This window comes from Lissotriton helveticus, chromosome 6 (assembly GCF_964261635.1).
Source record: "Lissotriton helveticus chromosome 6, aLisHel1.1, whole genome shotgun sequence".
In the NCBI taxonomy this organism is placed as follows: domain Eukaryota; kingdom Metazoa; phylum Chordata; class Amphibia; order Caudata; family Salamandridae; genus Lissotriton; species Lissotriton helveticus.
The window spans coordinates 1884388650-1884460738 of record NC_136067.1 but is presented as its reverse complement, the minus strand read 5'-3'; positions in this window follow the sequence as shown (position 1 = coordinate 1884460738).

The following is a 72089-nucleotide window of genomic DNA, read 5'->3' as shown; positions in this document are numbered from 1 at the left end:
ACTCAGAGCCTCAGAACGGCTCTGGAGAAAGAACCCCTCCTCCACCCATTGTGAAAAGCTCAAATCAGCAAGAAGAGAGTACAAAAACCACATCCCTAAAGAAAAAAACAACGTATTTTGCAATGCGCTCGACAAGGCAAATAACAGACCAAGAGAACTATTTGACATCATTCAAAAGCAAACCTCTAAACCGTCGAATTCCCTCATCTACCCCTCTAAAGCCTTATGCGACAACTTCATCAACTTTTTCAACGACAAAATTGACAAGATCGAACTTTCCCTTGACATTAACCCACTTCCTCCAGGCAACAACCTTATAACTATCGAATCCTCCTCCAGTAGGCTTCCCGCACGAACCTGGTCCGTCTTCGATCCCGTCTCGGAAACTGAGATTCTCAACCTAATAGCCTCGTCGAAGCCGTCATCCCACATTTTGGGCCCTCTACCCTCCCAATTGGTCAAAGATCTGAAATTCGCCCTCGCTCATATCTGGTGCGAAATCATAAACAGTTCCTTAACACCTTCAATGCTACAGGAGATTTTCCTCCTGTGCTGAAGGCTCCAGATTTGCATTGTTCATGACAAGGTCAGCTCGTCATAAGCACAGCTCCAGTGGTACTGCATGACGAGCTGACCTTGTCATTAGCATAGAAGGGGTTAAAAAACGGTACCATACCCGAATGCCTCAAGATCGGACAAGTTACCCCTTTCCTGAAAAAAACAGGACTTAACTCAAAAGACTTGAACAACTTCAGACCGGTCTCCAATCTTCCCTTCTTGGTCAAAATTCTGGAAAAATGCGTGCTTCACCAACTGAATAAACAGATTCACACCATTAACCTGCTAGATCGACATCAATCAGGTTTCAGAAAAGGCTATAGCATCAAAACTGCAATCCTTAACATTGTCGACGACATCCGTCACTCCCTTGACTCAGACCAGTGCTGTCTACTAATCCTCCTCAATCTGTCAGCAGCATTCGACACAGTGGATCATAATCTTCTCATCAAGGCCCTCAAGGAAAGAGTTGGGGCAGATGAACTGGTTCTACAATGGTTCTCATACTTCTTCCAGAATCGCTCCCAGAGAGTCAAAATCAAGTGAAACACCTCCGACCTTATCCCCGTAAACAGAGGCGTCCCCCAAGGCTCTGTTCTCTCCCCGCAACTGTTCAATATCTACATGTTACCCCTCGCTTCCATTCTGAATAAAGCCAACATCCCCTTCCACTTATACGCAGATGACACCCAGATTTACATGGAATCCTCCTCCATCAATGGCATCCTAAGGCTCAATAATACTCTCAAAGAAGTCCAAGAATGGCTATAATCAAACCACCTGAAACTCAATCAAGGTAAAACAGAAATCCTAATGATCTCCAACAAGGAAAAAAACCTGCAAGTCTCCGAGTGGCTAAATGCTATTGACACTCTCAACGTGATGCCCACTCTGACTAACTCTGTAAAATCACTAGGAATCACCCTAGACCACAAATTATCCATGGCAAACAACATTAAAAACTCTGCCAAGAGTGCCTTCTTCAATCTAAAACTACTCAACAAAGTCAAACCCTACATTCTACCGTGGATCTCAAACAAGCCACCCAATCTCTTGTGTTATCCAGACTGGACTACAGGAACGCGACCCTCTCTGGTACCCCCCCCTCTCCCACCTAGCTCCTCTAAAAACCACCTGCAATGCAGCGGCCAGAATGGTCTCAGGAGTAAAAATATTTGACCACATTTCTCCCGCACTCACAGATCTAAAATTGCTCCCAGTGGAAAGGAGGGCCAGCTTCAGAACAGCCTGCCTGACTCACAAAGCCTTGCACACAGGGAAACCAGAATACCTTTCCTCGAAACTCAAGAAAGCTGGTCAAGCAAGAACACTCAGAAGCTCAAACTCCCTCCTGCTCATCCCCCTAAGAACTCGGAAACAGAAAACGGCAAACCGATCCTTTGCTGGGAATGCTCTAAAAATCTGGAAAGCCATCCCGGTAGACATCAGAACTATTTCCTCCTTTCTAAAGTTTAAACGCCAACTAAAAGACCTCTTCCTCAAACGTGCCTTCCCGAATCCAATTACGTAACCTTCTAATCCGAACTTTTGTTGCCTGCAGATCGCACGTACCTGCAACCGACCTCTCCCTCCCCATTTCCTGGGGTCAGCAGCGCTACGGATATGACTTTGTCCTCACTGCCTCTGGGCCAGTTTGTCCTCACTGCCTCTGTGCCAGCTGAATCTCTTATTTGTATGCATACTCAATCTGTGGTCCTGCTGTACACTTACTCTGTGCGCTTTCGATTCGTTATATGACTTATACATGTGGATGTGTTGTTCGCTTAGCCTTCTGTGTATTGTATTCGCTATTTTGACCTACTCATATCTGGTTGTGAAGCGCTCCGATGCCCTCGGGTCTGGCCAGCGCTATAGAAAACTCCAAAAAAATATAAAAAATAAACATTTTTAGAATGAAAAATTAATGGTTGCTTATAACAATTTTAATGAGATTCATAAATGTTTTATTTTTAAGTGTGCATTTGTCAAGTTTGTATTTATAATAATATATATTTTACAAGAACAACTTACATATGTTTTGTTATAGACATTTACATATATATAGCTGCTAACATTTTTAACAAAAAGCTTTTACTAAGTATATATTTATTATTTAACTATTTTTATACATAAAGAATACTATGAATACATTATTTTGCTTCAATAAGTATTTTTTCAATCTTCAAATTTGTTATGAGATACATTTTTTAAAAGGTTTTTACACATATTCAGATTTTTTCATATATTTTGTAATTTGTTTTAGTAAGGAAATATATAATTTGCATGTATGTATTCAGTTAGTTTGAATCGTGAGAAAGTCTTTTTTATTTCTATTATTCTGCCATTATTTTTTGTACCACTTGCTTTATTTTGTAGTCTATTTTTGTTATGTATTTATACCTGCAGCTCTGCAGATTAGCAATTCTTTTCTATACTTAATATGTCTTGGGCAGGGTGGTATATTGTTAGTTAAGCTAAAATGTGTGTGTTTATTTGTTATAGTTTGTGTGGGTCTTTCCTGTAGTTGTTTGAGGTGCTAACATTTGCCTCTAAATCTGATTTATTGTATATGTATTTTTAATGTTAGATAGTATGTTATATTTGAAGTATTATTTGATCTTTTTATTTATCTGTTAGTCTTTACTTGGGATATGCTTGTTTTAAAAGTGTTTTTTATTTGTTTTCTTGCAGATTTTTTTTAGAAGTCAAGATTCTGTTTTTGGATGGTAGATACATTCGATTTTCTATCCATGGAAAATAGGATTTTTTAACCAACAATGTATTTTATTTTTTCTTATGTTTGTGTTTTTTTCTGAACCGGTTGTATTCTTTTTTATGTTTTACAGGTTTTTGAATGGTTTGCCTTGATTTGTTTGACTGTATTAGAAGGCTTCTATATTGTATTGTTGCATTTATGAGGAGCTACATTTTTTTTTATAGATTTCATTTTTTTAGTGATGTCATATTGCCTGTGGATGACTTCAGCTACTAAATTATACTTTTTAAATTGTCCAATTGTTAGAGGGGGATTTTTAAATGTATTGTGTTTGCTCATATTTGGCTATATTGTACTTATGTGGTGCAATGGTATGTTGTTATATCATGTACTGTTTTTCATCTACGTGTGCTTTGTTTGATTGTATGTTATTTGTTTTATTTGGGGAAAGACTTGTCATTTTAATTTTTTCTTTATTTTTTTATTAAGAATGATAAAGATTGTTATTAATTTATTTATAAAAATGTGTACTTTTTGTTTCGTTTTTTAAGTGAGGCTTTAGTGGTGTTTTGGCTATTTGTTCAAGATATGTTAGGCCTTGGGTCAGTAAATAGTCACACTTTGCTTCTAAGCATTTTGTGCATTTGGTTAGTATGGAAATGCTTGGTTTCAGCTGTGTTAGGGTTTGTTCTAGTCTTAATTCTTGGTAGGTTTGTTCTTTTTTGAGCATTTCTAGAAATTGGTAAAGTGTGGGGTGGCTTCTTCCAAACGATCCTTGGAAGGAATTGTGCCACATCTGCTGCAGTGCTAGTTTTTGCTTCTTGTGAGATGGTGTTGTTGTACCTAAGTAAGGTGTGAAATTTGGATTGTCACCTGTGTTCTGATTGGTGCAGGCAACCAACCAAACTGGTTCAAAATAGTCCTAAGTATTGAGAGTTTCTTTTAATTTTTTTGGTAGGATAGGGATTCTATGAGCATGTCATAATGTTTGGCTTCTTCTTTGAAATAGAGAAGCTAAATGTCATAAATGTTTTGAATTTGTAGGCTATGTCTGCCTTTGCAGCATATTCTATAATAAATGTAGATTTTTGAATGTGACTCTATGTCCTTTGGTTGAAGTCATACTGGTACCTGTGTGAGGGTAAAGGTTTAGGAAAGAAGAATTAGCTTGTTTACAATATTTTTAGGGCGATTGTAATTATGTTTGATTAGTGTTGGGATTGAGTTATAGTTTGTAGTTTGCTTGTTTGGCCACAATGCATATACTAAAGGGACATTCGTGTTATGATATTGTCTATAGATAGTGTATATTTGGGTGAATGGTGGCGGAAACTACTAAGGGGACGATCCCGATATCGGCCAGAAGGGCTCTGAACCATGTTCGGAGCCCTTCCGACCGAATCGGTCACTGCAGCCGGATTCCTTTCCGACTGAGCCATTCCGATGGGCTCTGTCGGAAAGGAAGCCGACTCGGATTTCCGGATTGTGGAGGACAGGCTCGTAGAGCCTGTCCGCAGTCTGGAAATCCCCCAGTGCTCCCCCGGTCGCCTCTTTCCGACCAAGGGAGTACGATGGCAGCTTTTCACTGCCTTTTCGTGCCAGTCTGTCCAGCACGAAAAGGCAGTCTGAAGCTGTCTCTGGGGTCTCCCAGCAGGGCCCCCATGGGTGTGAGGCCGCCGGATGGCGGCCTGGGGGCGCCTATTGTGCCCCTCTGGTGATCCCTGCACCCGGTGGCAGGTATTCTGTACTGCCTAAGTCACAAGACCCAGATTAATAGCAAAAAGAGTGGTCTAGAGTAGGGACCAGAAATCATTGGGCATCACGTTTTGTTGTGGTGGGGGAGGAGAGTTAAACTGTCCAATAGGCTCAGAATTATTCATTTCATTTGTAGTTTTGTATAGCATGGACAAGATCGCTTTTCACTGGATTGTTTCCACAATATATCAACATGGATCATTACCACTAGGGATTAATAACAGTTAATCAACCATATATTAGTTATTTGTGTAGGATTAAGAATATTGAGGATTTATGGGAAGAGATGTCAGGAGGGGAAGGAAGGACTATGTATTGAGAAGGTGGACATTTATTTAGAGATACAGCTGTGTGTTTGCGTGCCTTCTTTCTGATTTTGAGCCCCCCTCCCCGAGAGCCTATATATAATTGTGAGCTCATTATCATTTGCATAAATACTACAATGCGTAATGTTTTCAATTCCATTTGTATGTTTATTTAAAGAAGAACAATCATTTTTACAGCCCAATAGTTTATCAATAAATGTCATATTCATGCAATATGATATTAGAGGGAAACACAGCAGGTTTAACTGAATGTGAAATAGACTTCACATGCTGCTGATCACAAAATACAACACAGATCACATGACTCTCTTTTCTATTATTAATGCTGAGAAATATTGTTATCAAAAGTCCATGCAACAGCCTGTCTGAGAGAGAGAGAGAGAGAGAGAGAGAGAGAGAGAGAGAGAGAGAGAGAGAGAGAGAGAGTAGAGAGTTAGGGCTTGATTACAAGTTTGGCAGTCCTGGAGTGGGCTGACATGCCAGCGCCCCGCTCCAGGACTGCTTAACTCGACCCCCAGCCGCCCACAAGATTACTCGTAATCTCACAGTCTGGCAGGTGGTCCTTTGGCATACCCACGACGGTGCCTATTAAAAAGGCACCGCAATGAGAACACCAAATCCTGTTCCTGAATGCCATGGACTGTAAAGTCCATACCTTGCAGGAAAGGGGGTGACTCTACTCAGGGAGACACAATATGTGCCCCCCTTCATGCTCACCATGGCCCTGAAGCAACAGGAAACCCTGTAGGGCAGTCCTCCTTTGTTTCCTCTCTGCCACAGTTTTCATGGCAGGCTCACTCCTATGAAAGCCATGGTAGAGAGGAAAATCGTAATATGCATAGTGGAGCCGCAGCAACACCTTCAAGCATATTGGGACCTCAAGAACACTGCCAGGGATCTCTGATCCCAGGTGGTTGTGGTGGCCCCATGGCTGTCTGACTACCCAACTTGTAATAGGGCGGGCGGACCGACAGTGCGGCGGTACCCTTACCGCCACCGTATCTACGGTGGTTCATCAGACCACCATAGTCATAATTGGGCCCTAAGATATTCCGGAAAGAACCTCTATGATAGTCTGAGTCAAGGCCACACATTGGTGCTTGCTATCTGAAAACCAACAAAACATAAATATAGATTGAATTTGCCATCGGGCAGGTTTGAAAAATATTAAATATGACCTGGTATGACTCTGTGTGACACAATTCAGTGAATTCAACAGATGAATACATGACATGAATAGATACAATAAACAGGTTCACTCAACTGACATCAAATCTGCACCATCAAGGAGAATGAAACCATGTATATGCAAATCACACTGGAAAGGGGACCATAATCCATCAAGACCCAAAAATCAATCTGTTGAATTCTATTTTAAATTAAGCCAAATTAATTTAATTAAAAAAAGAATATAAAAATATCATCAAATGTTGCACTTTGACTTTGTAACCTGTACAAAAACATAGCAATACCCACTCTCACACCACATATATCCCACATACAAAAGAAGCATAACATTACAACTCTACAATCATAGTACAACATATAACTATATGTACAATAGTATACTACTTCTACTACACAACTATAGTTAGGCCTGCCATATTGTACTACATAACAATGCTACACACACTAACACTAAAAGAATACTAACACCATAGCACTAACTACACCTGTCCACATCACCCCTACGCCAAAATCCTAAATAAAAGCTTAAAATAGTCTTACTTTGTTTGTTGAAAAGCCAGAGGGAACCACAACGGGAATACATGGTTTTTTCCACCTAAAAATGACACTAATAGAGTAAAAGTATGGGTAGCTGTAAAAAAATGGCCGCTAAATAAAATTATTTAAAAAACCTATCTTCCTATAGAAATCAATAGAAACCTTACAAAAAAATTATAAAACAGTGTTAAAAATGTATTTAAATGTTAAACAATGTACTGAACAAATATAAATGTCTATGTAAATTATAAATAAAATAGTACTATAAAAATATACCTTTCATATTAAATAGTACATAGTATTTGTTGGACCCGGTCCTTTGGGCAGGTTTACCCCGTGACTTTTTGCTTTTTCCTTGCCTGTTTTTGGAACCTGGATTGGTGATTGTAGGCCTCTGCGCACTTTCTCACTGTGGTACAGTGTAAAGTGCGTGTGCTTTCTGTGTATGGATGGTGAGCGCCCTGCCCTCCCATAGGAATGAATGGGGAATATGTATGCCCATGGTAGATTCCTGATGCGTGGGGAGTGCAGGGGCGAGTTTGATATGTATGAACTCGTGAGAATGAATGCTGCAGAATGGTGTATGCGGCATGGCTGTGTGTAGTCTAGAAGCGCCACTCTTAGAAGTTGGCATATTTGTGTCGTGAGTCTGCTGGCACGTGATTGGCTGATGGGCCTGGCCCTGGATGCCGGGGCCTGCTGGTAGATGGACTGTCTGGAGGAGGGGGTCTGAGTCAGCCATAGATGAAAGGCCCCCATCTGCTGTTAGGGAGGAGTGGAAAGAGCGTCTGGTGGAGCCAGGCTGTGCCTGTGGGCCCACCCTTGATGGCTCTCCCTCCTGATGGCCCCCTGTCACCTCAGACCTGAGGCTGACAGGAGAGGGAAACCAGATACACCCAGAGCTTAGGGCTCCCTCACACAAAGACTTCAAATGACTTCAAAGCCTTTTCTGTGTATAAGAAGGGGCTCTGCCCCTTCCAAAATGTTCTTGTCTTGTTCTTGTTAGCTGGACTTGAATCTATCAGGGGTGGGCGCTGCCCAGCCCCTGGATGCCTGGACTCCTGGGGGACCCCTCCGCCCTGCCTGGGCTGAGGGGGAGACTTGGCTTTACCCCTGGGAAGCTCTGGGACCCTTGGCAGCATGGAGGAGCTGCATTCTCGTGGGGAGAGCGCTGGAACTGTATTCCTAGTGCCTGGAGGCGCTGAGCCTCCCCCTGAGCGCCTGGGGGCGCTCTGCCTGGGTTCTAGCGCTTAGGAGCGCTTTGCCTATTTTTCTAGCGCTTTGGAGCGCTTTATTGCCCAAGCGCGGGAGAGCGCTTTATTTGTCTTCCCAGCGCTACTTGGCCCCAAGCGCTTAATAGCGCTTCAACTTTGATGGGGTGCTGTTCGTAGCGAGGGTGCCACCCCTCGGATTGTGGTTCCCCGCCTGCCTGCCTAAAGAGGAGGGCCGCTGCGCTGCCCGCAGCGACCCGGAAGTGGTCGGCCGGCCGGCCAATCCTGTCGCGGCCGCCCGGAAGTCCCGCCCCCGCAGTCGGCGGGAAAGAGAAGGAAGGAAGGGCGGAAGATGGCGGCGGCGGCTGCTGCGGGGCTCCCGTGACCGGGAGGGAGCCCCGAGAGAAAGAAGCAGGTTGTCGGTGCCGGTCTCCCATGCGGTGGAGGGAGACCGGAGATGTGCCCGAGAGCCGAGAGAGCCGCGCCGGCAAAGGGGAGCCCAGCGGAGGAAGCCGCGTGTGAGGCAGAGCCCCCTCGACCAGCCCGGTGAGTGCTTGGAGGGCTGGGGGTAGGCGGGGAGCTCTGCGGACGGCCGCGTCTGATCGAGCCAGCGGGCCGCTCCTCTCTGCTTCCCGCGATGTGTAGAGAGCCCCGGAGGCTCTCTTGATGGCCCGTGCCCTGCCCTCCAACCCGGGGGGCATAGTTGGCGCAAGAAGGGCAGCCCCAGATGGCAGTGGGTCGCCCCAACGGTTGGTGAGCCCAGAGAGGCTCAAGGGGCATACTGGACTTTGGCACAGAGGCAGGGCGGCCCCGGTTGGCAGCGGGTCGCCCCAAAGTGTGTGAGCTCAGCGGAGCACAGAGGGGCCATATTTTGCTTAAGAGCCTGTTTGGCTCCACGGACCCCACAGTGGTTCTAAGAGCCTGCTAGGCTCGTAGGGGCATGATCGACTTTGGGGGCATCTAGGGCGGCCCCGGATGGCAGTGGGTCGCCCCAACGTTGGCTGGAGCCCTCGAGGCGCCCCAAGGGCAGTTGTAGTGTTTTTAGATGCTGTGTGGCTCCAACGTGTGCCTATTGTTTTTAGAGCCTGTGTGGCTCCAACGATTGTCCAGTGTTTTAGAGCCTGTGTGGCTCCAACGTTTGACCAGTGTTTTCAGAGCCTGTGTGGCTCCAACCTGGCGCAGTTTTGATGATTCTCCAGCGGCCCAGCAATTAGTGGGCAGCTGCACCGTTTAGGCGCAAGATGGAGAAGGAGTCCCTGAGAGGGATAGAGTTGGCACAGAGGTGCCCGGCCTACCCAGCTGCGCAGCACTTAGTGCCAGCTGCAACGTTTAGGCCCTTGTGAGTATTCCCAGGGGCCCAGCAAGTAGTGGACCACTGCATCGTTTAGGCCCCTGACATTGAGACTCAGGGCGTTCTAGCCCCAACAAGGCCAGTTGGCCTAGGGACTGCCACAGGTGGTGGCTTATGTAGGTTTTGCGCAATTGTATGGTTCTTGCACCTCTGAATGTGATTTCTTGCATCATGTCTTATTCCTGCACCTCTGAATGTTTTTAGACATCATGTGACTATTGCGCTACTGTATTATTCTGGTACCTCTGAATGTAATTTTATTGCATCATGTGCTTTATTCTTAACACCGCTGAATGTGTAGGTTTATACATTATGTGTTTCTCTTTACTACTCCTCTGAATGTATATCTATGCATCATGGGTAATGTGTTCTCTCTTAGACCCCTAAATGCTGTGTGATACTTAGGTGGTTTTCCTTTACTACTCCTCTGAATGTGCTTCATACATCATGGGTAATGTGTTCTTTCTTAGACCCCTAAATGCTGTGTGATACTTAGGTGGTTGTTCTTTTTAGTACAGGTGGTCCTAGTGAGGTCCTGGTCCCCTGCGTGACAGTCTCCTAAGGGTTTAGGGTTGCGTAGGTGGTACTTACCTGTTCCCAGTAGTTACTGGATGTGATCTATAACTGTTACTTTGTGTTACAGTGATTTTATACACTTTTATTCTAAGTTCTATAAGTACTATTTCTATTTCTAAAAGTGCTGATTATGACAGTGGCCCATGTGGCCCTGTCCTGTGTAAATAATCCCTTGTGAATATTGCCGTGCCCGTTGGCACCATGTACATGGGTGATTTCTATCTGATATGTTTTTGACAATACAAAAGTTATTTTAATATAACCTTGTGTGGAGTCTCTTTTGTGGTGTACCTAGCATGTTGTTGCTGTTGTGCGCTGACTTAAATGCTTTACACATCGCCTCCGAGTTTAGCCTAGACTGCTCGCGCCATGCTACCTAGAGGGTGAGCAGGGGTTATCTTGGCGTGTGACTTCCTTGCCCTGACTGGAATGGTGGTTTCTGCCTGGCTTTGTCATCAGCCTTAGCCTACCAGAAATAGCCGGTTTCCAACATTGGTGGGTCAGCGGTGCGGATTTGGACTTGCGTTTGCCCAGTGCCATACCGACAACTGGCTACATTACAAAAACTCTGCGTTTTTCAGATAGTCACATATTTGGGATTATTGTTTTTGATTTTGTTTTTCCTCAAAAGTGTCATTTTCAGATGGTGTTCCTGCACTTTCTGTTTAGTGGCAGATGAGAGAAAATGACAGGGCGGGACGCCAGTAGATAGGGGAGGTTCCCATAGGTTAGGAATCCCTTGCTGGGTCCAGTGTCCAATCCCTATTCCTGTCCCTGTGTGGGTAGATGGAAGAGAGGGAGGGTGGAGGAGAAATTGCTTGCTCAGGAGGGTGGTTATTCCCTGAGTGTAGTGTGTGTGTCTGGATTCCCCAGTATGGTAGGATCCAGTGGTGGCAGCTTAAATGTGTCCAGTGCGCGAATTCCCATTCCCATTTCCCAGAGTATGGTGCCTGGTGCGCTCAGTAAGAGGGTGACAGGTTGAGAGTCGGAGGCCGTGAGGAACTGTCTCACCAGTCTGGAGGGGGATTGTGTGGATGAGTGCTGTGTTGAACTGGAGGAGTTGTGTGAGTTTTTTTTTAGGGAGCTTGCACGTGAGGTGGATGCAATGTACATGTATTTATATAGCGCAAATCACCGGCACGGTATCTAAGCGCTTGCTTAGGGAACCCGTCCTGGTATTCCCCTGTGAGAAACCCCGGCAGGGTGTCCACAAGGTGAAAGCCAGGCATCCCACCACGAGGGGCCGTAGTGGAGATTAAGCAAGCTATTGCCTAGAGTCGCAGAGTGTGACCCCGTGAGTCGAGTAGGCGCCGGAGCGAGAATTATCGAGTCCGTGGAATTTTTGAGCCCGAGACCCGCCGAGGCAGGTAATCGAACCCTGGTCCACGGTCGATCTCAGCTTCCAGGTCTGCCGCCTCTAACCACTGAGCCACGCTTCTCCATGGTGGATGTCTGGCGGTGTGCTGGATGTCGTGCAGAGACATTAGGGAGTGATTCTAAAAGTAGTGGCTTGTGTATCTGATGATCCTGTGTAGGTGAAGAGGTTCATGTGTAGCCCAGCTATGTTCCATTAGGATGGTAGGAGTGTAGGGGCTCACGTCCTGTCTCAGTGGGGACGGAGTGAGTGTGGGACGGTGTGTCCCACGTTAGCCCGAAACCCTATCTCAGAGGGCCTGGGCTAAGGGAGCGCCAGGTCAGGGGCCTAGGCTGTACTTATAAGTCATTTGAGGAGGATCTTCCTGTGTCTAGAGGACGGGGAGTTTCTGTAACCAGAACTCCGGCGGTCCTGGTGTTGGGCGGTACCACTCCTAAGTGGAGGGTGCAGAAGTCCTGGTTCGCTGGGCATTTGACCGTACACTCCTAAGTGGAGGGTGCAGAAGTCCTGGTTCGCTGGGCATTTGACCGTCTAGGGTGCTTGACCATTTTTTGGGGCCTCTGGAGGTCGTTCCCCGAGGAGGGGGGAGGCCAGGTTCAGGTTCAGCCTGACCTGGAGGGAAGGGCATCGGTAATCAGTGTCCTGACCGGTTGTTGGCTTCCAGGGGTACCGCTCCCAGGTGGGAGGGTGCAGAACTCTGGAGGGGGGTGCAGAGGGACGATGTCCTTACTTCTGACCCCGGTGGGAGGAAAGTGTGTTGCTGATACGCTGCTGGCGTGTGCTCTGTCTAGCCTGAGACATACTGAGAATCCCACTGTGATGGGGAGTCCTGGAGGAAAGTGTGTTGCTGATACGCTGCTGGCGTGTGCTCTGTCTAGCCTGGAACATACTGAGAATCACCATGTGATAGGGAGTACTGGAGGAGAGTGTGTCGCTGCTACGCCGCTGGCGTGTGCTCTGTCTAGCCTGAGACATACTGGGCCTGTAGTCGTGGAACTGGAAGGGGGTGCAGAAGGACGGTATACTTCTGACCCCGGTGCAACTTAAGGGTGTAAATCCTAGGTTGGGAGATTAGGAAACTTCTAGGTCAAGAGGTACTCTACCAAAGTGGATCAGCTGAAGAGACCGAGGGGGCTGCCCTTGCTGTGTGTTCTTGGGCCCACCTGCAGTTTGTTGTTTCCACTAAGGTAGAGGGAAAGGGGACTTTGCTGTGTGCTGTGTCCCCCCACCTGCTTGAAGAGGGACTGTGCTGTGTGCTTTGTACCTCAGAAGTGGAATCGTTTCCAGGTGGTAGACCAGTGACGGAGTGAGGTCCTGATCTGGTAGGAGAGTTGTGTTCTGGTGAGTGCTTCCCTGTGAGGGTTATTCCTTCACCCTGACTGGAAGTGAGGGTCCCTACTTGGTCTAAGGTACTTACCTCTGCCAACTAGAGACCCCCAGTTCTAACATTGGTGGAGTAGAGGTAGGATCGGGCATTCTTGCCGTGACCTCTAGTCAGCCTGAGGGTGTGGTCCCTAGGTTGTAGGATCAGTGGTAGTGTAGCTACCCTGAGCGAGAGAGTGGAGATTGGCTATTGTGTGCCAGGGGCTTCTGCCCCCACTCTGTGGATTGGTTAGGACCTGTGATCTTTGGATGGCCTAGGGCCTGGTCCTGGCTGTGGATGACTAGTGCGTACCAGTGGGGTATCCTAGTTGTGACAGAGAGCTTTTGGTGAGGGAAATCTATGTGGGTTCAGAGTGGCGAAAAACTGGAAGGTCCCTGCCGTGCAGGCCCGTGTCCGTGGGTTTTGTCGCCCAAAGCATTGAAGACCATCAGTGTAGTGATTGGTCTACCCTGCGTTTTGGCTGGAAGGGGGATGTGTTGGACCCGGTCCTTTGGGCAGGTTTACCCCGTGACTTTTTGCTTTTTCCTAGCCTGTTTTTGGAACCTGGATTGGTGATTGTAGGCCTCTGCGCACTTTCTCACTGTGGTACAGTGTAAAGTGCGTGTGCTTTCTGTGTATGGATGGTGAGCGCCCTGCCCTCCCATACGAATGAATGGGGAATATGTATGCCCATGGTAGATTCCTGATGCGTGGGGAGTGCAGGGGCAAGTTTGATATGTATGAACTCGTGAGAATGAATGCTGCAGAATGGTGTATGCGGCATGGCTGTGTGTAGTCTAGAAGCGCCACTTTTAGAAGTTAATTTACAACAAGGGGTGGTGATGGACAGAGTCTCTGAATTAAGCAGAGTACTCTCACCCAGTCAAGAGATCAGGGCTAGATCCAACACCGTTTTTTAGCTCATTGCACCATCCCAGTTTCAGAACCTGGCTGTATGCAAATTAGTCTGTCCCTGGCCCAGTGCATCATGGGAACAGGGCAGACCAGACTACAAAAGCCAATTCTTACACTGGGAAGGAAACAAGCTTCCGGGGACCGGTTTCTGCCATTTCAGGCGTCTTCGGCCCGGCTTGCTTGAATCCTGATGGTGCAATGAGCAAGGGACTCACATCTGAGTATACCCTTCCACGCTTAGGGTGGACAAAATAATTTACAACAAGGGGTGGTGAGGGACAGAGTCTCTGAATTAAGCAGAGTACTCTCACCCAGTCAAGAGATCAGGGCTAGATCCAACACCGTTTTTTAGCTCATTGCACCATCCCAGTTTCAGAACCTGGCTGTATGCAAATTAGTCTGTCCCTGGCCCAGTGCATCATGGGAACAGGGCAGACCAGACTACAAAAGCCAATTCTTACACTGGGAAGGAAACAAGCTTCCGGGGACCGGTTTCTGCCATTTCAGGCGTCTTCGGCCCGGCTTGCTTGAATCCTGATGGTGCAATGAGCAAGGGACTCACATCTGAGTATACCCTTCCACGCTTAGGGTGGACAAAATAATTTACAACAAGGGGTGGTGATGGACAGTCTCTGAATTAAGCAGAGTACTCTCACCCAGTCAAGAGATCAGGGCTAGATCCAACACCGTTTTTTAGCTCATTGCACCATCCCAGTTTCAGAACCTGGCTGTATGCAAATTAGTCTGTCCCTGGCCCAGTGCATCATGGGAACAGGGCAGACCAGACTACAAAAGCCAATTCTTACACTGGGAAGGAAACAAGCTTCCGGGGACCGGTTTCTGCCATTTCAGGCGTCTTCGGCCCGGCTTGCTTGAATCCTGATGGTGCAATGAGCAAGGGACTCACATCTGAGTATACCCTTCCACGCTTAGGGTGGACAAAATAATTTACAACAAGGGGTGGTGATGGACAGAGTCTCTGAATTAAGCAGAGTACTCTCACCCAGTCAAGAGATCAGGGCTAGATCCAACACCGTTTTTTAGCTCATTGCACCATCCCAGTTTCAGAACCTGGCTGTATGCAAATTAGTCTGTCCCTGGCCCAGTGCATCATGGGAACAGGGCAGACCAGACTACAAAAGCCAATTCTTACACTGGGAAGGAAACAAGCTTCCGGGGACCGGTTTCTGCCATTTCAGGCGTCTTCGGCCCGGCTTGCTTGAATCCTGATGGTGCAATGAGCAAGGGACTCACATCTGAGTATACCCTTCCACGCTTAGGGTGGACAAAATAATTTACAACAAGGGGTGGTGATGGACAGAGTCTCTGAATTAAGCAGAGTACTCTCACCCAGTCAAGAGATCAGGGCTAGATCCAACACCGTTTTTTAGCTCATTGCACCATCCCAGTTTCAGAACCTGGCTGTATGCAAATTAGTCTGTCCCTGGCCCAGTGCATCATGGGAACAGGGCAGACCAGACTACAAAAGCCAATTCTTACACTGGGAAGGAAACAAGCTTCCGGGGACCGGTTTCTGCCATTTCAGGCGTCTTCGGCCCGGCTTGCTTGAATCCTGATGGTGCAATGAGCAAGGGACTCACATCTGAGTATACCCTTCCACGCTTAGGGTGGACAAAATAATTTACAACAAGGGGTGGTGATGGACAGAGTCTCTGAATTAAGCAGAGTACTCTCACCCAGTCAAGAGATCAGGGCTAGATCCAACACCGTTTTTTAGCTCATTGCACCATCCCAGTTTCAGAACCTGGCTGTATGCAAATTAGTCTGTCCCTGGCCCAGTGCATCATGGGAACAGGGCAGACCAGACTACAAAAGCCAATTCTTACACTGGGAAGGAAACAAGCTTCCGGGGACCGGTTTCTGCCATTTCAGGCGTCTTCGGCCCGGCTTGCTTGAATCCTGATGGTGCAATGAGCAAGGGACTCACATCTGAGTATACCCTTCCACGCTTAGGGTGGACAAAATAATTTACAACAAGGGGTGGTGATGGACAGTCTCTGAATTAAGCAGAGTACTCTCACCCAGTCAAGAGATCAGGGCTAGATCCAACACCGTTTTTTAGCTCATTGCACCATCCCAGTTTCAGAACCTGGCTGTATGCAAATTAGTCTGTCCCTGGCCCAGTGCATCATGGGAACAGGGCAGACCAGACTACAAAAGCCAATTCTTACACTGGGAAGGAAACAAGCTTCCGGGGACCGGTTTCTGCCATTTCAGGCGTCTTCGGCCCGGCTTGCTTGAATCCTGATGGTGCAATGAGCAAGGGACTCACATCTGAGTATACCCTTCCACGCTTAGGGTGGACAAAATAATTTACAACAAGGGGTGGTGATGGACAGAGTCTCTGAATTAAGCAGAGTACTCTCACCCAGTCAAGAGATCAGGGCTAGATCCAACACCGTTTTTTAGCTCATTGCACCATCCCAGTTTCAGAACCTGGCTGTATGCAAATTAGTCTGTCCCTGGCCCAGTGCATCATGGGACCAGGGCAGACCAGACTACAAAAGCCAATTCTTACACTGGGAAGGAAACAAGCTTCCGGGGACCGGTTTCTGCCATTTCAGGCGTCTTCGGCCCGGCTTGCTTGAATCCTGATGGTGCAATGAGCAAGGGACTCACATCTGAGTATACCCTTCCACGCTTAGGGTGGACAAAATAATTTACAACAAGGGGTGGTGATGGACAGAGTCTCTGAATTAAGCAGAGTACTCTCACCCAGTCAAGAGATCAGGGCTAGATCCAACACCGTTTTTTAGCTCATTGCACCATCCCAGTTTCAGAACCTGGCTGTATGCAAATTAGTCTGTCCCTGGCCCAGTGCATCATGGGAACAGGGCAGACCAGACTACAAAAGCCAATTCTTACACTGGGAAGGAAACAAGCTTCCGGGGACCGGTTTCTGCCATTTCAGGCGTCTTCGGCCCGGCTTGCTTGAATCCTGATGGTGCAATGAGCAAGGGACTCACATCTGAGTATACCCTTCCACGCTTAGGGTGGACAAAATAATTTACAACAAGGGGTGGTGATGGACAGAGTCTCTGAATTAAGCAGAGTACTCTCACCCAGTCAAGAGATCAGGGCTAGATCCAACACCGTTTTTTAGCTCATTGCACCATCCCAGTTTCAGAACCTGGCTGTATGCAAATTAGTCTGTCCCTGGCCCAGTGCATCATGGGAACAGGGCAGACCAGACTACAAAAGCCAATTCTTACACTGGGAAGGAAACAAGCTTCCGGGGACCGGTTTCTGCCATTTCAGGCGTCTTCGGCCCGGCTTGCTTGAATCCTGATGGTGCAATGAGCAAGGGACTCACATCTGAGTATACCCTTCCACGCTTAGGGTGGACAAAATAATTTACAACAAGGGGTGGTGATGGACAGAGTCTCTGAATTAAGCAGAGTACTCTCACCCAGTCAAGAGATCAGGGCTAGATCCAACACCGTTTTTTAGCTCATTGCACCATCCCAGTTTCAGAACCTGGCTGTATGCAAATTAGTCTGTCCCTGGCCCAGTGCATCATGGGAACAGGGCAGACCAGACTACAAAAGCCAATTCTTACACTGGGAAGGAAACAAGCTTCCGGGGACCGGTTTCTGCCATTTCAGGCGTCTTCGGCCCGGCTTGCTTGAATCCTGATGGTGCAATGAGCAAGGGACTCACATCTGAGTATACCCTTCCACGCTTAGGGTGGACAAAATAATTTACAACAAGGGGTGGTGATGGACAGAGTCTCTGAATTAAGCAGAGTACTCTCACCCAGTCAAGAGATCAGGGCTAGATCCAACACCGTTTTTTAGCTCATTGCACCATCCCAGTTTCAGAACCTGGCTGTATGCAAATTAGTCTGTCCCTGGCCCAGTGCATCATGGGAACAGGGCAGACCAGACTACAAAAGCCAATTCTTACACTGGGAAGGAAACAAGCTTCCGGGGACCGGTTTCTGCCATTTCAGGCGTCTTCGGCCCGGCTTGCTTGAATCCTGATGGTGCAATGAGCAAGGGACTCACATCTGAGTATACCCTTCCACGCTTAGGGTGGACAAAATAATTTACAACAAGGGGTGGTGATGGACAGAGTCTCTGAATTAAGCAGAGTACTCTCACCCAGTCAAGAGATCAGGGCTAGATCCAACACCGTTTTTTAGCTCATTGCACCATCCCAGTTTCAGAACCTGGCTGTATGCAAATTAGTCTGTCCCTGGCCCAGTGCATCATGGGAACAGGGCAGACCAGACTACAAAAGCCAATTCTTACACTGGGAAGGAAACAAGCTTCCGGGGACCGGTTTCTGCCATTTCAGGCGTCTTCGGCCCGGCTTGCTTGAATCCTGATGGTGCAATGAGCAAGGGACTCACATCTGAGTATACCCTTCCACGCTTAGGGTGGACAAAATAATTTACAACAAGGGGTGGTGATGGACAGAGTCTCTGAATTAAGCAGAGTACTCTCACCCAGTCAAGAGATCAGGGCTAGATCCAACACCGTTTTTTAGCTCATTGCACCATCCCAGTTTCAGAACCTGGCTGTATGCAAATTAGTCTGTCCCTGGCCCAGTGCATCATGGGAACAGGGCAGACCAGACTACAAAAGCCAATTCTTACACTGGGAAGGAAACAAGCTTCCGGGGACCGGTTTCTGCCATTTCAGGCGTCTTCGGCCCGGCTTGCTTGAATCCTGATGGTGCAATGAGCAAGGGACTCACATCTGAGTATACCCTTCCACGCTTAGGGTGGACAAAATAATTTACAACAAGGGGTGGTGATGGACAGAGTCTCTGAATTAAGCAGAGTACTCTCACCCAGTCAAGAGATCAGGGCTAGATCCAACACCGTTTTTTAGCTCATTGCACCATCCCAGTTTCAGAACCTGGCTGTATGCAAATTAGTCTGTCCCTGGCCCAGTGCATCATGGGAACAGGGCAGACCAGACTACAAAAGCCAATTCTTACACTGGGAAGGAAACAAGCTTCCGGGGACCGGTTTCTGCCATTTCAGGCGTCTTCGGCCCGGCTTGCTTGAATCCTGATGGTGCAATGAGCAAGGGACTCACATCTGAGTATACCCTTCCACGCTTAGGGTGGACAAAATAATTTACAACAAGGGGTGGTGATGGACAGAGTCTCTGAATTAAGCAGAGTACTCTCACCCAGTCAAGAGATCAGGGCTAGATCCAACACCGTTTTTTAGCTCATTGCACCATCCCAGTTTCAGAACCTGGCTGTATGCAAATTAGTCTGTCCCTGGCCCAGTGCATCATGGGAACAGGGCAGACCAGACTACAAAAGCCAATTCTTACACTGGGAAGGAAACAAGCTTCCGGGGACCGGTTTCTGCCATTTCAGGCGTCTTCGGCCCGGCTTGCTTGAATCCTGATGGTGCAATGAGCAAGGGACTCACATCTGAGTATACCCTTCCACGCTTAGGGTGGACAAAATAATTTACAACAAGGGGTGGTGATGGACAGAGTCTCTGAATTAAGCAGAGTACTCTCACCCAGTCAAGAGATCAGGGCTAGATCCAACACCGTTTTTTAGCTCATTGCACCATCCCAGTTTCAGAACCTGGCTGTATGCAAATTAGTCTGTCCCTGGCCCAGTGCATCATGGGAACAGGGCAGACCAGACTACAAAAGCCAATTCTTACACTGGGAAGGAAACAAGCTTCCGGGGACCGGTTTCTGCCATTTCAGGCGTCTTCGGCCCGGCTTGCTTGAATCCTGATGGTGCAATGAGCAAGGGACTCACATCTGAGTATACCCTTCCACGCTTAGGGTGGACAAAATAATTTACAACAAGGGGTGGTGATGGACAGAGTCTCTGAATTAAGCAGAGTACTCTCACCCAGTCAAGAGATCAGGGCTAGATCCAACACCGTTTTTTAGCTCATTGCACCATCCCAGTTTCAGAACCTGGCTGTATGCAAATTAGTCTGTCCCTGGCCCAGTGCATCATGGGAACAGGGCAGACCAGACTACAAAAGCCAATTCTTACACTGGGAAGGAAACAAGCTTCCGGGGACCGGTTTCTGCCATTTCAGGCCTCTTCGGCCCGGCTTGCTTGAATCCTGATGGTGCAATGAGCAAGGGACTCACATCTGAGTATACCCTTCCACGCTTAGGGTGGACAAAATAATTTACAACAAGGGGTGGTGATGGACAGAGTCTCTGAATTAAGCAGAGTACTCTCACCCAGTCAAGAGATCAGGGCTAGATCCAACACCGTTTTTTAGCTCATTGCACCATCCCAGTTTCAGAACCTGGCTGTATGCAAATTAGTCTGTCCCTGGCCCAGTGCATCATGGGAACAGGGCAGACCAGACTACAAAAGCCAATTCTTACACTGGGAAGGAAACAAGCTTCCGGGGACCGGTTTCTGCCATTTCAGGCGTCTTCGGCCCGGCTTGCTTGAATCCTGATGGTGCAATGAGCAAGGGACTCACATCTGAGTATACCCTTCCACGCTTAGGGTGGACAAAATAATTTACAACAAGGGGTGGTGATGGACAGAGTCTCTGAATTAAGCAGAGTACTCTCACCCAGTCAAGAGATCAGGGCTAGATCCAACACCGTTTTTTAGCTCATTGCACCATCCCAGTTTCAGAACCTGGCTGTATGCAAATTAGTCTGTCCCTGGCCCAGTGCATCATGGGAACAGGGCAGACCAGACTACAAAAGCCAATTCTTACACTGGGAAGGAAACAAGCTTCCGGGGACCGGTTTCTGCCATTTCAGGCGTCTTCGGCCCGGCTTGCTTGAATCCTGATGGTGCAATGAGCAAGGGACTCACATCTGAGTATACCCTTCCACGCTTAGGGTGGACAAAATAATTTACAACAAGGGGTGGTGATGGACAGAGTCTCTGAATTAAGCAGAGTACTCTCACCCAGTCAAGAGATCAGGGCTAGATCCAACACCGTTTTTTAGCTCATTGCACCATCCCAGTTTCAGAACCTGGCTGTATGCAAATTAGTCTGTCCCTGGCCCAGTGCATCATGGGAACAGGGCAGACCAGACTACAAAAGCCAATTCTTACACTGGGAAGGAAACAAGCTTCCGGGGACCGGTTTCTGCCATTTCAGGCGTCTTCGGCCCGGCTTGCTTGAATCCTGATGGTGCAATGAGCAAGGGACTCACATCTGAGTATACCCTTCCACGCTTAGGGTGGACAAAATAATTTACAACAAGGGGTGGTGATGGACAGAGTCTCTGAATTAAGCAGAGTACTCTCACCCAGTCAAGAGATCAGGGCTAGATCCAACACCGTTTTTTAGCTCATTGCACCATCCCAGTTTCAGAACCTGGCTGTATGCAAATTAGTCTGTCCCTGGCCCAGTGCATCATGGGAACAGGGCAGACCAGACTACAAAAGCCAATTCTTACACTGGGAAGGAAACAAGCTTCCGGGGACCGGTTTCTGCCATTTCAGGCGTCTTCGGCCCGGCTTGCTTGAATCCTGATGGTGCAATGAGCAAGGGACTCACATCTGAGTATACCCTTCCACGCTTAGGGTGGACAAAATAATTTACAACAAGGGGTGGTGATGGACAGAGTCTCTGAATTAAGCAGAGTACTCTCACCCAGTCAAGAGATCAGGGCTAGATCCAACACCGTTTTTTAGCTCATTGCACCATCCCAGTTTCAGAACCTGGCTGTATGCAAATTAGTCTGTCCCTGGCCCAGTGCATCATGGGAACAGGGCAGACCAGACTACAAAAGCCAATTCTTACACTGGGAAGGAAACAAGCTTCCGGGGACCGGTTTCTGCCATTTCAGGCGTCTTCGGCCCGGCTTGCTTGAATCCTGATGGTGCAATGAGCAAGGGACTCACATCTGAGTATACCCTTCCACGCTTAGGGTGGACAAAATAATTTACAACAAGGGGTGGTGATGGACAGAGTCTCTGAATTAAGCAGAGTACTCTCACCCAGTCAAGAGATCAGGGCTAGATCCAACACCGTTTTTTAGCTCATTGCACCATCCCAGTTTCAGAACCTGGCTGTATGCAAATTAGTCTGTCCCTGGCCCAGTGCATCATGGGAACAGGGCAGACCAGACTACAAAAGCCAATTCTTACACTGGGAAGGAAACAAGCTTCCGGGGACCGGTTTCTGCCATTTCAGGCCTCTTCGGCCCGGCTTGCTTGAATCCTGATGGTGCAATGAGCAAGGGACTCACATCTGAGTATACCCTTCCACGCTTAGGGTGGACAAAATAATTTACAACAAGGGGTGGTGATGGACAGAGTCTCTGAATTAAGCAGAGTACTCTCACCCAGTCAAGAGATCAGGGCTAGATCCAACACCGTTTTTTAGCTCATTGCACCATCCCAGTTTCAGAACCTGGCTGTATGCAAATTAGTCTGTCCCTGGCCCAGTGCATCATGGGAACAGGGCAGACCAGACTACAAAAGCCAATTCTTACACTGGGAAGGAAACAAGCTTCCGGGGACCGGTTTCTGCCATTTCAGGCGTCTTCGGCCCGGCTTGCTTGAATCCTGATGGTGCAATGAGCAAGGGACTCACATCTGAGTATACCCTTCCACGCTTAGGGTGGACAAAATAATTTACAACAAGGGGTGGTGATGGACAGAGTCTCTGAATTAAGCAGAGTACTCTCACCCAGTCAAGAGATCAGGGCTAGATCCAACACCGTTTTTTAGCTCATTGCACCATCCCAGTTTCAGAACCTGGCTGTATGCAAATTAGTCTGTCCCTGGCCCAGTGCATCATGGGAACAGGGCAGACCAGACTACAAAAGCCAATTCTTACACTGGGAAGGAAACAAGCTTCCGGGGACCGGTTTCTGCCATTTCAGGCGTCTTCGGCCCGGCTTGCTTGAATCCTGATGGTGCAATGAGCAAGGGACTCACATCTGAGTATACCCTTCCACGCTTAGGGTGGACAAAATAATTTACAACAAGGGGTGGTGATGGACAGAGTCTCTGAATTAAGCAGAGTACTCTCACCCAGTCAAGAGATCAGGGCTAGATTCAACACCGTTTTTTAGCTCATTGCACCATCCCAGTTTCAGAACCTGGCTGTATGCAAATTAGTCTGTCCCTGGCCCAGTGCATCATGGGAACAGGGCAGACCAGACTACAAAAGCCAATTCTTACACTGGGAAGGAAACAAGCTTCCGGGGACCGGTTTCTGCCATTTCAGGCGTCTTCGGCCCGGCTTGCTTGAATCCTGATGGTGCAATGAGCAAGGGACTCACATCTGAGTATACCCTTCCACGCTTAGGGTGGACAAAATAATTTACAACAAGGGGTGGTGATGGACAGAGTCTCTGAATTAAGCAGAGTACTCTCACCCAGTCAAGAGATCAGGGCTAGATCCAACACCGTTTTTTAGCTCATTGCACCATCCCAGTTTCAGAACCTGGCTGTATGCAAATTAGTCTGTCCCTGGCCCAGTGCATCATGGGAACAGGGCAGACCAGACTACAAAAGCCAATTCTTACACTGGGAAGGAAACAAGCTTCCGGGGACCGGTTTCTGCCATTTCAGGCGTCTTCGGCCCGGCTTGCTTGAATCCTGATGGTGCAATGAGCAAGGGACTCACATCTGAGTATACCCTTCCACGCTTAGGGTGGACAAAATAATTTACAACAAGGGGTGGTGATGGACAGAGTCTCTGAATTAAGCAGAGTACTCTCACCCAGTCAAGAGATCAGGGCTAGATCCAACACCGTTTTTTAGCTCATTGCACCATCCCAGTTTCAGAACCTGGCTGTATGCAAATTAGTCTGTCCCTGGCCCAGTGCATCATGGGAACAGGGCAGACCAGACTACAAAAGCCAATTCTTACACTGGGAAGGAAACAAGCTTCCGGGGACCGGTTTCTGCCATTTCAGGCGTCTTCGGCCCGGCTTGCTTGAATCCTGATGGTGCAATGAGCAAGGGACTCACATCTGAGTATACCCTTCCACGCTTAGGGTGGACAAAATAATTTACAACAAGGGGTGGTGATGGACAGAGTCTCTGAATTAAGCAGAGTACTCTCACCCAGTCAAGAGATCAGGGCTAGATCCAACACCGTTTTTTAGCTCATTGCACCATCCCAGTTTCAGAACCTGGCTGTATGCAAATTAGTCTGTCCCTGGCCCAGTGCATCATGGGAACAGGGCAGACCAGACTACAAAAGCCAATTCTTACACTGGGAAGGAAACAAGCTTCCGGGGACCGGTTTCTGCCATTTCAGGCGTCTTCGGCCCGGCTTGCTTGAATCCTGATGGTGCAATGAGCAAGGGACTCACATCTGAGTATACCCTTCCACGCTTAGGGTGGACAAAATAATTTACAACAAGGGGTGGTGATGGACAGAGTCTCTGAATTAAGCAGAGTACTCTCACCCAGTCAAGAGATCAGGGCTAGATTCAACACCGTTTTTTAGCTCATTGCACCATCCCAGTTTCAGAACCTGGCTGTATGCAAATTAGTCTGTCCCTGGCCCAGTGCATCATGGGAACAGGGCAGACCAGACTACAAAAGCCAATTCTTACACTGGGAAGGAAACAAGCTTCCGGGGACCGGTTTCTGCCATTTCAGGCGTCTTCGGCCCGGCTTGCTTGAATCCTGATGGTGCAATGAGCAAGGGACTCACATCTGAGTATACCCTTCCACGCTTAGGGTGGACAAAATAATTTACAACAAGGGGTGGTGATGGACAGAGTCTCTGAATTAAGCAGAGTACTCTCACCCAGTCAAGAGATCAGGGCTAGATCCAACACCGTTTTTTAGCTCATTGCACCATCCCAGTTTCAGAACCTGGCTGTATGCAAATTAGTCTGTCCCTGGCCCAGTGCATCATGGGAACAGGGCAGACCAGACTACAAAAGCCAATTCTTACACTGGGAAGGAAACAAGCTTCCGGGGACCGGTTTCTGCCATTTCAGGCGTCTTCGGCCCGGCTTGCTTGAATCCTGATGGTGCAATGAGCAAGGGACTCACATCTGAGTATACCCTTCCACGCTTAGGGTGGACAAAATAATTTACAACAAGGGGTGGTGATGGACAGAGTCTCTGAATTAAGCAGAGTACTCTCACCCAGTCAAGAGATCAGGGCTAGATCCAACACCGTTTTTTAGCTCATTGCACCATCCCAGTTTCAGAACCTGGCTGTATGCAAATTAGTCTGTCCCTGGCCCAGTGCATCATGGGAACAGGGCAGACCAGACTACAAAAGCCAATTCTTACACTGGGAAGGAAACAAGCTTCCAGATGCACTGGGCCAGGGACAGACTAATTTGCATATAGCCAGGTTCTGAGCTGGGATGGGGCAGTGAGCTAAATAACGGTGATGGATCAAGCCCTGATCTTTGGACTGGGTAAGAGTGGTCTGCTTAATTCAGACACTCTGTTCATCACCACCCCCTTTTCTGAATCGTTTTTGGCCACTATAGGTGTGGCAGGGTATACTCAGACATGAGTCCCTTGCTCACTGCTCCATCAGGATTCAAGCAAGCCGGGCCGACGAGGCTGAAATGCCAGAAACCGGTCCCCGGTAGCTTGTCTCCTTTCTGGTGAAGAATTGGCTTGGTAGTTTGGTCTGCCCTGTTCCCATGATGCACTGGGCCAGGGACAGACTAATTTGCATATAGCCAGGTTCTGAGCTGGGATGGGGCAGTGAGCTAAATAACGGTGATGGATCAAGCCCTGATCTTTGGACTGGGTAAGAGTGGTCTGCTTAATTCAGACACTCTGTTCATCACCACCCCCTTTTCTGAATCGTTTTTGGCCACTATAGGTGTGGCAGGGTATACTCAGACATGAGTCCCTTGCTCACTGCTCCATCAGGATTCAAGCAAGCCGGGCCGACGAGGCTGAAATGCCAGAAACCGGTCCCCGGTAGCTTGTCTCCTTTCTGGTGAAGAATTGGCTTGGTAGTTTGGTCTGCCCTGTTCCCATGATGCACTGGGACCAGCCGTTTCTTCTTCTTCTGTGGAGTCCGCCGACCGGGACACCCGTCATGAAGCGACCTTAATGTCTCCGCTGATCCCCGCAGCCAAGAACATGCCAGGACGGACCTCATCTGTCCAAAACTCAACAGAGGGTCCTCATTTCCATCCTTGAATCCCACTTCGGGTTTCTACTCATCCCTGTACCGGTCGGCGGCGCGCTCCCTCCTCCCTGAGAAACCACCGAGGAGAGTATTCCCTGCCACCCCAGGGTCTCTGCGCATCCCACTCGCCCCAGGATTCCATCTGCTTCGCCCCGCTTGAGCACTTTCCCGGGGGCACACCTCCTGAGAATCGACTGAGGAGAGAACCTCCTGCCACCGCTGGGTCTCCACGCCTTCGACCTGCACCAGAACGCCTTCTGCCTCATCATACCCGAGTCAGAAATCTTACCTGTTTGTGGTTCCCCTTCCGCCCTTCCACTGTGCCCTGATGAAGGTGTAGTCCCGGACGGGACCATACACCGAAACGCGCGTAGGCGCTCTTTCCTATTTAGGAACCCTCAGAACCTACCCGGACCTCGAACCATCGGTCCCCACGTTATCTACAACCATCATCGCTTGGTGCTGTTTGATCGGAGAATGAATGCTGTATGAATGTTGTTGATATGCTAGAGCGGAATCTGAACCACCATTTACTTATTTTTATTATAGTGTCTATTTATTTCGGTGTAGGTTAATTCTCGAAACATATTTATGTATTAGCAAAAAAAGCAATCCCTTAAATAAATTCATTCCTGAAAAATAAATTTTGATACTAAATGAATAAACCTGTTTGTGTGGTGTAATTTGCCTGGGCTTAGGTGTCTTTGTAGTAATATATTTGGACCTCTCCTAGGCCTTTTTGTTCAAATCCATAGGGCAGGTACCCGTTCTGCTTTGGATGACCCATGATGCACTGGGCCAGGGACAGACTAATTTGCATATAGCCAGGTTCTGAGCTGGGATGGGGCAGTGAGCTAAATAACGGTGATGGATCAAGCCCTGATCTTTGGACTGGGTAAGAGTGGTCTGCTTAATTCAGACACTCTGTTCATCACCACCCCCTTTTCTGAATCGTTTTTGGCCACTATAGGTGTGGCAGGGTATACTCAGACATGAGTCCCTTGCTCACTGCTCCATCAGGATTCAAGCAAGCCGGGCCGACGAGGCTGAAATGCCAGAAACCGGTCCCCGGTAGCTTGTCTCCTTTCTGGTGAAGAATTGGCTTGGTAGTTTGGTCTGCCCTGTTCCCATGATGCACTGGGCCAGGGACAGACTAATTTGCATATAGCCAGGTTCTGAGCTGGGATGGGGCAGTGAGCTAAATAACGGTGATGGATCAAGCCCTGATCTTTGGACTGGGTAAGAGTGGTCTGCTTAATTCAGACACTCTGTTCATCACCACCCCCTTTTCTGAATCGTTTTTGGCCACTATAGGTGTGGCAGGGTATACTCAGACATGAGTCCCTTGCTCACTGCTCCATCAGGATTCAAGCAAGCCGGGCCGACGAGGCTGAAATGCCAGAAACCGGTCCCCGGTAGCTTGTCTCCTTTCTGGTGAAGAATTGGCTTGGTAGTTTGGTCTGCCCTGTTCCCATGATGCACTGGGCCAGGGACAGACTAATTTGCATATAGCCAGGTTCTGAGCTGGGATGGGGCAGTGAGCTAAATAACGGTGATGGATCAAGCCCTGATCTTTGGACTGGGTAAGAGTGGTCTGCTTAATTCAGACACTCTGTTCATCACCACCCCCTTTTCTGAATCGTTTTTGGCCACTATAGGTGTGGCAGGGTATACTCAGACATGAGTCCCTTGCTCACTGCTCCATCAGGATTCAAGCAAGCCGGGCCGACGAGGCTGAAATGCCAGAAACCGGTCCCCGGTAGCTTGTCTCCTTTCTGGTGAAGAATTGGCTTGGTAGTTTGGTCTGCCCTGTTCCCATGATGCACTGGGCCAGGGACAGACTAATTTGCATATAGCCAGGTTCTGAGCTGGGATGGGGCAGTGAGCTAAATAACGGTGATGGATCAAGCCCTGATCTTTGGACTGGGTAAGAGTGGTCTGCTTAATTCAGACACTCTGTTCATCACCACCCCCTTTTCTGAATCGTTTTTGGCCACTATAGGTGTGGCAGGGTATACTCAGACATGAGTCCCTTGCTCACTGCTCCATCAGGATTCAAGCAAGCCGGGCCGACGAGGCTGAAATGCCAGAAACCGGTCCCCGGTAGCTTGTCTCCTTTCTGGTGAAGAATTGGCTTGGTAGTTTGGTCTGCCCTGTTCCCATGATGCACTGGGCCAGGGACAGACTAATTTGCATATAGCCAGGTTCTGAGCTGGGATGGGGCAGTGAGCTAAATAACGGTGATGGATCAAGCCCTGATCTTTGGACTGGGTAAGAGTGGTCTGCTTAATTCAGACACTCTGTTCATCACCACCCCCTTTTCTGAATCGTTTTTGGCCACTATAGGTGTGGCAGGGTATACTCAGACATGAGTCCCTTGCTCACTGCTCCATCAGGATTCAAGCAAGCCGGGCCGACGAGGCTGAAATGCCAGAAACCGGTCCCCGGTAGCTTGTCTCCTTTCTGGTGAAGAATTGGCTTGGTAGTTTGGTCTGCCCTGTTCCCATGATGCACTGGGCCAGGGACAGACTAATTTGCATATAGCCAGGTTCTGAGCTGGGATGGGGCAGTGAGCTAAATAACGGTGATGGATCAAGCCCTGATCTTTGGACTGGGTAAGAGTGGTCTGCTTAATTCAGACACTCTGTTCATCACCACCCCCTTTTCTGAATCGTTTTTGGCCACTATAGGTGTGGCAGGGTATACTCAGACATGAGTCCCTTGCTCACTGCTCCATCAGGATTCAAGCAAGCCGGGCCGACGAGGCTGAAATGCCAGAAACCGGTCCCCGGTAGCTTGTCTCCTTTCTGGTGAAGAATTGGCTTGGTAGTTTGGTCTGCCCTGTTCCCATGATGCACTGGGCCAGGGACAGACTAATTTGCATATAGCCAGGTTCTGAGCTGGGATGGGGCAGTGAGCTAAATAACGGTGATGGATCAAGCCCTGATCTTTGGACTGGGTAAGAGTGGTCTGCTTAATTCAGACACTCTGTTCATCACCACCCCCTTTTCTGAATCGTTTTTGGCCACTATAGGTGTGGCAGGGTATACTCAGACATGAGTCCCTTGCTCACTGCTCCATCAGGATTCAAGCAAGCCGGGCCGACGAGGCTGAAATGCCAGAAACCGGTCCCCGGTAGCTTGTCTCCTTTCTGGTGAAGAATTGGCTTGGTAGTTTGGTCTGCCCTGTTCCCATGATGCACTGGGCCAGGGACAGACTAATTTGCATATAGCCAGGTTCTGAGCTGGGATGGGGCAGTGAGCTAAATAACGGTGATGGATCAAGCCCTGATCTTGGGACTGGGTAAGAGTGGTCTGCTTAATTCAGACACTCTGTTCATCACCACCCCCTTTTCTGAATCGTTTTTGGCCACTATAGGTGTGGCAGGGTATACTCAGACATGAGTCCCTTGCTCACTGCTCCATCAGGATTCAAGCAAGCCGGGCCGACGAGGCTGAAATGCCAGAAACCGGTCCCCGGTAGCTTGTCTCCTTTCTGGTGAAGAATTGGCTTGGTAGTTTGGTCTGCCCTGTTCCCATGATGCACTGGGCCAGGGACAGACTAATTTGCATATAGCCAGGTTCTGAGCTGGGATGGGGCAGTGAGCTAAATAACGGTGATGGATCAAGCCCTGATCTTTGGACTGGGTAAGAGTGGTCTGCTTAATTCAGACACTCTGTTCATCACCACCCCCTTTTCTGAATCATTTTTGGCCACTATAGGTGTGGCAGGGTATACTCAGACATGAGTCCCTTGCTCACTGCTCCATCAGGATTCAAGCAAGCCGGGCCGACGAGGCTGAAATGCCAGAAACCGGTCCCCGGTAGCTTGTCTCCTTTCTGGTGAAGAATTGGCTTGGTAGTTTGGTCTGCCCTGTTCCCATGATGCACTGGGCCAGGGACAGACTAATTTGCATATAGCCAGGTTCTGAGCTGGGATGGGGCAGTGAGCTAAATAACGGTGATGGATCAAGCCCTGATCTTTGGACTGGGTAAGAGTGGTCTGCTTAATTCAGACACTCTGTTCATCACCACCCCCTTTTCTGAATCGTTTTTGGCCACTATAGGTGTGGCAGGGTATACTCAGACATGAGTCCCTTGCTCACTGCTCCATCAGGATTCAAGCAAGCCGGGCCGACGAGGCTGAAATGCCAGAAACCGGTCCCCGGTAGCTTGTCTCCTTTCTGGTGAAGAATTGGCTTGGTAGTTTGGTCTGCCCTGTTCCCATGATGCACTGGGCCAGGGACAGACTAATTTGCATATAGCCAGGTTCTGAGCTGGGATGGGGCAGTGAGCTAAATAACGGTGATGGATCAAGCCCTGATCTTTGGACTGGGTAAGAGTGGTCTGCTTAATTCAGACACTCTGTTCATCACCACCCCCTTTTCTGAATCGTTTTTGGCCACTATAGGTGTGGCAGGGTATACTCAGACATGAGTCCCTTGCTCACTGCTCCATCAGGATTCAAGCAAGCCGGGCCGACGAGGCTGAAATGCCAGAAACCGGTCCCCGGTAGCTTGTCTCCTTTCTGGTGAAGAATTGGCTTGGTAGTTTGGTCTGCCCTGTTCCCATGATGCACTGGGCCAGGGACAGACTAATTTGCATATAGCCAGGTTCTGAGCTGGGATGGGGCAGTGAGCTAAATAACGGTGATGGATCAAGCCCTGATCTTTGGACTGGGTAAGAGTGGTCTGCTTAATTCAGACACTCTGTTCATCACCACCCCCTTTTCTGAATCGTTTTTGGCCACTATAGGTGTGGCAGGGTATACTCAGACATGAGTCCCTTGCTCACTGCTCCATCAGGATTCAAGCAAGCCGGGCCGACGAGGCTGAAATGCCAGAAACCGGTCCCCGGTAGATTGTCTCCTTTCTGGTGAAGAATTGGCTTGGTAGTTTGGTCTGCCCTGTTCCCATGATGCACTGGGCCAGGGACAGACTAATTTGCATATAGCCAGGTTCTGAGCTGGGATGGGGCAGTGAGCTAAATAACGGTGATGGATCAAGCCCTGATCTTTGGACTGGGTAAGAGTGGTCTGCTTAATTCAGACACTCTGTTCATCACCACCCCCTTTTCTGAATCGTTTTTGGCCACTATAGGTGTGGCAGGGTATACTCAGACATGAGTCCCTTGCTCACTGCTCCATCAGGATTCAAGCAAGCCGGGCCATCGAGGCTGAAATGCCAGAAACCGGTCCCCGGTAGCTTGTCTCCTTTCTGGTGAAGAATTGGCTTGGTAGTTTGGTCTGCCCTGTTCCCATGATGCACTGGGCCAGGGACAGACTAATTTGCATATAGCCAGGTTCTGAGCTGGGATGGGGCAGTGAGCTAAATAACGGTGATGGATCAAGCCCTGATCTTTGGACTGGGTAAGAGTGGTCTGCTTAATTCAGACACTCTGTTCATCACCACCCCCTTTTCTGAATAACTTTTAGAAGTTGGCATATTTGTGTCGTGAGTCTGCTGGCACATGATTGGCTGATGGGCCTGGCCCTGGATTCCGGGGCCTGCTGGTAGATGGACTGTCTGGAGGAGGGGGTCTGAGTCAGCCATAGATGAAAGGCCCCCATCTGCTGTTAGGGAGGAGTGGAAAGAGCGTCTGGTGGAGCCAGGCTGTGCCTGTGGGCCCACCCTTGATGGCTCTCCCTCCTGATGGCCCCCTGTCACCTCTGACCTGAGGCTGACAGGAGAGGGAAACCAGATACACCCAGAGCTTAGGCTCCCTCACACAAAGACTTCAAATGACTTCAAAGCCTTTTCTGTGTATAAGAAGGGGCTCTGCCCCTTCCAAAATGTTCTTGTCTTGTTCTTGTTAGCTGGAATTGAATCTATCAGGGGTGGGCGCTGCCCAGCCCCTGGATGCCTGGACTCCTGGGGGACCCCTCCGCCCTGCCTGGGCTGAGGGGGAGACTTGGCTTTACCCCTGGGAAGCTCTGGGACCCTTGGCAGCATGGAGGAGCTGCATTCTCGTGGGGAGAGCGCTGGAACTGTATTCCTAGTGCCTGGAGGCGCTGAGCCTCCCCCTGAGCGCCTGGGAGCGCTCTGCCTGGGTTCTAGCGCTTAGGAGCGCTTTGCCTATTTTTCTAGCGCTTTGGAGCGCTTTATTGCCCAAGCGCGGGAGAGCGCTTTATTTGTCTTCCCAGCGCTACTTGGCCCCAAGCGCTTAATAGCGCTTCAACTTTGATGGGGTGCTGTTCGTAGCGAGGGTGCCACCCCTCGGATCGTGGTTCCCCGCCTGCCTGCCTAAAGAGGAGGGCCGCTGCGCTGCCCGCAGCGACCCGGAAGTGGTCGACCGGCCGGCCAATCCTGTCGCGGCCGGCCGGAAGTCCCGCCCCCGCAGTCGGCGGAAAAGAGAAGGAAGGAAGGGCGGAAGATGGCTGCGGCGGCTGCTGCGGGGCTCCCGTGACCGGGAGGGAGCCCCGAGAGAAAGAAGCAGGTTGTCGGTGCCGGTCTCCCATGCGGTGGAGGGAGACCGGAGATGTGCCCGAGAGCCGAGAGAGCCGCGCCGGCAAAGGGGAGCCCAGAGGAGGAAGCCGCGTGTGAGGCAGAGCCCCCTCGACCAGCCCGGTGAGTGCTTGGAGGGCTGGGGGTAGGCGGGGAGCTCTGCGGACGGCCGCGTCTGATCGAGGCAGCGGGCCGCTCCTCTCTGCTTCCCGCGATATGTAGAGAGCCCCGGAGGCTCTCTTGATGGCCCGTGCCCTGCCCTCCATCCCGGGGGGCATAGTTGGCGCGAGAAGGGCGGCCCCAGATGGCAGTGGGTCGCCCCAACGGTTGGTGAGCCCAGAGAGGCTCAAGGGGCATACTGGACTTTGGCACAGAGGCAGGGCGGCCCCGGTTGGCAGCGGGTCGCCCCAACGTGTGTGAGCTCAGCAGAGCCCAGAGGGGCCATATTTTGCTTAAGAGCCTGTTTGGCTCCACGGACCCCACAGTGGTTCTAAGAGCCTGCTAGGCTCGTAGGGGCATGATCAACTTTGGGGGCATCTAGGGCAGCCCCGGATGGCAGTGGGTCACCCCAACGTTGGCTGGAGCCCTCGAGGCGCCCCAACAGCAGTTGTAGTGTTTTTAGAGCCTGTGTGGCTCCAACGTGTGCCTATTGTTTTTAGAGCCTGTGTGGCTCCAACGATTGTCCAGTGTTTTAGAGCCTGTGTGGCTCCAACGTTTGACCAGTGTTTTCAGAGCCTGTGTGGCTCCAACCTGGCGCAGTTTTGATGATTCTCCAGCGGCCCAGCAATTAGTGGGCAGCTGCACCGTTTAGGCGCAAGATGGAGAAGGAGTCCCTGAGAGGGATAGAGTTGGCACAGAGGTGCCCGGCCTACCCAGCTGCGCAGCACTTAGTGCCAGCTGCAACGTTTAGGCCCTTGTGAGTATTCCCAGGGGCCCAGCAAGTAGTGGGCCCCTGCATCGTTTAGGCCCCTGACATTGAGACTCAGGGCGTTCTAGCCCCAACAAGGCCAGTTGGCCTAGGGACTGCCACAGGTGGTGGCTTATGTAGGTTTTGCGCAGTTGTATGGTTCTTGCACCTCTGAATGTGATTTCTTGCATCATGTCTTATTCCTGCACTTCTGAATGTTTTTAGACATCATGTGACTATTGCGCTACTGTATTATTCTGGTACCTCTGAATGTAATTTTATTGCATCATGTGCTTTATTCTTAACACCGCTGAATGTGTAGGTTTATACATTATGTGTTTCTCTTTACTACTCCTCTGAATGTATATCTATGCATCATGGGTAATGTGTTCTCTCTTAGACCCCTAAATGCTGTGTGATACTTGGGTGGTTTTCCTTTACTACTCCTCTGAATGTGCTTCATACATCATGGGTAATGTGTTCTTTCTTAGACCCCTAAATGCTGTGTGATACTTAGGTGGTTGTTCTTTCTAGTACAGGTGGTCCTAGTGAGGTCCTGGTCCCCTGCGTGACAGTCTCCTAAGGGTTTAGGGTTGCGTAGGTGGTACTTACCTGTACCCAGTAGTTACTGGATGTGATCTATAACTGTTACTTTGTGTTACAGTGATTTTATACACTTTTATTCTAAGTTCTATGAGTACTATTTCTATTTCTAAAAGTGCTGATTATGACAGTGGCCCATGTGGCCCTGTCCTGTGTAAATAATCCCTTGTGAATATTGCCGTGCCCGTTGGCACCATGTACATGGGTGATTTCTATCTGAGATGTTTTTGACAATACAAAAGTTATTTTAATATAACCTTGTGTGGAGTCTCTTTTGTGGTGTACCTAGCATGTTGTTGCTGTTGTGCGCTGACTTAAATGCTTTACACATCGCCTCCGAGTTTAGCCTAGACTGCTCGCGCCATGCTACCTAGAGGGTGAGCAGGGGTTATCTTGGCGTGTGACTTCCTTGCCCTGACTGGAATGGTGGTTTCTGCCTGGCTTTGGCATCAGCCTTAGCCTACCAGAAATAGCCGGTTTCCAACAGTATTGTATACTAAAATATGTATTAAAATATACTAAATACGAAAAGTATAAAACTGCCGGTGTCATACTTGTATAAATGCTTCAAAATGATAATTTTAAAAGTGTGTTAAAAATACATTACATGTGATAGTATACCTAAAAACGTACACCAAAAACATACACAAAAAAAGATGGAAATAACATGGAAATTATGTTTTATTCTTTACAAAAAGGGAATGTATCAAAAATGTAAACCAAACCTACATTAAATAAAGTAAATACAATACATAAAAATATATGTGAAAACATTGACATGTATTGGTTATTATTGCAAAAAACTGCACACTATATGAAAGTACAAACTACAAACCACTTTGAGGAAGGTATTTTACACTAAAAGGGTAACAATTAGTATTCCCACTCCAATCTAAATCATTTTGGGAATTGTGTTGGACACTAAAGGCCTCATTATGATGATGGTGGGACCGCCACCGATAGCCCATCGGTGGAGGTCCCACCACCATTGGTGACTGTTTTGCCGCCTGCCTCATTATGATGGCGAGTGGTCCTTTGGCGGAGGAGACCGACCACCACAGATCTGCCCGGCTCATGGAGCCCGTCAGTCCATTGCAGTTGAAGTAATACCTACAATGGTGGTGGTGCCTGTTGTAGTAAAGGGATCCTGAGACAGCAGTTGCTAGTAGTAAGGTTCTTTATTGTAGAAGTTAGGAGGTAGAGTAAGAGCAGACCCTCCACCGCAGCAGCAACCAGTTAACTGCCAAAGTGTAGAATCCACAATACAAACACAGAAGGAACATAGAATATGGAACATCAGGTACAGATATTCTTACAAAGACTAGAAAGCCAACTTATGACAACTTACTATGTACTACACATCTTCTCCCTTTCTGTTGTTTGAGAGGAAGAAAAAAAAAAGATAAAGGAAACTTACAGAGATGAAAAAAATTTTAACAAACAAAATCTTGCAAATAAGTAGGAGGCCTCCTAGACCTCAGTGAACGAGTGCAAGTGGAATCACCCTGAACAGAACGAAGAGCCTGCGAAGAAACTGGAGCATCACCACCCCCTGAATTATCAACTTCGGCTTGAATGATAGAGCTAGAAGGTAATTCATCTGCCAATAAGTAGCCACTCGTAGAAGAATCACTAGAAACTGGAAAATGAGACGTGGAATCGTCACAAGGCAAAGGAGACGGAGAAACACAAAACTTCTCCCTCTTATAGAGAGCGACTCTCCTAAAATTCCAACATTCTCCATTATTAAGAATGACGCAATGGTTAAGGACCTTCTTGACCTTAAAAGGCCCCTTGAATTTTGACAGACCTTTCTGTAACCTCCCCAACTTGATCTTGACCAAATCACCTACATAAAAAGAAGGTGAAGACACCGACTGGGAAGGAAGTGAAGAAGGTGAAGACACCAACTGGGAAGGAAGTGCATCAACCCTGGTCTCCTCGCTATCCAAAACACCCTGAGACTGCAAAGTGACAACACTCTTCATCCACGATGGAAACAACTTCAAACCAGGATCACGTCCTCTCATCAGCTGAAAAGGGGACAAATCTCCGCTAGCCAAGGGAGTGGTGCGATAGGCCCACAACATTTCATTCACCATTTTCCTGACAATGTGCCCACCACTGGAAGCCATCTGAATGATGCCTTTGACTACTTTATTCGCCCTCTCACAGACAGCATTTCCCTGGGGGTTGTACAAGGATGTACGATGATGTGAAATACCACACTCTTTCAAAAAAACCTGCATGTCATTGGACGTGAGTTGCGGACCATTATCTGTAATTATGACAGAAGGCAACCCTTCATCCTTGAAAAGATTACCTAGAAATCTAATAGTACTGGGTGTAGTGATATCGCTGGTGAAATGAACCACTAACCATCTAGTGAAGACATCCACAACCACAACAGCAAACCTGTCAGTTTCACCTAACTCACCCATGGGACCGATGAAGTCAAGGGAAATGGTATGCCAGGGTAAATTGGGACTCAGAATGTGTGCACCAGGAACAACCTTAGGACCAGTTTTTAATCTTTTTTCTCCTTCTCTGCATAAAGTACAATTTTCAATCCAATCAACCACCTGGGAATCCACGTCAGGCCACCAGAAGTGGTCTTTAATGCGTCTTTGAGTACGGGTCTGACCCATATGCCCCTCATGGGCCAAAGCCAACAACTTAGGTCTCAATCCAAATGGTGGTATGAACTTCTCCCCCTTAAAAAGTATGTCACCCACAACTGAAAGATCATCCAGAACTTTAACATACGGTCTGACAGAGACGGAGACAGAACTCTCGCGCCTAGACCCCAATCTGACAAGTTTGATGACCTCTTGAAGGGTAGTATCAACAGACATTTCCTTAGACCAATCACTAGAGGAAAAAACACCTTCACCCACAAAGACTGCATCCTCAACTGAAGCCACAGCAATATCATCCAAATCCAGTGACACCTCAGAATTGTGAGGAGAACGCCAATCCAAGGATAGCCTCGAAAGACAATCTGCCTGGACATTCCTCCAACCAGGAATGTATTCTATGGAGTACTGGAATTCCTGTAATCTGGCTGCTAGTTTCATGAGCCGAGCTGAACCCTTTCCCGCTCCACCAGGAGAGAGGACTTTGATGAGGGGTTTATGATCGGACCTCAAAATGAACTTCATGCCCCACAAATATGTGCGGAAATATTCAACAGCCCAAGACGCAGCTAGTGCCTCCCTCTCTATAACAGAATAATTTTTTTCCGTGTCAGTGAGGGTCCTAGAGGCAAAAGCAACGGTGAGTTCTGTCGCTCCTTTCATTTGTGACAACATGGCACCCAAACCATGTGCACTGGCATCCACGGTAACAATTGACTTATTGTGAATATCAAAGGAAGACAACATTTTAGCATCACAAATCTCATTTTTGATATTTTCAAAGCATTCTTGTTGTTCAACTGTCCATGTGAAACTGGTACCCCGTTTTAACAAAGATCTTATGCACACAGTTTTATCGGAAAAGTTCTTGACGAAATTCGAATAATACTCTATGAGCCCCATGAAGGAACGTAACTGATCTTTGTCACAAGGAGGGGGTGCAGAGCGAATAGCCTCACACAAGTCTTTCTTGGGTTTGATGCCAGAGGAGTTGATAGTGTAGCCCAAATAGTCCACTTGATCTACTCCAAACAAACACTTATCTTTGCGCAGGGTAAGACCAGCATTGGACAATATTTCTAGGACAACTTTGAGTGTGGAATTGTGTTGGCATTCAGTAAGACCATAAATCAGGATGTCGTCCTGAAAGTAGACTACCCTGGACACCCCTTCAAAGATGCCAGAAACCATGCGTTGGAAGACGCTCGCTGCTGACTTGAGACCAAAAGGCAGACGAGTAAATTGATAAGTACCCCAAGGTGTGATGAAGGCCGTTAAACTTTTGGAGTCCTTGTGCAAATCAATCTGGTGATACGCACTCCTGAGGTCTAATTTGGAGAAAAATCTGGCACCATTAAGGGTAGTGACTAATTCTGCTATGTTAGGAAGAGGGAAAGTATCTGCTACAACACAATGATTAAGAGACCTGAGGTCGACACAGAAACGGAGCTTGCCATCCGATTTCTTGGTGACGACAATGGGCGAAACCCAAGGAGAAGCCTCAACTGGCTCAATGACACCAGATGCCAACATGTCATCAAGAAGGACTTTGACTTCATCCCTAATAACAATGGGGATGCGTCTCACTCTGTGCTGGACAGGAATCGAGTTGGGCTTAAGTATAATTTTATGTGAGTAGCCCTTAAGACGGCCTAAGCTCTCTCCAAAAACGTCTTTAAAGCTAGAGAGTAAAGAGAGTAACTCTATGTCCTCTACTACCATGACTTGGGGATCAGCACGTGGATTAACAATAATGGAGAGGTCGTATTGGTGTATCCAACCAAGAATAGCAGGACCTGACTCTGAGACATAGACCTTGCCAAAGATCTGTCTCGTACAAAACTTAATGTTGGCCTCAAAATAGCCTAAGATGTTCAGAGGTTCACCCTGATACCCACCTGGCGAAATATCTCTGGGAAGAAGTGGACTCATTCCCCACAAGTTGACATATAACGAGTTGGGAATGATAGTGTAACGTGAACCAGTGTCCACCATTAAATAAACATCCTTGCCATCCATAATGAAAAGTGCCTTAGGTCTGTTTTTTCGTTTGAGCTCTTCATATTGAAGATCATTATCATCACCAACAACCAAAATTTTATCTTTATCATCTTTGACTTGAGAAATATCGCTTACATATGATACAGATGAACGTGCTTTACCCCTGCACACACGAGCATAGTGCCCCAACTTGCCACACTTCATGCACTCTTGTTTAGCTGCAAAACAAAATTTCGAATCAGAAGCATGTGCTAAACTGCCACATCTTAAGCATTGTCTAGGAGTAATAGATCTAACAGTATTTTGACTTTTGACATTAACTGTTTTCCTGTTGAAAAACTTCTTCTGTTTGATGAGGGCAATATCGTCTTGGTCATTATCTTCCTGAGAGGAGAATAAATGTGAATGACAAGACACTTCACTAACATCGCTTGACATTGTTCTTTTTTCCAACTCCTTCATACACCCTTCGGATTGCTCAACAACTTTTGCCAAGTCAATTGCCGTTTGAAGGTTAGGGTTCTTTGCCGCCCATAAACGCTCTTGTATCTTTTTGTTATTACACTGTACAATGAGCTGATCTCTAATTAGTTCATCGGTCATATTTCCAAATTTACACTTGACGGACATCTCGCGCAACCTGGAAACAAAATCATCAATAGTCTCACCCATTCTCTGACTTTTGGTGTAAAATGTATATCTATTCATTACGAGGTTTTCCTCCTTAGCATATCTGACTTCGAGACGGGAAACTGCCTCTTTATACTCATCTAAAGCAACTTGAGAACCAGCTTGGAGAGCTTGCGGCAAAAACCTGAAAACACGCTGGCCCTCTTTACCAAGGGAACTCAGAAGAAGTGCTTTTTTTCTTTTGGCAGAGTATTCCTGCGCATCCAGAGCATCCAGGTAATTCTCGAACATGGGAAATCAATCTTCCCATGATACGCTGGGCTGGCCTGGAATGGGAAGAAAACTGGGAGGAAGAACAACAGTGCCACTCTGCAAAGCCACTTGTTCAGACATGGCTGATGTTATGAATATGTCAATGAAGTCTAATAAATATTGAGTTGTCTGAAGTAAAGACCTAACAAAATCAGTCAGAGATAGTTGTGAGAGAATCAAATGTGAAAAAATTATAAATGACCACAGCAGATGAGCGTTTTGTCAAATGTCGCTAACACAGATAATTAAAATCAAAGTTTACTTGAGGAAGATGCGCAAATGACGTGCGCATCGTCGTTGCATCGCTGGAGATGAGTCGGTAACTACAGCAACAAAGAAAATGGCCTCCAAGAGCGTGGTGACGTAAGACGTGGCTCCAATAACGTCGAGTGCGTCAAATGCGTGTGTACGCGATTGAGCTCGTCTTCAAGCGCAGGACTGGGAGCGCGAAGACTACAAGCAGGCAGACGTCACAAGCGCAATCACCAACTCCCCCTCAGCATTCTAACACGTCATCAGTCGGAGAGAGACAGGGAGCGGAGCAGGAGGCAGGCAGAGGAAGGACGGCAGGGCACAGAGAAGGTGAACGGCAAGGTAATAAACTGAAAAACTTGCCGACTGCTTCTGAAAGTCCTCCGTAAGTGCAGCGCGTCTTCCTGGCAGTACTCTAGTGGCGTAGTAACCCCAAAGCGAGAATCATCTCATATGGGTCTGCTCTTAGCTGCGAGGGTCCATGGGTTCTAGAGAACGTCGCCAAAATATTGTAGTAAAGGGATCCTGAGACAGCAGTTGCTAGTAGTAAGGTTCTTTATTGTAGAAGTTAGGAGGTAGAGTAAGAGCAGACCCTCCACCGCAGCAGCAACCAGTTAACTGCCAAAGTGTAGAATCCACAATACAAACACAGAAGGAACATAGAATATGGAACATCAGGTACAGATATTCTTACAAAGACTAGAAAGCCAACTTATGACAACTTACTATGTACTACACCTGTCAGGCACCCCTGTAGGTATTACAATGTTCCTTTCCGCCGGCACTTTCATGGCCACCATGAAAAGGCAGGCGGAAAGGGACATTGGGGATCTATAGCAGACCCCCATTGTCCCCTGGGTCTCCAACATGGGTCCCGGGAGCACCTATGGTGCCCCCCTACATATCCCTGCACCATGTGGCAGGCACTGCATGGAGCCTGTCAAGTAGTGCAGGGATATGGGTAATGTCTCTTTTTTGTACTGCGGCAAGTGCTGCAGCACGCTGCACCTACTGCAATACAAAATATAGACATTGCGATTGCCGTGGTGACGTTCGTATCCTAGTTTGGCTTGCAGGACTGCCGACTTGCGGTAGGACGGTCCCGTTTGCGAATGGATGCGTCCGACCGCCATCCTAATGAGGCCCAACGTTCAGTTAAAATTCACTATTCCCATTCCACTGTAGAACATTTTGGGGAAGGTGCTGGACACTAAAGAGGACAAATTACTATTGCCACTCCAATCAAAAGCATTTTGAAGAATGTGCTGGACACAAAAAATATTAGATTTGCCAATACCATTCCATCATAAACCATTTTGGGGAAGGTGTTGGATACTAAATGAGTCACATGTAATATTCCCACCCCAAAATAAACCATTTTGGGGAAGGTGTCAACACTAAACATATTACCCTCCTCAGCTTCAGCAAGCAATTAAAAACCTGGCTGTTTACACATTAATGTGTATTCTACTTGTATATCCTCTGAATCTTTAAGCGCTGAGACACCCCCGGGTAGTTGCGCGCTATACAAATTGCCAAAACATAAACATAAACATAAACATATTAAATGTACTATTACCAACGCAGTCTACACCATTTTAGGGAAGGTTTTATACACTAAAGGACTAACATTTAGTAATTTTACCAGACAATACATTAATTTTTTAAATAAATAACAGCAATACAAATCTAATAAATATACATTTTATTACATATTTAGAGTATACATAAGCACTCAAAAAATAAGCATAAAAAGAATATCAACTTAAACATAACACAAAAAAAGAAAAAACAACATTTAAACATTCTACTCATTTAAAATTTAACAAATTATAAACATTATAAGTGATATGTTTATGCACCTAATAAATGTTACTATTAAATAACCTAAAACAGTAATAAACCTTTGCTACAGTATAAAATACTATACAACTACAAACTATTAAATGAAAAATATTTTTTGGGTTAAATTAATGAACATATAATTTTGCAAAAATGATGAATAAACCGTTAAAATAATGTACTTACCAATTAACACAATATATGCATTTTTTATTTTTTATTTTAGGAGTTTTATATAGCGTGACAAGACCCTTTCGGATGACAAAGCACCCTACAATTGAAGAAAGAAAGGAAATTCTAATATAAACCGTGGCCATGTACAAATATGGTTTAGGGCAAGAGGAGCAATAATTGGAAACATAAATGGTAAGAGGGGGATGGGAACAAAAGGTCAGACATGATACGCCGTTAGGCACAACAAACGAGTAGGATTCTATCGGGTGACAAAGCGCAATACAAGAAAGGAAAAAAGACAAAAGACAATATGATACAAACTGTGGCAAAGTACAAAACATGTAGAGCATGAAGAACAATATTTACAATTACTTACAAATGTAAATGGTAAGAGTGGTGTTGAGATCAAAAGGACCAGTCATAATATTAGGTTGGGCAAAGAAGGATAGGTAACAAATGTAAATGTAAATGTCATGGTATTTATAGAGCGCACTGTCACCAGACGGTCACCTTGCGGTGTCGCCTATTCAGCTTCCTGGCGCTGATACTCATACCGCTGTGGAACCCCTCCTGGCCTTCCCTGTGAAGTGTCCACTCCTGGGCACCCCCAGGGTGAAGCCAGGCATCCTTAGCGCTGTTGGAGCCGGTGTGGAGGATAAGCAAGCTATTGCCCAGAGTTGCAGCGTGGGGCCCATGATTAGAATAGGCACCGAAGCGAGAATTAACAGGTCCAAGGAAATTGAGCCCGAGACCCCGCCGAGGCGGGAATCGAACCCTGGTCCCTGGCCAGAACTCTGCATCAGGGTCTGCCACTCTAACCATTGAGCCACACTCCTCCACAAAGCGGTGTGTAAAAGTTACTGAGACACAGGAGAGAGAATAGTGCTGGAACTCGGGTGGAAGGTCAAAGATAGGCAGCAAAAGCAAAAAACTAAAAGCTGATCCTTCATTGAGGGAGGTGAGCCCTCAGAGAGTGACTTTTTGTTGGAAAGTAGAATTTTTACTTCATTCCTGAAGAGGGATGTGGATTAGATTCTTCTGATCTCTGGAGGGAGAGAGTTCCAAATGTTGGGGGTAATTCTTTTTCTTAAATGTTTGATGAGCTTTTGCTTCTGGAAGGTCTGTTTACACCTGATAGTGCCAGTTTCTGTGTCATGTGTATTGTGGTGCAAAGGTTTCTGATTCATACATGCAATTTTTAGGTGGATCATAGCCTCATAGGGTAGCCATTTTAGTGATTGTAGGTCAGGGGTGATATAATCATGTTTTTTTGATCCAGTGATAAGCCTGGCTGCTGCACTCAGCGTGGCTTTTAGAGGTGCAATTGAGATTTTTGGTAGACCCACTAGAGTGGCCCTACCGTAATCTAATTTTGGCAATCCAAGAGACTAAATCACTATTTTGAGGTCCGACAAGGGGAGGAATGGTTTACGTTTCCTTAGGAAATGTAATTGATAGTTAGCTCTTCAGGTGGCATCACTGATATGTTTTTTTTTTTTAATGGAGAGGGCTTTGTCCAAGGTTATACCTAGCGATTTAGCAGAGTGAATGATTTGTGGGGTACAATTCAAAGCAGTAAGATGTGGGAGCCAGTCTTTGATAAAGGGGGTTGATAGTGGGTGGGGAGATGAGTAAGAATTCTGTTTTGAAAGCATTGAGTTTGAAGTGGTTTTGAGTCAGCCAATGTTGTGTTTTTGTCTGGGTGGCGTTGAGGATGTTGATGTCATCAGGAGAGGAGATTTTCATAAAGAGTTGTGTGTCATCCAGGTACATGTGGTAGGAAATGTGGGCTAGTTTAAGAATATCTGTTAGGGCTCATTTTACTGGACACCGAAAAGTCCTTTGATAGGGTCTCCTGGACCTTTTTATGGGCGGTCATGAAACATTATGGAATTGGGGAAGGCTTTATCCGGGCTATAAAAAGTATGTATTTAGATCCAGTAGCCAAGATAGCGCTGATGAGAGCATATTCGGGGGAGATTAGTATAGAGCGGGGCACCAGGCAAGGTTGTCCCTGCTCTCCTTTGCTCTTTGAAATTTATATTAACTCTCTAATTAGACTAATACAAGAGAGCCAGGCAATTCAACCAGTATGTGCTCCAGGAGGGGAGGTAAAAATTCTAGGGTATGCTGACGATCTAGCAATAGTCACATCAGCTCTGCAGGAGACCTTAGCTGAGCTTGGGGTCTTAACATCTCGATTTGGGAGAGTCTCCGGGTATCACATGAATGAAAGTAAAACTCAAATAGTTATCAATGAGAAGGTAGACATTGCTGGCTCACGGATTGTAGCGAGTGCAAGGTATCTCGGGGTCGAGATAAGCTCCACCCCAACGACTATTGTAGATCTAAATCTCGCGCCACTTTTAGGTAAAATGAAAGCCAATACTAAAAGAATGAGTAATCTTTACTTGACGCTTATAGGTCGAAGCAACGTCATTAAAATGATTTTTCTACCTAAGATCCTCTATTATTATTTTAGGGCTATTCCTCTTGAATTCAATAAGGTATGGTTCCGGAAATTTGACAAGGTCATCTCTTGGTTTTTATGGGCGGGGCAGCGCCCAAGACGGGCATTACGATATATGACATTACCGAGGGATCGGGGGGGGATGGTCTGTTCCTAATTTCCAGATTTATTACTGGGCTACCACGTTTAAGTATTCTGCCGTATTGATAAATGGTGCGAACCCGGATAATTTCGAAATTTCGATTTTTCAATTTATTTGTAAAATAAGAAGCTAGGGGTCTTTTATTGGGACACATCGATTTTGCTTATTTTAAAAGGGTCAAGTTTAAGGTGTTGATTGGAGTATATAAAATTTGGACCGCAGTCAAGAAAAAGGTTGGAGTTCCCAGGGTGCATAGGTATTCCCCCCTTGGTAATAATGCTATCCTATGTTCGGAAATTTTTAATGATGGTTATTTTCGTAGGTGGGGGATAAAGGGATGTATTGTATCAGGGATCTTTTGTCTGGGGATTGTATACTCTCTTTTGATGCCCCTAAAGAAAGATTTGGGATAGGGAATATGGATTTCTTCAAATTTTTACAAGTTCGGGATTTCCTAGAAAAGAAATGCCAGAACCGGAGACAAATCCCTTTTTTAGAAATGTTTAAAAATACGTTACCACAAACCGCTGCCATTCACAAAGCCATCACGGAGAAAAGGGGGGATTATTTAAACAAACACTTCGATCGGTGGCAAACACAATTACAGGCTGGGCAGGGGGACTGTGAGGACTCCCTGTACTTTAGTCAAACATCATGCATATCTGCCAATATACAAGTACAGTGCTTCAAAACCTGGTGCAATTTGTATGTCACCCCCGCTCGAATTCATAGGTGGGGGGGTACCACCGGTATCAGCTGCCCGCGTTGTGGGGTGGTAGCTGCGGATAACACCCATATGTTTGCGACTTGTCTGGAACTTTCCCAATTATTATTTAAAATAGAACTCAGGCTGAGGGCAATTCTGGGCATGCCTTTGACACTCACCCCGCTGACAATAATGTTGGGTATTTCTGAGCAAGTGATGGATGAAAATTATAGAAAACTAGTGTTTGTTGCTATGGCTGTCTATCGTTTATGTATAGCTACAGTATGGCTTGATGCAACCCCTCTGACTGAATATGTTTGGCTCAACACATTTCTATCTATATACAATTGGGAAATGGTGGTGGCGAAGAGGAGAGGAAGACGTGCCAGAGAGAGAGGGGAGAAGCTCTGGCTTCCTCTGTCCAATTGGCTCAATCGGTAGTCATGACATATGTATATTTTCTTTTTCCCCTGTGTTCATTAATTTCTTTTTTTTTTTCGGAAGAGCTGGCTTGCTGGGGGATGGATCTGCCGGGGTGGGGGGGCGAAAAAATCTTTAAAAAAACGTCCAGGGTATTAACCACAGTTCTTGATTTTTTTTTAATGATTGTTAATGAAATATGTTTGGTTTCTGTGTCTGGTACCCCAATAAAAAGCTTTAAAAAAAAAGAATATCTGTTAGGGGCTCCATTTATTTTTTGAACAGTCAGTGAGAGGGTAGAGCCTTGGGGAACACCCAGTGACACTGGCAATACATCAGAGAGTGTGTGGTTGATTAGGATGCCCTAGGATATGTTGTGATAGAAAGAAGAGAACTAATTTAGCAGGGTACCTGAGAGACCCATTCTCTTTTCTAGAAGATTCAAAAGGGTATCATGGTTAACAGTGTCAAATGCCACTGACAGGTCAAGTAGGATAAGTAGACAAGATTTGTTCTGGTCCATTAAGCAAAGGGCATTGTTGATGGTGTGGAGCAGGGCAGTTTCAGTGCTGTGACCTGGACTGAAACCAGACTGACATTTATCGAATATGGTTGAGGAGTCGGAATTGCTCAATATGATAGCTGTTTTATTTTGGTTTTCAGAACACTTTAGTATATTATAAATAACCTCCTAAAGTTGGAGTTTTAGATGAAAGCTGTTTTTGTTTCAGTTTTTAACCGACGGAGTATTCTATTTTTTGACACTTAGGAGCCTATTACGATAGAGGTCAGAAAGCCTCTGACCCCCATCATCGGTTTCAATTCTGACTCGCTGATTATGTACGAGCCGGTTGGAATTGAAACTGGCCAGTCATTCTGTCTGGCTTCCGAGGGGCTCAAGGAGCCCATCGGCCAGTCTGAACCGGCTCGTAATCCGAAATGGCAGGCCTTTCTGTCAGAAAACGTGTTTTGGAGCCCCCAGCAGGCCCCCTTGTGTGTGCGGCCTCCATTAGGGGGGCGAGGGTGCACCCATAGGGCCCTGAACCCCGTGGCAGGCACCCTGAGGTGCCTGCCATGGGATGTAGGAATGAAGAACATCTGCCTTTTCCCTATGGGAGCATGTATTACTGCCGGCTTACAGCCGTAATGCATGCTCCCATAGGGAAATGTAGGAATGCAACCAACCAGTGTTCAGTCACATCTTAATGAGGTGGGTGGGACCGCCGAAGGTAGGTCGGTCGGCTCCGATTCTGAGACATGTTGGGTGGAAGCAATTCCGCCCAACATCGTAATTGCCCCCTTAGAATGTGGGAGTCTGTGGGACTTAACATAGTTACTGTTGTACTGTTACTGTTGTACGAAATTGGAATACTAGTTGAGGGGGTGAGAACCCAGAAAAAATAATTATCAAAAACTTTGTCAGGGTGAACAACAAAAGTCACTAAATAAACCTGTACTTAATCCTCTAGTGGCTTGGCACAAAAGTGGTCAAGCTTATTTTAGGAATGACGTGTAAAGTAATTATGCAGCACTCAAACAGTAATATAGTGCAAACACAAAACAAGAAAAATCCCAAACCAATTTAAAAAAATATATTTTTATATATATAACATGACGCCAAAATTACAAAATAAGTAGAACCGAACGTATTAATGTTTTTCAAGTTTAATGTTCAAAATAGCACCAAAAAGTATTAAACCTTAACCATAGTCATTTGGTTGCTGGAACAAAGTAAAAAATGTAAGACTGATCGCAACGTAGCACAGGTAAAATACAGGGACCAGGTTTGTTGTGGTGGAAAGTTTTACCTTCGAACTTCCCTGGAATGAAAGTCAAAAATCCTTAGTGGGGTAAGCATAACTGGCTATGGCTGAAGATTGCTCCAAAAGGCCAGACACCTTCTCCATGAAGTCTCTCTAGATCAGATTTGCCACTGCAGAGAGGGTAGCAGAAGCAACCTAAATCTTTTGCCCAGTGCTGATGTACCTTCGTCGGATCAGCTTGGCAGGTTAGTCCCGTGCCCTTGTAGGTTATCAGAGCAAAAAGTTGACAAAAAATGTCTTTGCTCCAGGTTTCAGGAAACTTTAGGAAGAGTTCACCCTGACACCAGCTAATGGTCCAGCACCTTAGGACAGTACATGGGGGGGTCAAGATTCACTCCACCTGAGGCCAGGAGAAGGCTCCAGTGCCCAGGGCAAAGTTGTACGATCTGACTCTGGAAGCCTATTGTGTCTCTGTAGCTCAAACAGGATGTCAGCCAACTGACCCTTAGAGCCACTTCTGTTGTCCTTGGTTCAAGGCAAGAAGGTCTAGTTTTTGTTTAAGATTCTGATAGCAGAGCAGACTTTCTTCTGATCTTGACAGCCTCAACAATGTTCTGAGATGGGTACTGCAGATGCCACTTTTATACCCAGTGAAATCCTGTGGGTGGGGAAAACTCCTGGCCACTCCCTAACCAATGAAGTAAAAGTTCCCAGGGTGACTTTTCCCATTTTTGCAGCACTTCTGGTGTGGTTTATTGTAAAATATACCACAATGCCCTTCTGCACCCATATTAAATACAACAGAACCCTTCTTCCCCTAGACAGAGCTCCCTGTGCCCACCCAGAGGTGTGGTTACAATAATGCACAAATCCTCATTTGTGGTCACTCAAATCCATTTTCGGTGGCAGCTCCCACCTTCCACTGGGTCTGGAGCCAAGCTGGCTATGGAAACAGTCTTAGGTGTGAGCTACAGCTGCCAGGGAATGTGAACTCCGCACATAAAAGGACAGCACATCCCTACCTTTTTATGTGCTGAGTTCTCTGTCCCGACTTTGGAGTCTCCACCCTCATAAAATTACCATCAAATAGCAGTTTTGTGAGTCTTGAAAAAGATCAAGCCTACAAAAACGTGTAAGTTTACCTTTGTCAATCAGGCCCTAAATGGTTTGTGGCTCATTTTCTGCTGCTGAAGGAAGTAGGTGTTGTGGCCAGTGGCAGGTAGGCCCTTCCTGCAGAATGGGAAGAGGGAACCCTGAGTTTCTAATATCTCACAAATATTAATTTGCCTTAGTCTGAATGACCCCCCCCCCTCCAGGGCCGGACTGGCCATAGCGGGCACCAGCGTTTCCCTGGTAGGCTGTTCGGGTGGGAGCCAGTTTTGGCCCATGGGGCCGTTTTTATTACTGGGGTCGGCAATATCGCCCCCCTGTAACAAAATCGGCCAGAACCAACCCTCGCAAACTGCTCTGCCGTACTCCCCCTCACCCCCGGGGGGTGGGGGGCAGTTGAGTAGTTTGCCAGAGCCACTTTCTGTTCCCAGTCTGGCCCAGGCCCCCCTGAAGGGTTGGGCCACCCTGCCCCACAGCGGCTGCATGGGCTATCTTACGCCCAGTGGTCGAAGTGGGCGGGAACGGCAGGGCACGGCGTGCCCCTACTTCTTTAATTCTGTAGATTCCATTCCCCTACTTTTTCATTATGAACATGCGTCCCTGGACGTCAGAAATATTCTGTTCGTGGACGGGCGGGGAGCAGAGAAGGAAAAGGTCTCAGTCTCTTACTTCCTGCCCAGACAAGACAAGGAAGGTGTCCGCTTCTGCTCTGCCGCTGGCAGCTGCCCCCTCTTTCTTACTCCTATTCCCTCTCGTCTGTCTAACTCCTTCTCACTTCCCGAAAATCATGAATCAAGAAATGGTTCTCACCGTCTCTTCCTGTCGTCCATTTGTACCCCTGTGAAATGGATCCAAAAAAGAAAACCACTTTTGCTGGAAATGACGTTTTGACATTATTCTATTCCAAAGTGCAGCCTCTGAAATAAAATGTTCAAACTCTGAAAAATAATTAAATAAAGCAAGATGGAGTGTTCTTAAAGTGGCCAGATAATTTTTTTCAACCCCCAACACATTAGCGCCACTTTACAGAGTTTGCCAGTAAAGCACTACTTTTGTTTTCTTGTCTTTCTTTGAACAGCATTGTTTTCCTCCATTACCTTCTACCTGGAGGCAGGGCCGGTGCTAGGCTTGGGCAGTGTGGGCAGCTGTCCACGGCCTGGCACTCTGACTGCCAGGATGGGGCCCCCCACAATGGTAATTAACACCCCACTAGTCCTCGTGTATATCTGCCGATCAGAGTGAAAGAAATGCTTCACAAACGGGCTCATGGGAGGGGGACCCCTCCTGGGGCCTCTAAGGGATGGTGTGGGAAGGCCTAGGGAAGGGTACACCTCTCAGGCAGCCAGTTCAGAGACTCGGCAGGGTGCCCATTGTCAGCACTTTAGCCCACACAGGTTTAACTCAGCCCCCAAGCAATTCTCACACCTTCAGTTCGAAATGAGCTGTACAAGAGTTGCTTGGGGTGGCTGAGAAGAGGAGCTGCGGCCCAAGTGGAGTCTGCACAAAGCAGCTTCCCTGAGATCAGAAGGTGTCACTTATGTAGATTTCAGGGGCCTCCCTCATTCCCTTTTGCCCAGGGCCCCGAAAATCCTAGGACCGGCCCTGCCTGGAGGTACTGCAATATGTGGTTGATGGGTGGATTGGAAAACGAAATGTGTACGGCGGCTTTGTGTTCAAAAATGTGGTCTTTTGAAACCATACTGCTTACGTTTTGTACGCATATAAGCAGTGGACATTGAAATGGGTCCTTTCTGAGCCCTGTAGTTATGTCCTTAATTTTTCGGGCAAAAATACTTGTTGATTTCTGTATAATGACTGTAAAAGCGTTAAGTTCACCATGTTCCTGCTTACATTTTACATGCTTTATTAAATCTTTCATTCCTTATGAGTGTTTGCTTTTTCCAGGATGTTGTTACCTTTTCTTTTAGGCAGCATATTGCTCTTGCCTAGTGTGTAATTTGAATTGAGTCGCATCCAGTTATTTATAGCAGGTCAAATTGGATTGTTGCTGAAGGCAGTATGAGTTTCTCTCAGTGGGGCAGTATGGTGTTCAGTGAGGGAGCAGATATAGCACTGGGGGCAGAGCTGCTAAATTTAGAACTGGGGAACCAGGTTCAGCCTTCATGAACAGTCCCCCAGACCACTCTCCTGAGGGAGCACATTCCCATGCCAGACCTTAAAAGGCACCAGAAAAGCCCTGGTGTGTTAGCAACAGCAGGTGGACCCTAGCAGTGGCAAGTGTGGGTTCACCTTGAAGGCTTGCCCATCACAATCCATACTGAAGTTCACCTCCAGTCTTGCGGGCAGGCCTACGAAGTAGCAGACCCTAGAGCAACAGTGACTCTGTCACTGAGGTCATAGGACCCCTGAGAAGAGCTGGCTCTAGGGCGTGCGACTGGTGTGACCGCAACGGGCGCTGACTTTGAGTGGGGGCGTCGTATATTATGGTTTTAAAGGCACTTGCTGCCTCCTTCCTGGCCGCCAGCTATTTTCGGCAATAATAAAAATGTCATGATAACTCTAATGAATAAACTTCTTCCTAGAGCAAGATCGGAGATTTGTCTAGTGGAAGTTTTGACTCATTGAAAGATAGTGTAGAAAGTTAATGTGCCTGCTGCAAAGAAAATGTACCAGGCCCATCACAAAGTGCACATAATGTAAATAGGTCAGTTGGTTACTGCTTTTGTCAGTGAGATCCTTTTGCTACTTGCAGTTTATAAGTTAAAAATCCTAACAAAGAACAGTGAGCTATTAACTTTCATCTAAGAGCTGCATACAAACTGCAAGGTATAAACTAGAGCGTTATGGTTTTTTCACTAAGCCTTTGATTATCCTAATGTTGCAAAAAGTGTTATTTTTGATACAAAACAATAATGATTTTTAAAGAGAACCCCCAATCATGGTATTAAGTTTTAAATTCTGAGTTTGTGTTTCTCCAGGCCAATCACTATTAAACTATACTGTCTACTAGTATGGTTATCATGTGACTCCTACACCTTGTAGTCCTTTATCTTATGTAACATTTCCTATACAGTCATTTACACACGTAAAATTGATTGTCTCTGTGTATATTGCTGACGACAGAAACTCCATGGCTCGGAAACAAATGGCTCGTGCTTCCCCTTTTAAGCATTTTTGGGACATTCTGTGATTAAAATAAATTCACAAAGTGGAATATGTTTCTAATGTCAATAGCTCATATTAATCGGTAAATAATCATGTGTATCCATTGGTTGAATTACATAACATAATAAGCTGTAACTGGTCAGTGAAATGCCACAAAAATACTAAAGATTGGGATGTTTTGCGCATCCTGGCCACACCTCTAACTCCGCCCACTGATCCAATGCTCAGGTTATTCCCGCCCTCTGATTCTCCGCCCACAGTTCCCCTACTTTTTTTTTCCCCACTTCGACCACTGCTTATGCCCCTGGTTGTGGCAAGTTCGTGGGAGCACAGCATTCACTAAATGATAGAGAACCGAGGTGAATAATTTAGGTAGGAACGGAGACATGTCTTCTACTTGCATTAGAGCTGTCCTTGGCAGTGCACATCGGGATAGCCAGTGCTTTAAATGGGCCGGTACTCACCGGTACTGAGTACCGGCACTTCTAAATTTTCGGCGCTTGAGTACCGGAACTTCTCTTTGTCCAAAAGAGAGTACCGGTACTCACGGGAATGTAAACCAAGCTCCGTGAAATTGACATTTACAAAAAGAAGCACAACACAGCTGACAACGAGTGGGTCCGTCCATTTTCGTGAAGCACTCTGATCGAGTGCTAATCTACCCCCCACAATGTGCTAATTGAGCGGCTGCCAGGAGGCATTCATCCAGAGCCAGGGAGCGGGCAGAAAGTTTGGGAGGGGCGGACACACACTGTGATTACTGTGACTCTCTGTCTGCTCTGACCAGAGTCAGACTGGGACAGGCTCATAACGGGGTGCAGTGCTGGTGGGGGGAGGAACCTGCGCCAAGCAGATCTCTTGCACTAAGAGCATCTGCCCTGAGATAAAGGCACGTATATTAATTGTTTCTGTGGTATGTTTTTGGTACAGTGGGCCTTGGGCTTGGTGCACTGAGCAAAGAACAGTGTTATTGCCGATATTGTTTGTTCACTTACACATGAAGCTGTTGTTTTTTGTTCAGCTCACGTCAGACAAATGTTCTTGTAATTTCCTCGGATGAGGGTTTGTTCGTGGTTCGAGGTCACAGATGTGCCTTATTAAAGAGACAGACGCCGCCCTTCGACCTAGTTCCCTGGGGTGAAGTTAATCAGAACCTTCGCTCTGCCCTCACTTCATTGACAGCACAGCATGACACTGCTGGGGGTGCATTTAATCAGGCTGCTGGAGGTGCATTACACCAGGGCTGCGGGGGGGAGGGTGCATTAAACCAGGGCTGCGGGGGGGGGGTGCATTAAACCAGGGCTGCTGGCGTGCATTTAACCAGGGCTGCTGGGGGTGCATTTAATCAGGGCTGCTGGGGTGCATTAAACCAGGGCTGCTGGGGGTGCACTTAACCAGGGTTGCTGGGGGTGCATTCTATCAGGGCTGCTGGGGGTGCATTAAACCAGGGCTGCTGGGGTGCGTTTAATCAGGACTCTCCTTAGCTTTGGCTCGAGAGTTTAGTGCAAGAGTCTTCCATATGCAGAATATTCTGGTGCCCTCCAGAACACCAGGCAGGGGCTGATTGATTTGAAAGCAAGTGTGAATAATCATGAAATTGTATTAGTAGGCAGCTGAGATCATGTGTGTAGGTAGGGCCTCTTACATCCCGTTTGGTACAGTCTGGTGCCAAAGTGCCCTTTCATATCAGGTGCTCTGCAGTAGTTTTAAGATCTTCTTGGAGTTTCTTGTTGCTCAAATGGGTGTAATTTCTCAAATGTAGAGGTTTCCCACATCTTCACTGCTTGATTTTGCCTGTGGGAAAGGGTCACTCATAGTCGTTGAATGTCACTCATCTACACTGAAATTATGAAAACCTTTGCAGCTATCTGCAGTGTGCACTCAGGCACTGTGGAGTCCATAGCACTGTAGGTGTGAGAGCGGGCCGGCTAACAGGCATATCTCATGACTCTCAGGAAATCAAAGAGAAGACTTCCTGCTGGCATAGCAGAATAGGGCAGTAAATGTTTGGATCCAAACTGAGGAAGAAAATGGTGATAGTGATGCTGTGCACAGCTAGGGGAGTTAAGGTTTAGTAATGTGGGCAGAAGCTAATGTAAGCATTTCTAAAATGCATGTACTGAATCCCCTGTCTGCATGAATGCTGTGACCCTGTGCGTATTCTTGCATGAGTGAGTGTTGTCTGCAGTGTCCAGCATAGCAGATGTATAGCTGCAAGCCCAACAAGCCCTGTATTACCACACTCTGCACTTGAAGCGCACGTGAAAGGGTGCGCTTGTAGCAAGTGCAATGCCACTCTCTCCCCAGTGCAGATCTGCTCTCTCCGCAGTGTTTCAACACAAGTGCATTTTGTCTTGTACATGCCATTTTCTCTTGTGTAAGTGGAGGGGCTCTGGGAGGCGTAGAGATGGTTGAACCAACAAATTAACAAGAAGAGCCCAGTCAGAGCCGAACCAGGAAGTCTGGCCTGGCCTTAAAAGCTCATACAGAAGTCGAGCCCTGAAAACATTACCAGTGAAATAAAAGTGTATTTTTTTCATGTGGAAGCATTTCACAAGATTTGGTCATGTGGGGAAGCTGGGATTGATTTCACATTGTGCAATTCAGCCTCTAGATGGCTGTATCTTTCTTTCTCTCCTGTATTGCAATTAAGGTCACTATTTTTTCAGTATCAAGAAGTCTTTATTCGATTAGTTCATCATAAAAGACATAAAATACAGTATATACATATAAAACCTATAAAACAAGTATTAAATCATTTATAACTAATCAGCTTCTTATACAAATATGAGAAAATTTTTACAAATGGACTCTGCTACAACCATAGGTTAGCATGTTACAAAAGACTATACAGTCACCATTTGGTTAAATTTGATACGCCTGCGTCTAAGCGCCCAGGCCCACCCAAGGAATTTGGCGACCCCCACAACAATAAGGCACTCCAAGTTGGTTTTTAACAGTCTCGTAGCTTCCACCGACGATCTTGTGCCTAAGTGTCTACAAACCGGACTTAGCCATTTAGCTCTGGGGGCAGTATATAGAGGGCACACATACAAAAGATGATTCAAGCTTTCCCCGATACCTTGACACCTGGGACAACACCCCGACCTATCTGTTCCCCACTTTTTAGTAAACTCCCCAATGGGAAGCGAACCGCATCTGAATTGAAAGAATAATTTACGGTCCAGGGGTTTAGATATGGTATCCCAGTACCATTCAAGCTTGGGCGCATCCTTGTGTACGATAAACAGTCCAGTAAGGTTGCTAGAGCTCGTTTTCAAGTACATGTTATGAGTCACCCAATCCCAGTAACATTTTTTAAGTTCCTTTTTAGAGGGAAAAATGGCTGACTCAGGCGAGGACCAAAGATCTCCAAGACCCAAAGCTAGTAAAATGGCCTTGAGGTCATTGAACCATCCGATGTTTGTGGCTCCAAGGCTATTCTTGACCTCCAGGCATGCAGCAGCATAATAATGAAGTTCTGGGGTTGTCCACAGACGGCGCCAGAAGGTTAGTGGACGAAGTCTAGCTTGGTCCACCACCGAGTGGCACCCCAGATCGTAAAGAAGGGGAGTTAGTGGGGTCGACTGTGGCAAACCTGTAGACATTCTCAAAAACTTATTTTGAGCATGTTTCAATGAATCCAAATTGCTGCCACCCCATAGTTCCGCACCATACAGGACTGCAGATAGAACCTTACCACCATAGATCTTAATAAGCGGGGACATCGGCCTCGTAAATTACCCTTTGTGTTCCTTAATCAGTGCCCCGCCCAACTGTTGGTGTTTCAGGGTCATGAGCTCGATCTGATGGGTCCAGCTCAAGGTGTCACTAAAGGTAACTCCCAGGTAGGTGAACTGCTTAGTTTGCTCCAGGGGGATATCCCCCATGGAGACCCTGGCGGTTATTTGTTTATGCCCCCTTAAAACCATAAATTTGGTTTTCGACACGTTCACCTCCAGCTCATGTTCGCCGCAGAACCTCTCAAACCTAGACAGAGCCTTTTGCAGACCCTGTCTGGTACGTGAAACCAAGAGAGTATCGTCGGCGAACATGAGCAGAGGGATTCGCATGCCCGCCAAACTTGGAGCATCCGTGGAAAAGTTGTCAAAATATTTAGTGACCCCGTTGATATATAGGGAAAACAAGGTTGGTGCCATAACACAGCCCTGTCTGACGCCTTTAGCCACAGGGAAGTTCTCCGTCACCTCACCCGGTTTGCCCCAGCGCACATAAGCAAATGTCTGAGCATGGAGGTTCACTATGATACGAACCAATATGGGGGGCATACCCATATCCAGTAGGGATTTCCATAAGCCAGCCCTCGGGACCAGGTCAAACGCTGACCTGAGGTCCACGAAGGCCGCATACAGGTTGCCCTTACCCAGGGTAACTGACTTCCAGTGCAGAAGCATAAATCGGAAAGCCTGGTCCAAGGTGCTCACATGGGAACAGAACCCAGCTTGGAGAGGGGTGAGAATATCATACTCCTCTATCCATGCCTGGATCCTGGTGAGCACAAGGCGGGTTATGATCTTCTGTACCGCGTCTATTAGACTGATCGGCCGGTAGTTGGATGGAACCGACCGATCGCCCTTCTTAAAGATAGGCAGTATTTCAGCACCAGCCCAAGACTCGGGTACTCTGGCGTCCGCTGCCAGTGCATTTACCAACCGCACCAGGTATGGGACCCAGAGATTATGGTCCTCCAAAAAAATATCCGCTGGGATACAGTCTGGACCAGGCGCTTTTCCCCTAGGGATAGCTTTCAGAACTGCTTCAACTTCATTAGCCGAAAACACTAGAGTGTCAAAAGATAATGGCCAGCTAATGGGAGCATACGCAGTATTGCTACATCTAAATTGTTCCACAAAGTGGGACACCCATTTTTGTGGTTCAACAGATGCGGGGCATGGGCGATCATCCTGTGATCTACCCCACCTGAGGAGGTGCCAGAACTGCTGTAGGTTCCTAGAGCCACAGGCCTCAGCTAGAGATGTCCATCGCTCGTCATCCCACTCGGCTTTGGCCTGACGTTTGGCTTTATTAAAGGCCTTCCTACTTTCTGTAATTAGGGCAGGGTTCTTTGATTTTAAAGCCTTAAACAGAACTGCGTGGGACTTTTTGCAGGCTTCATTAAACCAATTTAATGGTTTCCTGCCCTTCCCTTTCCCTTTGTTAGCAACATACTTAACGAACAACGATTTTAGGGACAAAAACAAACTGGCATGAATAGTTGAAAAATCTGAGTTCTGTACATCACACCTTTCAGTTTGAACCAGAGTATTTGATACCAGAGCTCTAATCTTTTTGCGTGCTTCCACGTCTACTGAAACCTTTGGCCAGCGCACCCTCCTCATATCATTCGTGAGTACTACCGCCTCCTGAACAGGATAAGACTGTCGTGAGCCAGTCCCTACAAAGCTAAAGTCCCTCAGTTCTGCCACCAAGGGTTCATGGTCACTTTCTTGGCGCGGTTTAACAATCATATCTAAAACCACCTGCCAGATTTTCATATCAAATAAAATGTAGTCAATACGACTACTGTGCCCACCATTAAAAAAGGTATAATTACCCATCCTGTCCGAGCTGGTTCTACCATTCAGTGCTCGCAACCCCCAGTTCAGACACAGACCTTTGATATATGTAGCTGCTTGAGACCATTTAGTTATCGGGGGAATTTCAAGTTGTGGGATCCCCCAGGTCTGATCCTCTGCTTCAGTTAATAAACCATCATCATGACTTAGTGGTTCGAAGCATGTGTTAAGGTCACCCATCACCACTACATGTCCAAAATCAACATTAGAGCTTAAAAAGTCGTCTAAACAAGTAAGGGTATGCGAAACTCTCCCACCCGCCACTCCCCTCGCATAAACATTAATCAACATTATCACCAGCCCACTACGTGTTTGAATGCTAACTATCAATAAATCAGGACAATCAATAAAAATTTCTTTGACAGTTACACCTTCGGCTTGCCGAACCCATGTTGTGAGACCACCCATAGCCCGGCCTCTCGGTCCTTTGGTCGCAGGTTTGTAAAAATTCAAAAAGCCTTGGAGATACACTGGAGAAATTGCCCAAGTCTCCTGCAAACACCAAATATCTCCTTGAGAAATGAACTCCACCCAATCAGGAATACAAGTGCAAGATTCTAACCCTGCGATATTCCAACAACCCATAACAGTACCCTTATTGTGCATTAACTCACACGGATTGGAGGACACAAGGGGGTGGGAATCATTAGACACGGGGCGGTTTCTTCGGGCACAGAGGCAACCTGGCTCGTACCTGACAACCGCAAACCCACAAGTCCGGCCTGAGGACAGGGCTCTGAATTTACACCCGCTGTAGTAGCACTCTCTGTAATAGAAGGGGTGAGTGCTATTTCCAGTGCACCTGTCTCCACTCGATTGGCCGTGTCCCCCTTAATGCAGTTACGGGGATGTATGGATAGACTTCCATTAGTGGATGATAAATTGAACAAATCACCCCCCCCTTCAATATGATCCGAGTTAGATGCACCAACCCCTATCAACACTGCTGGTCAATCATTAGTTGATAACCCTGATAGGGGATCATAGAGATTCCTCAGCGGTATATTCCACTGGTCCTTGGGGTTCAGACTAGATGGATTATGGTAAGCTGGATAAAAGCTAGGGATCTGTTGGGCCTGAGGAAAAACATAGTTTGGAGGAGCTATGGGATACAGTGTATTATTTGAAGCAGGATAATTAGGTATGATTGGTGGCCCAGGTGGTTGAATTTTGATTTTAGCCCAACCTGGTGTTTGCGGGGGGCAGTTGTAGTTAGATTGGTTGTAGGAACAATACCGTTCCTCAGGGTTAATTTGGGGTCCATGGAAACTAGTTGTAAAATTGGACCATTTGAGGAGGCTTTTAGTGTTTTTAACATGGGGTTGTTGTTCACTTGGGTTAATCAGGGTTTCAGGATAAAAATAACTAAGATTCCTGGTACAAACCCCTCCCTCATGTTTTCCTACATACCAATCTGAGATATGGGATACTACTCTGTTGTCCCTAAAATTAATGATGACTATATCCCCCTCAATATCTTTTGGGCGAACCCCCACCCATTGGCATCTTCTGACCGAGACAATATCCCCATTAAGATGTGCGGGAAGTGGTCTATTTGTCTTTAGCCAAAAGATGACTTTATTTTTTAAGCTTTCATAATTTTCCCGATCCCCTTCCGAGACTGGTGGCACGCCCGTCATTACAATAACAAAATTCAAGGAATCTGGTGGTAAATCCACATTATGCCTCCTTGGTGGGGGTTTAAAGGGTTTACCATTTAGGGCGGCCGATTTGCCCTCCCCTTTCTTAGGTTGTTGCACAGTTCCCTGTAAAGGGGGTTTAGTAGCGACAGCCCTGGGATTCGCGTTTGCCGCACTAGGTGGTCTTGGGGGTTTAACAGCTACAGCAGTTGCTTTATTTAAGTTTATCTTACCTGCCGTGTTTGAAGAACTTTGTGGGTTAGTAGATACCCCATTGCCCTTAGCCGAGGTAGAGGGTTGTGTTGACTCCGAGGACGCCAATAGGCGATCCAATTTGTCACTCAGAATCCCAACACGCTCCAACAATGGTAGCATGTAAGATTTAATGAGCTTCTCTATGAAGACACAAGATGCCTCACTAAACCCTTCTGTACCTAAGGCATGAGTAGGCGAGTTTTGTGGTTCTAGCGCCGGTAACTCTACAAGAGGGGGGATTAGTTGGACAGGAATTACAATCGGTGGGGGCGATAAAACCATCTGGCGATTTTGGCCTTTCCTTTTTACCCCACCCTTTCTCCTTCTTTTTCTCGGGGGGAGCGCACCACCCTCTTAACCTCATCAGACTTAGTAACAACGTCACCCACACTCCTCAGGAGTATGTTCACACCAGATTCTACACAGACCAGTGAGGAGTTGGGCAACGTGAGACAGGGCCCAGGATCCCTAGGTTGGCTAGCTGGGGTGTTTGCGTCAGCAAAGCTCGAGTGATCAATGGGAGTACAAGCTAACTGAACACCACTAGTTGCACTAAGACAAGGGGGCGAAATAATAGGAAACCTAAAAATACTGGGGATTTGGTCGATATCTGTACCATCATCCTCAATCGAGCTCAGCCCTCGGGCATCCGTAGCCTGGGTAAGGTTTGAGTCTGAGGGAAAGGGCAAGTGACTTCTCTTCAGTTTCTCAATAGAGCGTCGTCGATCAGCTCTTCTCTCAGCAAGGAGGAGATCCCTATCTACATCCTTGATGGTTTTTTGAAGAATTTATCAATAGGGCCACGTGGAATAGTGCCCACACCAGGGGGGGCTGAGTGACTCATATCGATGGAGGCACAACAGGATATATTACTACCCAATAATAATGCCTTATAATGATATAAGCAACAGCACAACAATGGGCAATCAACAATACAATAAATAATTAAAATAGCACCAACTTAAAAAGGAAATGTCAATAGCCTGGCCCAGCCCAGCCTCCAGCGGCCCCGGACGGCCACAGACGGTCCCGCCCTTGTCCCGGGCTTCTCCCGGCGCCCTCCCGCGCGCTCCCGCGACGCGGGAAGTATAATCAGTTATGTTGACTGTCAGTGCCTGGCAATGATTGGTGGACAGGGGGGTGTGGCCAGCGGGGAGAGCAGCCCAGGTGTGTGAGATGGGCGCGCAGGGGCTCCTGGAGACTGGAGTCCCTGCCTGTGCTCGCAGCCACGCCGGCTATACAACCTGCCCGCTCCTTAATGCTAGCTCCCAGACAGAACACAAGATGCAGCCTCAGAGGACACGAGGCGCTGCGGGACCCGCGAAGCGGGTCCGGCGAGGTCAGCAAAGTCCTGAATCCTTGGTAGATGGAAAAGTTTGCAGTTCCCTCGGAGGGGTCGCTTTAGTTCAGCGAGCGTTGGCGCAGGAAACAAAATTAAAAAGAGTCCGTGGAATCCGTGCAGACAGCCGGTTTTAACACCAATGAAGCGGGGGGCGTGGCCAGCGGGGAGAGCAGCCCAGGTGTGTGAGATGGGCGCGCAGGGGCTCCTGGAGACTGGAGTCCCTGCCTGTGCTCGCAGCCCCGCCGGCTATACAACCTGCCCGCTCCTTAATGCTAGCTCCCAGACAGAACACAAGATGCAGCCTCAGAGGACACGAGGCGCTGCGGGACCCGCGAAGCGGGTCCGGCGAGGTCCGCAAAGTCCTGAATCCTTGGTAGATGGAAAAGTTCGCAGTTCCCTCGGAGGGGTCGCTTTAGTTCAGCGAGCGTTGGCGCAGGAAACAAAATTAAAAAGAGTCCGTGGAATCCGTGCAGACAGCCGGTTTTAACACCAATGAAGCGGGGGGCGTGGCCAGCGGGGAGAGCAGCCCAGGTGTGTGAGATGGGCGCGCAGGGGCTCCTGGAGACTGGAGTCCCTGCCTGTGCTCGCAGCCCCGCCGGCTATACAACCTGCCCGCTCCTTAATGCTAGCTCCCAGACAGAACACAAGATGCAGCCTCAGAGGACACGAGGCGCTGCGGGACCCGCGAAGCGGGTCCGGCGAGGTCAGCAAAGTCCTGAATCCTTGGTAGATGGAAAAGTTCGCAGTTCCCTCGGAGGGGTCGCTTTAGTTCAGCGAGCGTTGGCGCAGGAAACAAAATTAAAAAGAGTCCGTGGAATCCGTGCAGACAGCCGGTTTTAACACCAATGAAGCGGGGGGCGTGGCCAGCGGGGAGAGCAGCCCAGGTGTGTGAGATGGGCGCGCAGGGGCTCCTGGAGACTGGAGTCCCTGCCTGTGCTCGCAGCCCCGCCGGCTATACAACCTGCCCGCTCCTTAATGCTAGCTCCCAGACAGAACACAAGATGCAGCCTCAGAGGACACGAGGCGCTGCGGGACCCGCGAAGCGGGTACGGCGAGGTCAGCAAAGTCCTGAATCCTTGGTAGAAGTCCTGAATCCTTGGTAGATGGAAAAGTTCGCAGTTCCCTCGGAGGGGTCGCTTTAGTTCAGCGAGCGTTGGCGCAGGAAACAAAATTAAAAAGAGTCACTATTTTGTTTAATCTTTGCACATGAGATTAGAGTTTGGCAGGCACATGCACTATCACAGTTCAGTTCATTTTTGGCTTGGGGGTGCAAGAGGACCTGGAACTGAGCCAAAGCCAGGCATCGTCGCTCGAGCTTTCAGCAGCTTGCCCAACTCCAGAAAGGGGGAATCAGACTTTACAGCAGGTAAGGTGCTTTGAGGCCAGGCTGTGCCACATGGGTGGGGCTGGGTGATGTCTGTTAAGTGGCAACGAAATAAGAGGGTTAACGATAGTTAAACCTTTCCAAACAATGTTAAGGAAAATATCTTGCGCAAGTCATAGGTGATCTAGGTGTTGCACCATGAGAAGCCCACTTTAATAATAAATATACCCTTTTGTACGTATAAGGGAAATGCAATATTCAAATATATACCAGAAAGGCTTTCTTATAATTATGCACATCTGCACACCAATTAAATCTCAATCACATTAAATGTGTGGCCCCTGGCCGGATCCCATTACACTGCCCATAGCCCCGCCCCCATCGCCCCGCCCCAAACCCCCGCCCCCCTAGTACACATCTCAATTTGGTGAGTACCTGCACTTATTTTTTTCCATTTAAAGCACTGGGGATAGCTCGGCTCGATAGGTAGAGAGACTATTCGGATGTTTTGTCAGTTTAATCTAGGGCTTTAAAGGTTCATAAGTAATTTAAAAAAATCGAAACAAAATGCACAGCAACTCAATTAAATACATGGGGATGATTAAGAGCACAACATATAAAAATATCGCAGGCATACAATTATACAAGAGTAACCCAGGGCAAGGGTAGCTAAGACCACAACCTTAAAAGCCATCAAATGGAAACAATGACGCTGCGGGTTGGACGTGCAAACCATGCTCCCTGGCATGCTTTTACTAAATACAAACATTCCCTAGACATTCGCAGACCTCGGAGCCATTACATCACTGTCTCCGCTTTTATGTACACACCGGGAGCCCTTTTCAAAACACGTCAAGAGGTCAGCGAGGGGCTCTCGAGAATGCGCTCATTGCATCGCTATGACTTGTTATCCTCCACACTTCGAAAGGAGCACCTCAAGGTACAGAGGCAAACACCTCTGAAAACGTAAGAAACGAGAGTCCCTCAGCTGTCACGGAAGGAGGTCGAAGATTCCTCACACCGGCATGTTAATTACACCTTCAGCTCCTGCGTGCACAGATTGACTGACAGCAGATATTACAAGCAGAGTGATGCGCATCATTCTGTCACGGACATGGCTTTCAACAAAGACAACTTTGTGTACTTGCAAGCTCTGCAGGTTCTAATGAGCAGGTGCGGTATACATGTGACAACCACGCGACTACTGTGACACCAGTCAGTGTTAACTTAGGGATGACGGGGCGGGAGGCACAGGTGGAACTTAGAGTTACAATTGGAAAATAATACAAAGTGATGACGTGGAAAGGAGCACCCCCATTTCACATCAATATGTTTTCATCACTATAACGTCACACATACAGCTAATGCTAAACCTGTCAACCTTAGAGGGGTCTTCCCTCAAACTGTTTACCTTCACCCCTCCTGTTTTTGCTGATCGCTCTTTCGCTGGTTTTAGGACTGTGCACACATTACCCCCTGCTAACCAGTTCTAAGGTGCTTGTGCTCTCCTTGAAACATGGTGGAAATGGCTTATATCAAAAAGGCACATTTAATTTACTTGTAAGTCTATAGTGGAATGCTGCCATATGTACCCGGGGCCTATAAGTTAAATATTACTAGTGGACCTGCAGCACTGATTGTGACACCCTCTAAGTAGCCCTTCTAAACATGTCTCAGGCCTGCCACTGCAGCCTGTGTGTGCAGTTTTAAAGTGCCATTTCGACCTGGCAAGATAAGCCTCTTGCCAGACTCTAACCTTCCTTTTTAATACATTTACCTCACCTGAAGGTAGGCCCTACACAACCCCGAAGTCAGGGTGCAGTGTATTGAAAAGGCTGGACATATACTTTTAAGTTTGACTTGTCCTGGTAGTGAAGAACGCCTAAATTATTTTTTCACTACTGCAGTGCCTACCTCTCCCAAATAATAATGTTGGAGTTACTGTGGTATTTCCTGAATACTGAATCTCACCGTATGTCATCGATTCATGAGTTCTAGAGTCCCTAAGCAGAAAGTGGGAGGATTAGAAAGAAACCAGGAGGAGCAAGGAGAAGGACCTGTTGGTGTTGGATGAGGTTTATGTCATGTGACCTTAATAAAAAAGAATTAATTATCATCTGTGGACATCCATACGTTTTACAATGGTGATGACAAGGCAGGGGACTCCATCTTGCCCCAACATCAACTTCACCATCATTGGACACTACTCAAATATTCCACTGAGACCCAACCCAGGAATTCAGCGATTGCGTTTTGAGGGACACAGGTGGTGGCAGGTCTCATTTAATATTTTCTGTGTGTGTTTCTGTTCAAGAGAAATAGTATTCAAATAGCAGGTTCAGGTGCCACTCTCAGAAACGCTTGCCGTTGCTCACACTTGCTCCTGCCTATTTGTGACTGCAAGTGTCCTCTGTGTGCCCTGTACTCACCGTAACAGCATTCAAAGGAAGCTGCATGCATCCCTCTTAACCACTCATCATTGCTTGCGCACACCCTTAGAGCTCTCTGTTCTTGCAGTGACGGCAGACAATCTTCTCACACTGTCTGTCTCTTGGCTTGGTGTTTTCCAGAGCTGCATGTTGGTGCTCTCACCCGCTGTGACTGCAAATGTTTTCTTTCTACTGATCCCTTCACTAACTCACGTTGGTCTCTTTTCTATGAGCATGCGTGACATCAGTGCTTCTCTCCTAATTGTCAGTCATCGATCGGCTCGCCACCATCTTGGATTGGGCAGCATTTAGCACGCTATCAGCTGTTTTGTATTGTATCTCTTACCTTTGCCTCTAACTGTGACGCCATCTTGGTTTGGGGCTCCTTTGGATCATCTTCCTTGGGATCAGCTGCCTCATATCAGTCAGACATTTTGCATAATGCCTCTTCTCATTGCTTTTCACTGTGATGCCGTCTTGAATTGGACTTTCTTGGCTCAGCATCGGTTGGATCAGCTACCTCAAACTGTATAGCATAGTAGAACCCAGTCACTGAGTGTGATCCTGTCAAATAGATTTAAATCCCATTGGTTATAATTGTTCGTATGCTTTTCTCATCATATTAGTACAGTTATTTCCTTTTACAGGTACAGTGGTTCGGTTATCACATCAGATACTGGTGACCTCTGTTAAGTTATAATACAATACCGAAAGTATCTCCTCCTTCTGTTTTTTTAAGGAGCCCTGGTGAACCCCCATTAAAATAGGGAAAGTGGAAGAATATTTGTAGTCACTATGCACGTATGTGTGGAACATCGCTGAGTGCAGAATGCAAAGCATCATTACTGTTGCATTGTTTAGGACCAGAGGGTCAAGAAGTGTGTGAACATCTGCCTAAGTTGCCAAATGATGAAGCAAATGATTTGAATGAATATCAGATTTGCTTGAATAAATTAGATTTATATTAATTACAAGAGTTTCCACTATTCGTGAGTGGTATAATTTTGGTAAAAGAATTCAAAGAACAGGGAAAACAGTGGAGGAATACATCAGTGTTGAAGAAGTTGGGAACAACTTGCAACTTGTGGTGTTTATTGTGAAGAAAGATTGAGAGACCAATTTATGTTAGGTTGTACCTTGGAAAAAGCCAAAGAAGGGTTTTGGTAAAAAGATAATCCTATTTTGACTAAGATACATAAAATAGCAAAAACATGTGAGCATAGTTATGTTTGTGTGGAAGAGTTAAGAAAGGGGAGTGCCGTGTGAAATAGGAATGAAGAAGAAATACAAATGGTCAAGACTAAAACCAGAAGCAACAATAAAGGACAGTTTGTGCCATTTAAAGGGAAAAAAGTGAGATAGAGAATAGGAAGTTTCAAGGTTCTTGTTTTAGGTGTGGTGAATATAGTCACCCAGCCAGTAACAAGCAATGCATTGGCTGGATAGCTATTTGCAAAACATGTGGGAGAAAGGGTCATGTGACGAATTGCTGAAGAAGTAGCAAGTTGAGGAAAAAAATGTGTGAAGTAAAGTGTGATGATGAAACAGTGTGAAGAAATAGTTTTACAGGTCCAGAAGGTTGGGAAAGGTGGTTCTTTTGATATAATTCAGATAGAGAATGTTTCTGTGCACACGTGTTTGCCTCTGGGGCCAAGATACCAAAAATTTCCAGCAAAGTATAAAAAAAGGAATTAAAAAATAAGATGTCTCTTTTTAAACCTGACATTCATCCCAAAGGATATAATGGTGAACCTATCAAGCTGTTAGGATACTTTACATGGTCATTTCACTTCAAGGGTAGATATACAGTAGACAAAATCCATGTTTCTGTGACCGGTGATTTACTTATCAGTTGGTTCCATCAAAGGGATCTATTAGTCTATATAGATCCATATTAACATCTAGCAGTATGATTAAAGGCCATAGAACATGTTAACCGAATTAATATGAGTAGAGCAGAATATGAGCGGGAATTTTTGGAGGTGTTTCAAAATGGTTTGGGTGCCTTAAAGGAAAAACCCATGAAATCATACTTGAGAAGATTTCAGTGCTGGTGGTGAGCTAATTCAGAGGTGTCCCTTTGGTGGTTAAGGACAAGATTAACAAGAAGTGGAGAAAGTAATAGGTTGTGGTATAATGGAGGAAGTTAAAGCAACTGAGTGGCTTACCCCAGGTGTAATGGTGCATAAAGCCAATGGGGAAGCAAGATTGTGTGTGGATTTGCGTGAACTCAATAACAATTTTGTGGTATCTCGCTATCCAAAACCAAACATTACTAAGATGGTGGTTATGTTGAAGGGTAAAAACTGTTTCACATCTTTAGACCTCACCTCAGAATATCACCAAGTGAAGCTGCATAAGGACTCTCAAGACTTGACGGTGTTTGTCACATCTTTTGGGGCATTTAAGTTTTTTAGGATGCCCTTTTGGCTCATTTCTGCTACAGCAGTGCTTCAATGTTGATGGAGAACATATTAAAAGATATGGATGGGGTAAAAATATATCAAGATGATTAGCTAGTTGATGTAAGTGATGTGGAAGAACATAATATACTTGTGAATGAGGTACTTGGGAGGTTGGAGGATAGTGGTCTTATATTAAAAGCAAAGAACTGCAGATTTAATCTTTCTGAGATTGACTATTTGGGGCACAAAATCACCTCAGTAGGTGCTGAGACATGAAAGTAGTTACTTGATATAATTATTAATATGGCTAGTCCTATAAGTAAAATGGAAGTCCTCAAATTTCTAGATATGTTTGAGTATTATAACAAATGTTTTCCTAACTTTGAGGACAAAACCAAGAACATGAGAGCGCCTGGTAAAAAAACAGTTGTCTTTCAGTGGAATGATGAATTTGAGAAGGAATTCATGCATGTGAAAATGTGTTTGTGTAGATCCTCTAATCTAGAAAGTTTTGAACCAAGCCAAGATACAATCATCATGTTTGATGCGATCTCAAAGGGTGTGGGTGCTATTTTGAGGCAACTACATGAGAGCATAGTGCACACCATCCTATTTGTTTCAATAGCGCTGAAGTGGGCTGAATTTAATTGTTTTATAATAGAGATAGAAGCATTGGCTGTGTATTGGGCTGTACCTAAGTTTAGAAAGTCTATTTGGGGGTAATAGATTTGAGATCGAAATGGATCATAAGCCATTGAAAGAGGTGTTTGAGAAGAAAGGTATAGATCACATCTCATAAAGAATTAGGAAAGGGGTGGTGTCTCTGCAAGAATTTCAGTTTGATGTAACTTTTGTACCTGGTGTGAAGAACAATTTTGCAGATTAGTGAGTGTGGGAAGGATGAATCAGAAATAACTAAACCATGAGTAAGAAGATGATTTTGAAGTGAGTTTGATCTGGGATAATATAATAAAAGAGGGTGAATGGTTGGAAGAACTGGGCAAATATAATGTTACAGCAAATGTGTCAGAAGTGTCAAAGACTCAAGTGTTGTTGGAAAAATGAAGCCAAATCAAATGTTGATTTAAATAGGTTTTGGCGTGTCAGAGATGAACTTGTCTTTCACAGGGGTTTGATATTTTGAGGTACTAGACTAGTTCCTGCCATCTCGTTGAAAAGTTACCTAATCGCCCTTGATCATGAGAGTCATCTAGTTATTTCCAAGACAAAAGAGAGGCTTATGCTCATGTATTGGTGGTAAGGTCTGGATATTCAAATTGAGAGAACTGTAAGAGAATGTGTGGAGTGCTTAAATTGGGATGTATGACATTACAACGCATGCTTTTACCACGCATGCCTTTACAACGCGGTTTTTACAACGCAAACCTTTACAACGCATAGCGCTTTGGGGTGCTGGATAGTGAATAGTTTAATTTACTATTCCAACTCCAGTCCCCGTGGACACTAGGGAAGGTGTTGGATAGTAAATTAAACTTATTCCCTATCCTAGAGCGCCCCCCAGCGCAATGCCTTGTAATGGTTTGCGTTGTAAAAGTTGCGTCGTAAAGGCACTGCGTGGTAAAAGTTGCGTTGTAAAGGATGTTACCCCTTAAATTGTGACAAGACTTTGAAGTGTAGGATACAGCCAATGGTTTTGAGAAAGTTACCTAGAGGACAACGGGAGAACATGGCTCTAGACATTTTAGGTCCCATCATATTTTTGGGAGTTGATAAATATGTGATTGTTTTACTCTACATGTACTCAAGAGGGCCGGAAGTTGCTATAACCAATTCTATAGGAGACCTGTGAGGTAATTAACTTTCTTAATCAAGTCTTTGAATGTGAAGCGTTTCCCTCTACTTTGTTATCTGACAATGGCGTTCAGATTGTTTCCGGGGAGATGAAGAGATGTTTTTGATAGGGGTATTGAGCATTAGAAGACATCTTTATACCACCCTGAGGTCAATGGAATTATCTAGAGGTTCAACATGGTGTTAAGGATACAAAACAGAGAGCTGTTTCAGGACATGTATGTTGGAAGAAGGAGTTACTAAGCAAGGTAAAGAATTACAGTCTGACACCTCATGCCACTACGGGTGTTGCTCCATTTGAATTGTTGCGAAAAAGGAAAGTTAACACATTGATTTGTCCAACTTGGGTTAACAATAATCATGAGTTGGGGATGAGTGTCGAGCATGATTTGGAGAAGAAAATGAAGATGGAACAAAGAAAAATCTGTACCAGGAAGAAGAAGTCTGATACGAGCAATGCTGTAAAGGAAACTTTGGTGTGAGTGGGAGAAGTGATGAAACCAAAATCCCCAAGGAAAGATCTTCAAAGTCTCAATCAAAGTTCTTGCCTCCCATGAAATCATAAAAGTGTTTAGGAATGCTATCAAGATAGTGGACCATGAGATCTGAATTTAAATCGGATAGCAAAGCTGCCTAGTGTAGTTAATGCGGATGATGTGACTGAACAAGTGGTGTGGGGTTCAGTGTGTATAAAGAAATGAGGAAAAGCACAAGCTGTTGCAGGAAACTGAGCTATATGCAAGAATATATGTAATCTTTGTATATCACTTTCGTTGTATTTCTGGTTTTCTTGGGGGGGTAAGAAACTGATGATTAGTAGTACAACTGTTATTATAAGAAAATGTATAAAAGGGTAAAACTCTTTCTATTTTATAGTAGATATAGTAGATGTGGTAACCCAATTATAACTTCATTAATACATTTTTTGTTGATGATGTTTTTAACATTTGGTGGTGTCTTGTTATAGCAAGGTAGATGCTTGGTATTCCCTGAATATAGAATGACACAATATGCCTTATCTTGATGAGTTCTAGAGTCCCTAAGTAAAATGCGGGAGTAGAACATGGGAGGATTAGAAAGAAATAAGGTGGAGCAAGGGGAAGAAGCTGTTGGTACTGGCTGAGGTTTATTTCATGTAACCTCAATAAATAAGTATTCATAATTATCTGTGGACATTCATCTTTTCTAAAGTTATCTAATTACATGTATTAACCTGTAGCTTCCAATTGGGGAGTGGGATCCTCTGGAAGTTTCTACCACTTCAAAGTGGGCACCAGGTATAAATATTGAACCTCAGACACCAATTCTTCAGTACACTTCTGGACCTGTGGACTCTGTCAGGGAGAAGGACTGCTGTGCTGCTTAAAGGCCTGCCACTTTGCTGGACTACTGGTCTGAAGGACTACTATCCTGGTGAGCTGACCTGCTGCCCTCTTGCCTGGGCGAGAAGGACTGAACTGCATATCTAAACCTAGGACACCAGAGTGACTCCAAGGGCTAGTTGGCTGGTCTCCTGATCAGAAGTCTCAGAGACATAACAGGCTTCCAACAACCTTGAACCCGGCACCTGGACCCTGCCATCTGTGAGTCCTAAACTGCCAAGTAGTGCCACCCCAATCCTGGACCCTTGGAATAGAGACAGAAAGTGCTGTGCTAGCCCACATGTAGGCCCAACAGAAGCTACGCATCTCCTCTGCTGTGTGGTGCAACCCCAATATGTATGATAAAACCAATTTATTGCCTCCGTTGTGCAGACTTACCCAGCACTCGGACTTTGCAGCACCCTCACAGCCCGCAGCCTCATCGGAGCTGCCACAACTCGATGCATCCCAGATGCAGGCCTTTAAATTACAAGCCTCTCATTGAAAGCAGCCGTGACGACAACACAGGACTCGCACCTTCATCAGACCCAATCTGTGCATGACGCATCCTCAACACAGGACTTCACATCTCAAGCCCCCTTGTCAATGACCTCCCTGACGATGAAGTAGTTCCTCGCATCACAGCCTCACTGCTCTTCAGAATCAACTACACAACTCCAATCAGCAACTCACTTCATCTCAGCTGTGCAATGCATCCTCGATACAGGATTTTGCAGCTCTTCACAACCAGGATTTAAAGTACTTTTACTCAGCAGGCTTAAGTTGGCTCCTGTAGCCAGTCCGAGCTCCTTTGCGGTCAGCCTGAACTTGTAACTTTGTCCTGCTCGAACACGACCATATATTCACAATTGGAGCTTTGTGCATTTTGGCGCTATTTTCACTTAAATCTTTAAAATTGCTTACCTCTGGCTCCACTAATTGGATTTTTTGGCATTTTGGATTTTCTTGCGTTGTGTTTTTCTTTATTTTTCATTCACAACGTTATAGAGTTAGGCATGTAAACTACATAATACATAGGTTACAGGGGTAAATGCTGAGTAATATAGTACTTTTGGGATAATCATGCATATTCACTTAGTACTTGCATATGCAATAAGTATACCCGTAGATGGTATTCACACACAATGGTAGCTCACAACCATTTTTCTTTTCAAATAGTACGCATGACTAGCGCATGCAATTGACCTTTTAGGCATTCCCAGGTTTACGAAAATTGTGGAACTATTTATGTATTTATTTTTCTCCTATGTTTGACTTTTTAAAATTCAAATAGGACCTTATTTCCCAAACATAATATTAAAAAGCATTGGTTAAGCTAATTGGTCTTATAACCCAGTTCTAACAGCTTTGCCAGTGTAACTGATAGACCACTTGAAATAATATGATTCTGCAACCGCAAAAGTTTTCTCTTAATTATTGTTGTACTGCACTTTCCTCATAATTGTTTGTAGCAAGTATGGATAAAACATTACTAAAAAGAGCACCAAACTTTGTGTAACACATTGTCAGTCCCTCTGCAAAAAATAACCGCTCACCCTTTAGTAGTTACTGGTTGTATTTAGGTGTTTAACTTTTACAAACTAGATGAAGCCTTTACCAATACAGCATTAATATGTGTTAAAGTGTCAAAATAGAGAAATAAAGCTGACATTGAATGTAATGGATTACGTAGCATAATTTGCCTTTTCTTGCTGCATAAATTAGTGAATACAGATGTGTAATATGGTCTTTCACTAATGTATAATTTCAGTGGCCCCATTGATAGTATATATGCCATGGTGTTAGTAATGTTGTTGGTATGGTAATTTTGAAAGTGGTAAGGGCCGTAGTGTTAATTTTGATGGCCGTGATGGTGGTGAGATCAATGTTAAGGGAGGTGGTGGTGGTAGTAATAGTAATTGATGTGTTGGTGATAACGGTGGTGGTAATGAAAGTAACAATGGTGGTAGTGGTTATGGTGGTATTAGCAGTAATTTGGTGGTGAAAATGTTAATAGTGGTGTAACATTGGTTGTGATGATGGTAAAAGTGGTGGTAATTGTGGTGGTGATAAGGGTAGTGGTTGTGGTAATGATGGCTAGTATAGACTGCATGTATGATATAACAAATTTAATAAGTGACGTTTTACTGTAAAAAAGTCTCTCATTGTGACAGGATCAATTTCCTCAGGAGCAGTACCCTCCAATGCCTACCTTCTGGCAGCACAACTCTATATTTAGATTTTCCAGAGGGTCAGAGTGACCGGATGAGGGGAAGGGTTTTAGGGAGTGTACAATGGGTAGGGAGACCTGGAACAAGATGAAGTCCTTGATTAGCGAAATAGCCTGTATGAGCATTTTACAATCAACACAGTTACAAATCTTTACTTAAAATTATTCAACAAGAAGCAAGAACCTTGCTCACGTAACACAGCTGCGG